The 60,948-nt window shown below is 39.6% G+C and overlaps 3 protein-coding genes across 8 annotated transcripts; 2 read left to right on the top strand and 1 right to left on the bottom strand.

Moving 5' to 3' along the window:
• Positions 1–4,796: 4,796 nt before the first annotated feature.
• Positions 4,797–9,046, bottom strand: uchl3 (ubiquitin C-terminal hydrolase L3). Its single transcript, XM_004081455.4, has 9 exons — positions 8,883–9,046; positions 8,684–8,695; positions 7,891–8,019; positions 7,622–7,778; positions 6,275–6,360; positions 6,038–6,085; positions 5,880–5,955; positions 5,718–5,776; positions 4,797–5,410 (listed from the first exon to the last, which is right to left on the bottom strand). The coding sequence occupies exons 1-9, from the start codon at positions 8,922–8,924 to the stop codon at positions 5,321–5,323; spliced, it is 699 nt and encodes a 232-aa protein (XP_004081503.1). The 5' UTR covers positions 8,925–9,046; the 3' UTR covers positions 4,797–5,320.
• Positions 9,047–9,246: 200 nt separating this feature from the next.
• Positions 9,247–14,005, top strand: commd6 (COMM domain containing 6). Of its 2 annotated transcripts, none has more exons than XM_011489313.3 (8): positions 9,247–9,352; positions 10,041–10,142; positions 11,362–11,420; positions 11,697–11,762; positions 11,862–11,938; positions 12,987–13,155; positions 13,237–13,389; positions 13,473–14,005. In XM_011489313.3, exons 2-8 carry the CDS (start codon positions 10,115–10,117, stop codon positions 13,521–13,523), a joined length of 603 nt encoding a protein of 200 aa, XP_011487615.1. In that variant the 5' UTR covers positions 9,247–9,352; positions 10,041–10,114; the 3' UTR covers positions 13,524–14,005. The 2 variants fall into 2 exon arrangements, with proteins under 2 accessions (XP_011487615.1, XP_020568658.1); XM_020712999.2 differs by lacking the exon at positions 9,247–9,352 and adding an exon at positions 9,939–9,957.
• Positions 14,006–17,371: 3,366 nt separating this feature from the next.
• tbc1d4 (TBC1 domain family member 4) lies at positions 17,372–54,948 on the top strand. 5 transcript variants are annotated; one of them, XM_020713317.2, is made up of 24 exons: positions 17,372–18,463; positions 28,797–28,925; positions 29,006–29,237; positions 30,396–30,640; positions 32,109–32,198; positions 32,314–32,418; positions 32,497–32,629; positions 32,704–32,795; positions 32,894–33,004; positions 33,980–34,102; positions 34,530–34,589; positions 36,672–36,886; positions 37,257–37,409; positions 40,255–40,412; positions 41,129–41,341; positions 42,828–42,830; positions 43,270–43,431; positions 43,557–43,715; positions 45,477–45,577; positions 45,670–45,813; positions 47,790–47,949; positions 48,040–48,209; positions 50,715–50,891; positions 52,875–54,948. In XM_020713317.2, the coding sequence occupies exons 1-24, from the start codon at positions 17,978–17,980 to the stop codon at positions 53,103–53,105; spliced, it is 3,852 nt and encodes a 1,283-aa protein (XP_020568976.1). In that variant the 5' UTR covers positions 17,372–17,977; the 3' UTR covers positions 53,106–54,948. The 5 variants fall into 5 exon arrangements, with proteins under 5 accessions (XP_020568976.1, XP_011487611.1, XP_011487613.1 ...); XM_011489309.3 differs by having other exon boundaries at positions 17,374–18,463; positions 36,669–36,886; XM_011489311.3 differs by lacking the exon at positions 37,257–37,409 and having other exon boundaries at positions 17,382–18,463; positions 36,669–36,886.
• Positions 54,949–60,948: the final 6,000 nt, after the last annotated feature.

Raw genomic sequence — 60,948 nt, 5'->3', positions numbered from 1 at the left:
AGTGAAGGCAAAAAGACCAACAAGTGCTAAGCATCTCTGGGAACTCCTTCAAGACTGTTGGAAGACCATTTCAGGTGACTACCTCTTGAAGCTCATCAAGAGAATGCCAAGAGTGTGCAAAGCAGTAATCAAAGCAAAAGGTGGATACTATGAAGAACCTACAATATGAGATATTTTTTAGTTGTTTCACTCTTTTTTGTGATGTATAGAATTCCACATGTGTTAATTCGTAGTTTTGATGCCTTCAGTGTGAATCTGCAATTTTCATAGTCATGGAAATAAAGAAAACTCTTTGAATGAGAAGGTGTGTCCAAACTTTTGGTCTGTACTGTACTTGAAGAACTTTGTCTGAACAGCAACTAGACACTGTTGTACAGCAGTAAATAAGAATATGTCTGCTTACCGGGGGACAGTCTACCAGCTGTCCCCAACTTACCCCCTTCCTTATATAACCTCATATTAGGGTGAGGGGGTGGGGGGTCTAGCCTGCGATGCGCCTTGGGGGGGGGCTACTTGGGAGTGGCCCCCCTCCTATGGTTGCCGTATGGAGTGGGCCCCCCCTCTTTCGGTTTTATTTGCACCTTAGACATGTAGGGTCCTTGGTAGGGGGGGTGCTTGGACATCACTGCAAGCAAGCAGCAGATGTCCTCCTGGCACCCTACCCGCCAATTTTAACCGCACCTTAGACATTTAGGGCCCCTTGGTGTGGAGGGTGAGGGGACATCACTGTGAGTAATCAGGAGATGTCCCCTTAGTGCCCTACTCGCCAATTTTAACTGCACCCCCCTTAGTACACACACCCCTCCCCCTTCAATATATACATTCAAACATAAACACACACACATGCACACAAACACCCTCTCAAACACCCATACACGCACACACATTTTACAAGGAAGGTGGGACCTGGGTCCATCTGTCCCCTACCCCTTCCCTGGTGGGGGGTGCGGGCCCCTTGGCGATGGCGGCCGTGTCCCTTGGGTGCCGGCTCCCTGGGCCCGGCGGTGCTCTCTCCGCACGGTGGGGGGGTTCATATTACACCTGAGCCGGGGGTGTTCGTGTCCCTGGGGGGTGGGTCCTGGTCCTTGCCCCTGGGCGCTGGGCCCCGCCAAACTTCCAACATGGCCGAGCCTGGTCGGGCCATATTTATAACATCCCTTGTGGGCCGCCCTTTTTTCCCCGGGGTTCCCCCCTCCTGGGCGGGGGCGGCGGGCCCCTGCCTTGCTCCTACCTGGACCAACCGTGGGCCGGGTGGGTGGCTGCCTGGAGTGCGGAGCGGGTCTCCCTTGGGGGGTCCTGGCTCGTACCTGGGGTCGGGGCGGGGGGATGCCCGGAACTCCCGGGTGGTGGTGGGGTGCTCGTCTGGGGCTGTGGGCGTCCCTCTCCGGTGGGGCCCTGCGTTGGGCTCTTCCGGCGCGGCGGGGGGCTGCTTTCCTGGCTGGGCTGGGGCGGCGCTCTCTTTCCCTCTGCGCCTCCCTGCTCTCTGGCTCTGGGGGCCTCGCGGCGGTCCTGTTGGCCCTGGCCTGGGTGGCGGTCTTGGTCGCCCGGGGGGCGGTTGTTCCCTGCCTGTTCCCGTGTGGCGTTGGGGGGGCTCCGGCTGCCGCTGCTGCTGCGGCGGGGGTATGGGTGTGGGGGTGGCTGGGCGCTCCTCCTCCTTCTTTTCACATTCCACCATCCATTTTAGAAGAACATAAACACTCACCTGAGCACAGGTGTTAGCTCACCTTTGCACTAATAGTTTGCATGATTGAATGAATGAAAGATTTCACACTAGTTGGTTTAAAGGCATAGGTATGCGTTCGTGAACACTATCTGTTTTGTGTGCATGTTGACATGTGGACATTTTTGCGGCTAGCAGGTGTGTTGATAATATTTGAGTGTGTGTGAACAGGCCCCGCCCTTTTTGTACTACATTTGAACCGTACCGTAACGATAAACAACCAGTAAACCTGTCTGCTCTATGCTGCTTCATGGTCTTACCCCCCTTCCCCTCCTATTATCACCCTCCTACCCCCCCTCTCTCTAACGTCCCTCTCTCTTCTTCCCCTCTTTCCTTTTCCGTCCGGTCCAACACCAAAGATTTTCAAACATGATTGAAATTAATAAAGTTTGGCCTCAATTACAAAAGGGGTTTATTCAGACATACCTTTGGTTTGTCTGAAGATGAATAACCCCTCTTGTTAAAATAAAATATGTCCAACACAAGAGGCCCTCAGCTCTCATCTGTTTGCCTAGCTGTTGGACAGGACAAGTTAAAAAAAAAAAAAAAAAAAAAAAAAGAATATGTCTGCTTAAGCTATTATTTGTTCAAAGCATTAGTAGTTTTTTAAAGCCAAAGATCCACAATGCAAGGATAAAAGAGCTGCATGACCATCCTGTCAATGCCTGCTGATTCAAAGTTTCTCATATCTGCTGAACATTTAGTTTTAAGTGTCTCGGCCCACAATTTTACAAAGAAAATACTTTGTGCTTTTTTTCCTATCAAAACATGTTATTTTAAAATTTCTGATTCTGGGAATGAAAAATTAAATTCACCCATGTGTACTTGTCGCGCATTAAAAATATTTACCAGTTAAGAAATCTGTTCTGAATCAGATTTTTAAGCACTTATAGCTAAAGTTGCTCGAAATATCATTGATCACTTTATTATGTAATCATGTAACATATATAGTGATGCATCATAATTCAAAATTATTAACTAAGCAATTTTACCATAGATCCATGCTTTTATTTTTATTTTTTTGAAATGTAAATTTAGTTGAGACATTCTTCAGGTTCTTACTAGTAAAATAATAAACATTTGTTTCTGCAGTTCAAAAAGAAAGCTTTCCAAACCCCACGCAGTATAATTTCACATAACTGCTTTTCAGAAAAGTTTTTTTCTGATGTAGAACCTTTGTGAAGGTTTGTGATAAATTGGTGAAGCATCCAGGGTCTACCCTGTCTTTGCTCAAAAGTGGTTAAAATAGGCTCCAGCAACCCCATGATCCCAAAGGGATAAAGCAGAATTGGGAATGAATGGATGGATGGATGGATGGATGTTGTCTTTCATATATATGTGATAAGTAACCACCACAGTTGGCTAAGAATTTGTTAAGAGTGATATTACAGAGTGTTAAGACAATTGTATGTACAAGGGACAGAGATTTTAAATAATTATAGTTGTAAAAACGTTTTACTTGCCAAATTCAAGTGAACTGCAGACTTGCTACACCTGCATAAAGATTTAACAAGAATCTGCAAAGTGTTGCTGCTAGGTTGAAAAAAAATGGAAAAAGAGGATCAGAAAACATCTGTGGATTTTCTTTGCAATACGAGTTCGGGAAGTAGTCCTTATTCAAGTCTTGGATCCTGAGGCATTCAGATGATTGGATTATATTGGAATGCTCACTAAAATTTGGTACATTTGCTAAAACACAGCTGCTATTTACTTAAAGCTTTGCTATATGGATCTTGAAAAAGGAAGAAGTCCAACCATCAGAAATTTCAAACAGCTTTGCTGTGTGCTATGCCAATCTCCCGTTGCACCACATCCCAAAGGTGATCTATTGGGTTGATACCTGGTGACTGTGGAGACCAGTTGAGTCCAGTGAAGTCATTGTCATGTTCATGTTTTTCCAATCTTTTGTTGTCCAGTTTTGGTTATGCTGTGTGAACTGTAGCCCCAGTTTCCTGTTCTTAGCTGACAAGAATGGCCCCCGCTGTGGTCTTCTGCAGCTATAGCCCATCTGCCTCAAGGTTGGATGTGTTGTGCGTTCAGAGATGCTCCTCTGCAGACCTCGGTTGTAACCAGTGGTTCTTTGAGTTACTGTGGTCTCTCTATCAGCTGGAACCAGTCTGAACATTCTCCTCTGACTTCTGGCATCAACAAGGCATTTCTGTCCTCAGAACTGCCGGTCACTGAAATGTTCTCTTTTTTTGACCATTCTCTGTAAACCCTAGAGTTGGTTGTGTGTAAAAATCCCAGTAGATCAGCAGTTTGTGAAATTCTCGTCTGGCAACAACAACCACATCACATTCAAAGTCGCTTCATTCACCTTTCTTTCTCATCCTGATGCTCAGTTTGAACTGCAGCAGATCATCTTGACCATGTCTACATGACTATTGCATTGAGTTGCTGCTGATTGGAAATTTGCATTAACAAGCAGTTGGACAGGTGTGCCTACTGAAGTGGCCCATTAGTGTATATGTTTTCGGTATTTAAATTATTTTATTACCTTAAACGGTTTTGTATTTATTTTATCATTTATATCAGCTTTTACTTTAATACATTTTACTCTTTTTAGATTTGGTTTTTAATCTCGGGAGGCGTCCCCCACATGGTGACTAACCCTTTTTATGGTATGGGTTTGTCGCAGTGGGACCCCCTGGGTCTGGCAGCTTGCTTTGATCAGAGGGTATATCCCGTGGGGAAGTCCTCTGTGATCATGAGGGGGTCAGTCGCTGGCGTAAATAGATCCCCCAAATCTATGTTTCCTCATATCAGCATCAAGCCAGGTTTCCACTTCAGTTTGTATTTCTATTGAGTTTCATTCAGATGCCATTTTATATTTCATTGTGTTGGGTGCAGGGAGGCTTGAAGTCATTGTGTGTATTTTATAGCATTTCATTTTTGATTGTTTTTAGCCTGTAAAGCACAGTGTTACTGTTGTGTAAAAAGTGCTTTATAAATAAAGTTTGATTTCATCATTCATCCATTTTTTGGAGTTGGATTTCTTGTTGCACATGAAACATGAAGGTCTGGAAAAGCAAAGTTAATTTATTTTTGAAAAAACTCAAAAGACCAACAATGAAAATGTGTTTTAAACTTGAACTTTATTCGATAGAATACAAAATGTAGGCACTGTCCACACTGATGTCCAGCTCACCTACGGCAGAGGAGATGCACGTTTTGAGAACCTTCTGTCAGATAACGTTTGTGTGGACAGTTCCTTAGAAACTAATCGCATTGAATTTGGCGTCATCACATTGCAGGCCGTATCCTTTAACGTAAAAACAAAAAAGGAAAACACCAAACTCCTTTTGGGGTGGTCAACATCCTCCATAATCAGGATTTAAACATCAGTGCAGCGTGAAGAGTAGATCTGATAACTTCATAACAACAAGAGGCGTTTCAACATTTGTGTGATTGATGATTTTGACTTAACATTATTTTTTTGCACAGCAAAGCTCAAAGTTCATTAAATTTATATCATTTGTTAAGCTTGCATTTTAGTATTGGTAGTTTTCTTGATGACAGTTGATTTCCCCATTATAAAAAGCACTTTGAGTATTTGGCAGTAATGTTCTGTTTGCTTCTTGGGATGGAAGAGGATTTTCCTCAGAAGGAGTCTTTGGAGAGGGCGATGATGGTAAAACGGACCTCCTGAGGGTCACGAGCCATGAAGACTTTGCAAACATCGACAGCATCCTGAGACACAGACACGGGGAAGATCAGCAGATCATTATGCAACAGAAATCAAGCATTTCCACATTTTAGCTATGATATTTTCTAATCTCTAACGTTTCTAAAGAATAAAAATGGAACGAGGTTCAACAAGTTCTAATGAACTCCTGCCGCTCTCCAGAAACTGGCAAAAACAGAATAATACGAATTTAAAGACCACTGAGAACGCTTTGAAAATGGATCAGAAGATGATCGGAGAAGGACTTTAAACTTTATTTGAAACAAAAATGAGTTTCCTTTCAAGAATCTGCTTTAAAGTTGTTGTTTTTACCTCAAGTAAAGTATCTTCTGATGTTTTTCCATGGACAACAGGGAACGGCTTCCTGCCATCTACACGAGAAGTAGGGAGAATATATCGAGTGGCTTTCACACACTGGTAGATATAGCCAAAATTGCCACGCCAAATCCAAATATTTTAAGATCCTTTACTCACCGAGCTCATACAAGTGTCCGCCCACGTTCACGAAGGCTATAAAATGCAGATTGACTTTGTCATCTAAACTCGGCGCCTGTGCAAGACAAGAAGCAGCTTCTGTGACTTTTATGTGGAGATAAAGTTCAAGAAAAGCTTTTATTCTGGAAAGCACAAACCTCAGTCTGCCCTTCCTGCGCTCTGGATTCATGTATAACTCGTATACTCTGAAATACAAAAAAAAGATGCTTTAGCATTAATATTAGTTTACAATGTGTTTGTTTGAAAACATTTAACAACACATTTCATACTTTTGATGATTATTCTAACTTGATAAGTCATTTCTTTGTTTCATAGATGCTAAAAATAAAGATCTTGAGAGCAGATTGACAGACGCATCAGAGGAACCTTCCTACCTCATCCTTTTCGAGGAGGACGGCTCTTTCCTCCGGAGTCATTTTGGATGTTTGTTCAAGAAACTTCTTAAGTGGGGAGTCCGGTTCTAGAAGGAGAACAACAACCTACATAAATCAATATTTTTATAATGCATGTATTTTCATACGAAATATACCATTTAGGATTATGGATCATGTGAGGGTAAACATAGTGAAGGCAGCTCAAAGCTTGTTTGCCAACAAGTTACTGGTTTCCTCTGAATGCGTGTTGAGCTATCCACTGACTTTCAATTCAAACTAGAACAAAGTACCACACGACAGTCATGATGATCATGGGTCAATGGATTTAAAGGGCCTATTTCATGCAAAATCAACTGTTTTGAGCTTATAAATGCATTGTAGTGTTCGTTCCTCCCAAAAAAAACAACTCCAATGCGGTATTTTGATCCGTTTACGCATTAGTATTCCTCTAAAAACATGCATTCTGAGCACCAACCCCTCCCAACCCATTAGAATGAGCGAGTTTTCACATTGTGACGTAGATAAGAGTAGAACAGCCCCTTCCAGGAAGAGTCTGCACTTCCAGCACCGGCCCCAGGCTAACACAAATACACACTTTCTCCACAGAGCTACGATGATTGGCAAAAATGCTTTTATTAATTGCTTCCGAGTCCGGCTCTAGGTTGACGTCATGAAATGGGCGGCTCTCACAAAGAGTGAAAGCTCAGAGATTGAGTCGTCTTATTTCCAGGCGGGAAAAGAGTTCACAAAAATAAGTTATATTTCTTTTCTTTTTTTTTTATCCTTCTTTAATGTGCCAAAGGTAAATTATTATCATTTAGATGGATATAATTGACTCTGAAAGGCTTAAGAAAAGCATGATGTAGGCCCTTTAAAGTCTAATGCTTCAAAGGATGTGCCTCGAACTACTGTGTGTTGCAGAAGCACCGTTACAGAAAGCTTTGGGAAAAAAGGAAAGGCAGTGGGAGATTCGGATCAATGTGTTGAACTGATAATCTGCTTCCTGTATCAACCCTGCTGTTTGATTTCACATGGTTAAGGAATGTTCCACATGTCCGCCCCATCCAGAGCAAGATGAATGTCCAGAAAAACTTCTAAACTAGTTGCAAAGAAAACTGGCTAAGAAAATTCATTTTAAATACGTTTTTTTTTTCTTTCTTTGTTTAATTTACATGAGACAACCAATTATGGATTCCCAGGCAATTCTGTTTGGACTTTTGAACCATAAAATAGAAATATACAACCCACAGACACAATTACTAATAGAAAAGAAGAGACTGGCTAAATAATAGGGTCAATTTGCAGTTATATTTATATCCTGAAGATATAAGCAGAGTAAATACTCACCAAATTCCAGACGTGCCTGGTTGTTTGCCACGGCATGAATTAAGCCTATTGTTCCACAAGCATTTCCAATAGTTTGCTTGATGAAGTAAACATCAGGAGACACTTCCTGGGGCTGTTCTTTGAGCCGCTCTTCCTCTTCCTGCTTGAAGGCCTCATACTGGATGGAAAAAAATCAAAGCACGTCTCTCTTAGAAATTCAACTGCAGGACATTCTGTGGCTCAGCAGCCGACTACTAAGCGCAGTAAGGTGCTTTAGGAAACAGGAGTACCTTTTCTGTGACCGGGAAGAGGAGCAGAACTGCACACACGGGTCTGGGTACCATGCTGAGCAACTCTGGATCCAATCCGTACACGTCTCCAAACTGCCAGGTTGGCTTCATACCCAAACAACTGACAAACTACACAAAAAGCAACACAAAGGGAAACCCAAAAAAACCATTATAAAATATGTAACCCAAAAATTTGCATCAGACATAAAAGGAAGGGCTTAGTTTTACAAACAGAAAAGAAACATGGTCCTGTTGAGGAATACTAAACATTTTTTTGTTTAAATTATTTCATGGGTACTGCTTTAGTAAGCTGTTGCCTTCAATTTTCTATTGTATTTGTAATCTTTAAACACAAAAAAAGCATTTAAAAAAAGCCAAACCCAATTCGTAGAATAATTAGTTGGATTTCCAACAAATGGCGATCAAAAAACTGATTTTGTGGGCTTTACATTCCTTTTTTTTTGCGTTTTAACATGAAATAGTCTAGACTTTTTCAAACATAAGATTGTCAGGAAACAGTAAAGTAGTGTGGAGTATAAAAGGGCAATACATTGTGTGTAAATCTTTTTCAATAATAATAACTTTAGTCTATGAGTTGGTGAATTGAGCATTTTTTGTGCAATTCATTAAAAAAATTATTACAAAGTTTACTGCATGATGCAATTCTTATTATATTTTGATGAGCTAACAATATCTGTGCATTCTTCTCACTGTGCAGTCCCGAACTGAACACTTACAACTACTAGTGTTAGGCCTGTCGCATGTTAAAAAAAAGAAAACAGGAAGCACTCACCTTAGTCATGACCTAAAATAGAAAAAATACAAAGAGAAAATGTTAATTAATAACCGTAATGTCAAATTTATTTTAAAACAACTACAACAATTTTTTAAATGTCAACACATTTCTATTCTCTGCTAGCTAAAAGTTAGCTTCTCGCATGCTTGGGAATGAATGACTCAGATAAAAGAGATATTCATGAAAAAGTTCATACTTCAGGATTTGACTCCAGAGGCAACCAGCGTGGAGAGGCCATTTTAAATATCCCTAGATATTATGTTTACTTTTATACAAAAAAGGAGCAGAAGATGTTTACAAAAAGAACCTGACAGCTGGAATCGCTTCCGTATTGGAAAAAGGGCACCGCAATGTTTTCAAAAGACGTGGGGGTGAGCGGTCCAAATCTATTTTAAAAGCACTTCAATGTTAAACACTTTTTTGAAATGATATTACGGAATAAGTTATATTATTAATAATAAAAAATAAATCAAATCAAGTAATGCTTTAAGTATATATATTTTCAAGTTTTCACTAAGTCTGTCCACCATCAAACGAACAATGGACAGTTCCAATCTATGGGCGTGGCTTAAATGGATGTATGGGGTTTTGTGATTTCCATTAAGTTTTTCTGACGTTTTATTGACAAGGAACGAGTGTTTAAATGCAGCAACTTAATATGCTACAGTAAGTCAAAACACTGACATTGACGTAAAATGATAGCAGGTGTTTGCAGAGGAATTTTTATCGTTACTGCAGCACCCGAAGATGTTTCAGGATGTTGCTGGATATGAGAACACATGGTTTACATGATGCTGTCTAATTTAACCAACAATATTATCCTTGCACCGAGGACTCTTGTATTTAGCGTTTTCTTCTTCTTCTCTCTAATAAATCCAGTCTGTCTTTTCAGGCGATTTAGTCGGTACCCATCTTCATACAAAATTTGATATTTATTTAATTTAATTTTTAAAGAAAAAACATATTTAATACCACTGCATTGCAAATTATTGTTACATATTCTGTCAGGTCTCCACGAACGCATGCGTGTGTATTCATCTATGTATCATATGTTAGATGTCCTGGTTGTCTCTCTCAAATTTTTCTATTTTACTATTTTAATTCTTCGTGTTAATAACTGTAGGAATTTATTTGTATTTAAAGAAACACGATTCTACTTAAGCATGTTTGGATCAGCCTTGTTGAGCATCAATATGAAATATTTGTTTGCTGATACACTCCGATACAACAGGGGGCAGCATTCGTCTGAAAGAGTAGGAGCGAAACAGTTGGTAGGATTTAGCAGGCGGTGTCTGCCCAGTTGTTTGTTTTCTTATTTTTGATCCATGATAAACCACTTAAACAATCTTTGAAGGGACAAGAAAATACTATTTCCGAGGACTCTTAACCATTGATGTCAGTCTACAGCGGAGTGGCGAAAAGAGGAAGATGCCTGCAGCAGAAGAACCAACTTCCGGTTAGTTTAAACCGACTCAGGATAGCAGCAAACACGTCCAACGAAATTACTTGTAGGTTTGCTCCCTTTTTTTAAAAGAAATTCTGACAACCTAACACCAGTTGTGAATTTAACTGAAATGTTTGTCGTTGTCTTTTTACAGAAAACCTTTAGGTAGATGTTACATAGATTTTTACTTGAAGTTCCTCAGATCCATAAAATTAGAGTTTACAAACATCACTGATATATTTGATGTTTTTCTTTCTTTAAATATATGAACGAGGCTGAGTTACTCCAGATTATCCATTTCATTTTTAATTTTCGTGTTTATTTGCTAAGTTTAACAAGGGGCAGTTTGTATGCTTAATTTCTTCCCTTAGCAAAGGTATGCATAAGACTTTAGCTAAAAGTTTAAAGTTTAGCTTGTAGTTTACTTTTATATACTTCATATATTGTAAACTTTAGTTTACAATATATGAATTCAGTTGGAATACTTCCTACACTACAGGTACATGGTCTATAGCAGGGATGGGGAAACCTTTTGACACAAAGAGTTCTGTCAAATTAACAGGAAGGCAGGAGCAGATATGTGGGGTGTTTCGTTATTCCACCTCTTAAGAGAAAGAAATCACATGGAATCTGGATAAAAAACATGCTATAACTTGTATAAAAATATAACATGTCTTAAAAGAACAGAACATTTTGGATTTTTTGTTTTCTTATATTAGTGGTAATAGCACCAATGGGTTGATGTCCCTCATGGGTTCATGTGGCGTTCATCGGAAAAATGAACGCCCGACTCGGAAAACACATGAATGTCAGAAAAAACAGCAAATCTTCCAAGACCACATGAATGCAGAATAACTTTCTGCACCTAAACAAAGGTCCATGGTCTAGGGAGACACCAGAACTACAGGGACAAGAAAACATTTATGAGGATTATCAATGTAAGTTATTCCAGTTTGGCAGGATATTAAATAGTTTAACAGGCCGTATATGCCCCCGGGCCGCAGTTTGCCCATCCCTGCTCTATAGTATACTGGCTATAATTATACTGAAGTTTACTTAATAAGCAAAGAGTTATAATGTGCCTATTCCTCTGAAAGGTAGATAAATCTATATTTAACATTTTAAAATTGGAAAAAAAAAAATCATCTAGAAACTATAATGAATTCCTAAATAGAGACATACATGGATGTACGTTGTCGATATTTTTGTCTTGAACTTTTCTTTGTTTTAGGTATGAACAGTGTTGTTGACAACATCTGCAGACTTCCTCCAGATCTGTTCACTGAAACGGTGAGTTGATTTAATCCTAAATTCTCCGTTTATCCCCATTTTAACAAGTTAAAGACATGAATGAAAGTGGGCAGGATTTTTAATTAACCATACAAAGGAAACATTTCAGAGTAAAATAAAAATGTAGTTACATTTCTTAGTCTTAGAACTCTAGCTCCACGAAAATAAAATGCTTTTCTTTTTACTATCAAATTTAATAGGATTTAAAACCTAACAATCATTCCCTATTCCTAATGTATGGCTCAACTTGTAAAACAGGTTGTTTGATCTCCACAGAGTCAGCATATTCTGGTTTACCTTCAAGGGCATACAAGCGGAATAGATTCAGCTGAAATTTCTCACGTAGGTCTTTTTTTATTTATTTAAATTTTTTTAGTTTTTGTTGACATTACTGTTGTCCGTCTTACCAACTTCCTATGTGGGACTTTTGTCTCCTTGCAGAAATTCCTGCAGGCTGGAGTCGGACTTAATCATGAAGCTCAACAAGAAATTATCCGATTTCTTTTGTTAACATTCAGGTATTTCTCTCATAATGTTCACATTACAATTTTTAGCTAGTCATACTGCCCCTCTTCCACTATGGTGGATCCAGTGTTAGACCAGAGGCTAGAAACACAATTTTTAATGTTTAATAAAACTGTAGCTAATGTCACATTACAGTATTCCCTCACTTATTCCTGTTTCACGTATTCATAGATTATTTTTTCCAGTCATGTGACTCCTCCAATTCTTCTCAAAAACTCAGCTTGTATGAGACTTTTGCGTTCCAGGGAGGAATATCTGAAAAGGGGAGATGAAGAGCACGCCGGCCTGTCGGCTTCTTTGCCAGCTGCTAAAGAAAATTTCAAGCGAGCAAAAACATATTCTATCGGTTCCTGAATCGCTACCAACTTAAGTTTGTATCCCTGCACTGAAAAATGGCATCAGAAGCGGCAGGAAAATATCCTGCAACGTTGAAGAAGATAACCGCGATAAAAAGAGTCTAATATTATTTCTCTTTTGCAAAAAATAATCATATTGATGATGATCCTGATAATTTATTTTGGACATACACTTTAAAATGAAAAATTAAAAAGAATACACAAAATATCTGAAATGGAGTAAGAAGAAGTAAAAGCCTTGGCCAAACTTCTTCCCACACCCAGTCCTCCCACCATCTGTTATAGTGTGTTATATTTCTTTATTCAAATAGTTGTGAAACAGGCGCAGATGAATAAATGTTGTTTGAAAAAGATCTTATTTGTGACATAGTATTTTTGTTGCACTGTTAATGTTAGGTTGGGGGTTTGAGAGGCTGTAAGATAGCGGGAGAGAGAGTATACAGATGGATGATGGGAAATGAGGGTGGGGTTGCTCCAACACAATAGTCCCGCCCACAACTCAGGCTAATTTCTAATGATCTCCTGCCGCTCTGCAGAGAACTATGTCCTAGAAAAAGACACAGGTTTATGATGTTGGCTAAAACGGCATATTCATAATTTAAAGACCACTGGGAACGCTTTTACAATAGAGCCAAAGATGATTGGAGTGGTGTGAAGGTCATGACGTCATGCTTGCTGTCATCAGGTCAGCAGGACAGAGGAACATCTCCGCTGATGAGCTGGTGTCAAAGCTGGAAGAAGGCAGTCTGAAGTGGTCCAAAGCCTCCCTTCAGGTTCTGCACAGGCTGTGGAGTGAACAGGGCGCCGCAGTCCACGCCCAGCAGGAGGTCCAAGCCGCGCTCCGCATCGGTCAAGTGCGTCCACAGTCACTGCAGTCCGTCAGTTCAAATAGTTGAGTGGACGATCTGAGCGTGCGGATTTTGCGTTCGCTGCAGGTGGTGGACGTGCAGTGGAGGCTGGGGATGGCGGTGAGCTCAGACATTTGCCGATCTCTCAATTCTCCGTACGTTACGCTGCTGCTGAAAATTGCTGAACCCTCTGGACTGATCTGTCAGAAGTCCTTTGAGATGAGTGTTCCACAGTTTCAGGTGAGCCTTCACCCACAGGAGCTTTGATGTTCTACATTTAGGAGGCCACGCTGACGCTCATGTGTGGTTTTTTTCTCCTACAGAACTTCCACAAGCAGTTTAAGGAGATGGCTGCTCTGATGGAGACTGTATGAGGATCAGCCACCACCTGTTTTAAACACAACCATGAACTGCATGAACAAGCTAACACAAGGATTCCTCTCCAATGATCTCAAAATTACTATAAATAATTGTTTATCTGCACACACGTCCTATTAATATATTTGAAAATAACCGTCTTCAAAATAAATACCTAGAGTTAAATACCTTCTTTTCAGTATTTTTGCAGGTACTTATAATTTCAAATGAGTTTTGCACAGATGTCAGAAGGATCCAACTTATTAACTTCCTATATAAAAAACAAGCAACCATTCTTTCTATTAAAAAGACCAAAAAAAAGTGTTTTCTTTTATTTCCCCCCCAAACAGAAAAAAAGATTGTAGACTCGGGGAGAGCTGGCATTTCAGTATCTGGGCACCTACAACCTGGAATTTACTGCAAAGAACAATTTAAATCACACAGCTCACAACTCTGTTGCTACTCTAAAATAAAATCACTAACATGTTTTTAAATTGTATAAAGGGTTGTGTAGTAATTTGCCTCCTGAAAAAGAGATCTGTGGATCTCAATGGGACTTTCCTGGTTAAATAATGGATACAAAAATATACAGTGCTGAATTTAGACCAAAAAAGGGACTATCAAAAAGCAAAAATACTGTTAATCTGCTCTAATAGTGGTTTATAAGTACTGTATTGAAGTGTTTTGCGATATCTTAGCTCATCGGCCCATGGTTAACCCTTCAGCTTTTGTGTTTATGCATAAAGATGAAACACATGTAAGCACATTTCATATTCAAAATCTATTATCAAGAGTGAACAGGGATGGGTGTTTAGCTTCATTCCCTATTTATTAGATCAGGTATCACAGAAATACATGTGATAAAATAGGAGTTTAAAGAAAAATGAGGAAAAGAAAAAAAGTAGCGAACACCGAATCTAATACTGAAAATGACTGCAAAGCTTGAAATACTATGTTTTTCTGTTGCCCTAGAGGCTCAATGTAAATGTAACACAGACTAAATGTGTTCATTTGAACCACGGCATTATCAACAGTTTTTATTTCTAGTTCTAATGGCTTCAGTAAAGTCCTGTTAGAAACTATCAGAGCATCTTGGTTGTTTTAAATCAGCAAACCGATGACTGATGTGTTTTCTTTTAATGCCGCACAAATAGATTTCTCCACTGAGCTTAAAGAAATTAACTTTTATGCCAGGATTGCTAAAAGTATAAGTACTTTTTTACAGTAGAACTGACTACCTAATATTTTTAAAATTTCTATCTAAATTATGTGCTTTTGACTTAATGACTGAAATGCGACATACTCAGTAACTTTTAATTTGACTTTGATTTTACATTTGTTTATGAAAGATTTAGTGGATCAGTGATGTCATTTAGAGCAGATGTTGTCAGGTGGGGGGGGGCTGGTGAGCAGGAAGCACCCAAAATGCAGAAACGGAGGCACACGGTTCCAAGGCAAGGGGTTTATTCTAAACAAAAGGCGCTGCAGAGCAGGAACATGAAACTCAACTAAACTTACTGTGGCATAGCATGAAAACATGGCATGAGGGAAGAGCCGATAAAGACGTTAAAAGACATTAATGGACCAGCACAAGAGGAAGGCAGAGACGAGACTTAAATACAGACAGGGCAGACAAGGCACAGGTGAACATGATCAGGACAGATTGGGACAAAGGAAGTAAAACTCAAAAACATGACAAAACAGGAAACCTTTCAAAATAAAACAGGAAACAGAACTCAACCATGACAGAACAAGACAGAAAGAAAAAAACAAAACAAAGAAACCCAAACCATGACAGATGTAGGCTTTGTTTGAGCTTGGCTGCATCTGATACCCTTTACGTCTTACTGTAGCTCCTTTTTCAGTGAGCTATTATATGTGGAAACTCTCTGAACCACAAAGAGATTTGTCTCCTGGTCTTCCGAGTTCATCTTGCAAGTTTGTGACCTAAAAGGAAAAGTATTCTGTATGTGGAGGCTGCAGCGTCTCTCTGAAACGTAAATTTGCACAGTGAAACCCTGTTCTGACTCTGATGAATCGACTCGTGTGTCTTAAAGGTAGGAGAAGGAGTCCGTCTGTGATCCCCTCTTCGGGAGGGGGTCACACTGCCTCCCTATGTACAATAGCTCTTTCTATACTTGCTAATTCCTGACGAAAATGTGTCAGGAATATTTTCTCCTCAGCCAGAGTTCAGATGCTGATGAATTAGCGAAAACATATTTTCTTTAATGGAATTTAGACCCATCTATACATGAGTATGTGGGTGCTGGAGTGAAAAGATGAGTTTTGATTACGTTTAAAAAAAAAAAAAAGTATTTTAATGAAAATGTCAGCACTTTTTCTCACAAAAAAACCCCTTTTTTCATAAATGTGCTTGCTTTTTGGATTGTTCTGAAACTAATTTTATTTTCTAATTGTCTTTTTCCTTCCATAGTAGATGTAAACCTTATCTAAATCTATTTAATATCCCAGGTCCGCTTCACAAACTCTTGCAAAATTCAAATCAAATCATAAGTTGTTTAAAATTTGAGGTTTAGCGGTTTTTAAAATAGACTTCTAATGTTTTATTTATGCACAGAGCAGGAGAGGCAGGTAAATGTCAAGCACCCCCTTGCCAGACGAAGATTCTGGAGGCTTTAAATACAAAAAATACCTGCCATTTTCATTCATTTGTGGATTTTTTTTAGCAGGGCACATTTCATAAAAGTTTTCTAAGCTTCTGTAGACATCAGTTTCTTTTAACAGTTAAATGTGTTTATCTTTGTAGTTTTAATGTTCATATTTTTGTTGCTCTTGCAGGTTTTGTCTTTAGGTGCACGTTTTAAGGACCCATTCTGATGCAAATCATGTTTTTTTAATATTTTTAACATGGCCGTGTCGCATTTTTCTGATGATTGAGGACATATATAAAGAAAATTAAGCTCAAAATTGCTTTTCTGAGTATTTCTTTATACAAATCGTTGTGAATCAGGAGCAGATGGAAAAAGCATTTGAAACAGAGCTCAATGTGATGTAAAAAATGCACTGGGCGGGCCACAACCTCCCTGCTCTGCTTCATTCTGATGCATCCACTTGCAGACAACAAGATCCACGTATGTCTTTGTTTTCCTCCTCTGCATGGCTGGATAGGTCCAATATTGACCCATATTTTTGTTGCACCACTAATGTTAGGTTGGGGGTCTGAGGTGCTTTAAGATAGCGGGAGAGCATGTAAACAGAGAGCTCTCAGTATTGGAGGTGAAAGAAAGGCAGTGGCCGTCACAAGCAGTGGTGCATTTCAAATGAACTTCCGCCACTCTGCAGAAACTATGTCCTAGAAAACGACAATTAAAAAAAATGACCAAAACCAAAACCGGCATATTTATAAAAAATGGGAACACTTTTACAATAGATCAAGCAATGATCTGAGTGGGTCTTTAGTTATCTGCAGTTAAGAAGATGTGCTTTTTCCTTTAAGTTACTTTTTAAAAAAACGTATGGCTATTTGTCATTATTTGTTTATATCAGAATCCAGCTGATTTGCCTCCAGTGAATCTAGTAGTGATTTGATCCTGAACAGATTTTATGTGGGACAGGGGCTATTTTGGGGATAGACGGAGTTCTAAGAATCATGTGGGAGGGGGCGCTCTTAAGCAGGGTGTGTGTGTATGGGGGTCTCTTCATTCGTCCGTGTATTGTATACAATATCAGGTGGGACTCCACCAATACAGCAGGATCTCCAGCTGCTTGTACACAACAGCTGTGCTCCGTGAAATTTGGGTTATCCCCTCCACTTCTGCTGTGTTGAGAGTGGGACAGCACTCAGCGGAGTTCTGGTGCCACACACAGACGGAGCACACACTTAAACCGCCCCGAGAATCACTTACCATCCATCAGTCTCCGGAGGGGGGCGGAGCTCCACGCTGAGCGCTCTCCGCCCGCTCGTCAGGCACAACATGGGGATGGCTGGGCGGACTGTCAGCGCGCACGGGGCGCTCCGCCTCCAAAGGCGTTGACGAAGAAAGGATCCCACATAAAAAACTTTATTTCAAGACAAAAACAGGAATCAGAGCAAATGTCTCCTATTTCGTCAGACCAAACAGATAAATGAGCTCCTAACGCGTTACGCGCTTCGGCCGTGAATGCGTAAATGCGCTTCGGAGAAAGAAACGAGCCGCGCGTTAAAGGAACCCGATGTCTTTGGGCCACTTGTGTCTACACAGGGACCATTCAGAGCCACGTTTTAGCAGGCGGCAACCTTGCACAACAAGACATCAGCCTACAGTGTGGCAGACTGCCTCTGCAGGCGGAGGAGCAGGAAAGGAAACAGGGCTGTCATCCATGGCCTTCAGCAGATCCCCTCTAAATCACTAAGAGAACAGTATTGTTTATTGTTATTTAGATTTTAACATTTTTGTTCATTTTTCAGTTTATTTTGTTGAAAGTTGCAGCAGGTTTAGGGGGATCCCATGCACATGTCAGATCGCTGTGGATGTCCACATGGAAAGTTAACAACAAACGCGCAACCGAGAGCTTCGTGAAAGAGAGTCCCTATTGTTGTCCAACCCGTTTTAGGATAGAAGTCTGCTTGACCGACATGGAGACCCGCGACGAAACAGCGGGGAAGTCGTTCGCGCTGACGTACGTGGGCTGGTGCACGCTGGACAGGCGAACCACCCTGCCCATGCTGCCGTGGCTGGTGGCCGAGATCCGCCGGAGGAGCGAGAAGGGCGGCTTCGGCCCCGTCATGCAGCCCAGAGAAGTTCAGCTGCTGCTCCACTCGCCGTTCATCCGCTGCGTCCCGTCCAGCAGCAACTGCTCGTCCGTTTTCATCTTCGAACACAAGGCGCAGCTCATCGCGCGCTTCATCCACAACAGCAATGACCTCTCCTACTTTGCGTACCTGCTGCGCGGCCAACCGGACAACCCGGAGTCCGAGATGTCCTGTCACGTCTTCAAGGCCTTCGACCCCAACCAGGTAGGCCTGCATCACACAGGGGGAGGAGATGGTTCTCCACAACAATTCTGAGTATAGGCTGTGTAAGTTTAGTTCAACTCTTTTTTTATGTGTAAATCTTTAAAGTGACCTATCATCCAATCATTTTTAGTTAATAAAACTCATAAATCCTTTAAGACATAAATGTTTTCACCTATTGGATTACTTTTCATTAATTAATATTTTTAGTGAAGACAATTGTTTTTTTTAGGGCAGTTAGTGTTTGGGTCACAGGTTTGATGTTAAACTGAGCATTGTGAATATTCCTCCACAGTTCCTGAAGGTCAACACAGCCAGAAAACACGTGCACCTTCTTACATAGCTGTGCACGCACGTGCATGTGTGTATGTGTGTGTGTGCACGGCTATTCTTACAAGGACATTACTCTGAGTTCCATTCATTTGTTGTAACTATGGCCACTTGGCCTGAATTTTTAACCCCAACCTCCACTGATATCTCTGCACAAAGACACACATTTCTTTTTACTTCCCACTCTTCAAACTATGGCTGTGTCCGAAATTCCTTCACTTCTTAGTGCTGTCCAAATCTGCAATTCCAAAACCCAGTGCTCGAGACATTTCCCAGAAAATCTCTGCGGAAAACCATAGATAGTCACTAGGTGAATATACACCATATTTGATCAATTTTCCATGTGAAAAAAGTATTTTTAAGTTATTTTTTATGAACCATCCAATTTTTCAACACAGTGGATGCATAAATAGTCTTTGTTTTTACTTTGGAAAAGCAGTGTTTTGTCATATTTGGCATTTAAACAACAAATAAAGTAGTGAGTGTGGTGTCTGAATTGCTTTTAAAATCCAGGGCGCTAGAGAGCCTTGCACTAGATAGTTTTTTGTGTTTAGAAAAGTTTCTCTCAAGCACAAACCTCTCTCAGTGTGAACTCAATGTTAACAGATTCCATGACACTTTCCACAAAATGTCATCACTCTGAGTCCAACACAAGAAGGCAAATTAACACATATTTTAATACTTTAAAATTAGGCATTGAGTTAGCCACAGGGGTCTGGGTCTCCCTGTGCCAGTCCCCAGCCCAGACAAAATAGGATGGGCACTGCGCCTGCACAATATATTGCAATTTTATCGTTATTGCAAGATCCAGCAGTGCAATATGCATATCGCAAAACATGGTGAAAACTGCAATAAATGGTTTCCTTAAATGTGCTAAAACAATCTTATGGCAGCTTGAAGTATTTAATGAATTAAATAAATCCATTTATGCATTTGACCAATCAGATGCACCCCTTCACGTTGTTGACCAATCGGATGGAGCCCTTTTATGTTAGATGTTCGCCTCCAATGTAGACGAGGGTCATTTGGAGTATTATTTTTAAACTGTTTCAGTGAAATGGAAATAATGTTTTTGGTTGTTTTGCTATTTGTTCATATGCCGCAAGTTATATCGTCATCGCAGTATTCATCATTAATATCGCAGACGCAAGTTTTCCTCATACCGTGCAGCCATAGCATCCGGTGTAAATCTCCGCCAAACCACCTGTGAAAATCAGTGAAAGCTGATTGGCTGTGGCGAAAGGTGACCAACACAATGATGAATTGCGTTAAAGAACGTTACAGTCCCAGTCACCCATATGGTTTGATAACCACCAGGAGCATTGTGGGGTTCATTGTCTTTGCCCAAGGACGCTTGAGCAAGGCGGTGAACATATGGGCAGGCAAGGTGGGACTCAAACCTGCAATCTTCTGATCAGAAGTGGACTGCTCTACCTTCTGCATCACGGCCACCCAGAATTAATAATGATATCCATCCATTTAGGAGTTGTTTTTCTTACTTTTTGAAGTCCAAAAACATTTTGGCTGCATACATCAACAAGTTTTTTGTACTGTTAGCTTGTTCACCATTTGTGGTTGTCTCCAAAGACCACACTTTCCTTCCCTCCTTATCCCTCATTTTAAAATGAAATTGAAGCCAGATCTGTACACCTGCTAACCAAAAGGTGGCCTATTACACAAAGTGGTTCACCTTTCAGTGTATCCCTTCAGGGGTTGCCACAGAGAATCAGCTTTCACAAAGGTAGTTTGGTACAGCTTTCTTCCTGCCCAACACTGGATGAGGCTCATCAAGCCCCTTGGGAATCAAACCCTGATTTCTCGTGTGCCAGTCCAGCTATCCAATCGCTCAGCATATCACATAAAGTAGTCAGTCCCCATTTACAATAATGTGAAACGCTTATGTTATTTAATAATTATTAACAGAGTAATTTGGCTCCAATAACTTTCAGAAATATTCAAGCCTGTGGGCCTTATTTTTAAATGCATAAGATATGAAGGGTAAATTAGGCTAAAATGGGATGCTTTTTTTTGTTTGATTTAATTTGATTGACAGCTCATTGTCAAATATTTAGCTCTAGACTTGCTTTATCCATCTGACAGCAGGTGTAATTTGCTCTTCTTTTGCCTTGTATTTCTACAGAAGTTCCAGATTATTTCTGGAGTGTTTTGTATCTTTTCTTGCATCGGTTTTCGTTCTTATAAAGTGTAACAAAAGCCAGACATCAGCAGCTGGTACATTAAACCATCACCTTGATATCCGTCTGTTGTTTGTATTTTAAGTTATTCAAAAAATAGATTGCAGAAGCTTCGTGTCACTGTGCTCTACTTTGACCCAGTGATCCCTCTGCAGTGGAGAGGGGTCACTGGGTCAAAGTAGAGCTAAAAAAAGTTTGTGCTAAAACGGTCTTGACAGAACAGTTGTTATTATACCAGAAATGGTGCTTGTATTAAAAGTAGACCCCCAAAAACGACTAAACCAACGTCTTAAATCGTCTTTTTGTTGTTGTTTGTTCTGCATTCACTTTCACTTCACAGTTGGTGTCCTTAAAATGATAATAGAAAAGTGAAATCTTGATCCTCAATAAAAACCATGTTGCCCTTTCAAAACACAGCCCATGAAGTGAGACTGCACAGTGGGAAGATTTAATGTAAATAGAAGGTTGCTGCAAAACAGGTTTCCCATGCGTTCATTTCAAGTTTTCTACTCTGTAGATGACTTTTTGCCCTGCAGATTCAAGTTTCACAGGTGTGCCAGCTCATTTTTAAGCATAAACCAGTCAAATCATGTCCAGACATCAGGCATGGATCCATTAAGAGTCAGTAATCCCTCACTATGAAGTCTTGCTTTGTTTTAATGATGCCTGTTTTTTTTAGAAACGCTGTTAAAAATGATCCGGTGTTGACATTAGACGAATCATATTTGAAGCTATTTTGTACTTTTTGGAGTCTTCTCGTTCTGTTATATCATGGTTGATGTGAATGCATGGAAAGAAACAACATACATTCCACTTAACTGTATAGTTTAAGGGTTCTGGCTCTGTCAGATGTTTAAAGTAAAACATTTTTTTATCTTGAACAAACAGAAGCACAGACAAAAACATGACTTAAGAACTGGTTTGGCAGCCAGAAACCACTAAAAGGAGAAACACATGGAACACAGGGATTATTCCACAAGTGTGTCACGTACAACACTCTGCTGTTAAGATGTCATCACTGACAGAGGTGTGTGTTGTTTTGAAGGCACGCTGTTGGCATGTTTGAAAATCTTCTGCTTGTGTCAACAAAGTTATAAAAAAAACCTGCTAAATACTGTTTTGTACTTTTACACGAGAGGCTTCTGTCAGTTTTAGTTTATGATGTGACCTGAGTTGACCCTGTTATTTAAAACTTAAAGGAGAAGTCGTAGTAAGTCATTAGATGACGTTAAAGCCTAAAAAGGGCTGTCACTGATTTTCTAGGATTAGTTAACGTTTGATTGATTTAAAAGAAACACTTTTCCATTTTGGAAAAAAAAACAGTCAGGTTGCACTGAGAAGGCTTGAAGGGGTTCGGCGCTTACAATCAAGTCTGACCTCTTTGACTTGAAATGCAACTTCAAGCGCTCTATTTAGTAAGAGTTATTTCTACCAGTGTTGTAAAGTTTAAGGTTAACAAGCTGCATTTAACATTTTCTCCAAATTAATCAAATACAGAAAAGAGTTTCCGTTAAAAAGCCGCCATTCGGAGTTTAACCTTTGACCTCCTTAGAGTTTCTGGTAGCTGCAGATGTAAATAGAACATTTTTTAGTTGTTTTGAAATATGCAATCTGAGCATGTGCAGAAACCTCTTATTTTTTAACCTTTGCTATGACTCAGAACGAGGCCACAGTGGACTATTTTACTCTGAGCTCTAAGCCAAGTGGGATCAAGTGTATCCATTATTTTTGTTTCCCTCTTTTGTATTGTTCAGTTTATGATACAAGACCAAGTATTTTCTGCCCACCAGTTTCACAAAAATGTGCCAATCTTGCTGTGTCACATTAAAAACCCTCTCAGACGACTAATGTTAGTGGTTGAGTCAACGGACCAACATTTCCTGGTAACCAGAAAACCACAGTTGGATACCAAGGCAAGAATACTGACCCTGATATTTTTTTTTAATAAATGTTTTCTTTTGGGGTTTGCTTTTTTCTTATAACTTATTTTTTCAATGCTTGGTAATCTTTTCCTCTGACATTGATTCAACGATGCTCTCTGTCACTGTAATGGTTGTTACTATTGTTGTCATAGTCATTGCTGACACATTTTTTTGCAATGCAAAGTTTTTTTAAGAAAAGAAAATCATGTTTTAGTGATGGGAAGCAGAGCTGCAGTTATGTAGTGTAATCACCTAGCTCATCTTACAATGGTATTAGGACTTTTGTGTTTTTTAAAGAAACATGAACTTTGTCCTATAAAGTAGGCAAGTCTTGCGTTTATATGCCTTAGCCAATGCCCTTTCGAGTGAATATGGGCTGTCTGAGAGCAAAAAAAGGGGCAAATTTGGACAGGACACGCAGGTGACCTGCAGGAAATATTAAACCATTCAGTGAGGGCAAAAATGTTCATGCACCATTTTTTCTACGGGCATTCTGGGGGCGACAAGTCATAGCAAACATTTAAAGAAGTAGGGGTAAGTAAGGGTGAAGTAGGTCAGACGCAGGCAAGTCATACAAACTTTTCATTTTTCTCAAAAACCCCCAATCTTAGTTATTTTTATACAACTGAGTCATTCTGTTTGTTTATAAATCACCATTGATATAAAAAGCACATTTTCTGACTACTTAATACTTCAGAGTGGGGCAAGAAAAGTATTTGTTGGTCACAGATTGTACAAACTGTCCAACCTAAAAAGATGAAAGAGGCCTGTAATGTTTAAACTGTGAAAGATAAAATGTAAAAAAAAAAAAAGAAATTATTTTGGAGCAGAGAAAAGTGTTTATGTTCCACAAACAAAGAAGAATTTTGCTCCTCACAGACCTGTTTCTACGTTCTTCTATCCTCTACTTGTTATCTGTATTAATGTGTCCTGTTTAAAAGGGTTATCTGTATAACATACCTGTCCACATCCTTAAAGTCCCCCTCCGATGAAAATCACGTTTTTATTTTAGTTTTTGACATGTACGTGTGGCATTTTTCTTATGAAAGAGAACAAATGTAATAAAAGTCATTTCATTTCGGAGTATTTTTCCTTTTAAATCCCTATCAATCAAACTGTTGCAAAGACGCTCGGTTTGAATTAATGAGCTGTTGTGATGTCACAACAGCCAAGCTCCTTGATCTGCCCTGTCCAGCGTGCACAAGCTCAGGTGCATGACAAGAGAAGATGGCACGCTGTTAAATTCTCCCCATGCATTTTAGGTGCGTCCAGGGCTGGATTTTGTTGTTGGCCGCACGTATTTACACTTAAAGTTAAAGTCCCATAAGCTGTTGGGTGAAATGTCTTCTTCGCATTTGTGTTCTCTCTCTGACCGAGTTTGAAGGCTTGCTGTCCCGGATTAGCCAGAGAGGGTAACAACAAAAACAAGAAAAAAACCAGGGGACCTTTTTTATTATTGCCTCGATGAAAATAAGAAAAATATCATAAAGTTGAGGAGGTCAGGGCAGGCTGTTTTTTTTACCCCGCGGTTGGTCTCTGTCTGGCCACCAGCTCGCCTCCCGGGAGCTTGCATAGTGATCGTGTTGGCCCTGCTACAGACTGTCCAGGGTGTACCCGTGATTAGGTTCAGACCGGTACCAAATTGTGCAGCTGAAATCATGTTGCTGCCAGACCTCCCACGCAATTTGCGCCGCAGGACCTCAGATCCCATCTGTAACATTGACTTAAAATTGAAATTCGCCGCCTCTGCCGCGCGAACCGCGTTCTGTGTGAACAGATCTTAACCCGTAATCCTAACCTTAAACCTTCCTCTTGGTCCGTGCGGCCTGGAAAAAAGCTCAGCACTGGCCATATTTCAAAAATTACGTGCGAATAGTAACTTTTTTTCTGGCATTTCATTGTATTTGCTGTGCAAGGTAATTCAACAATCTGCATGTGCAAGCTTCAAATCAGTTCTGACCACAGCCAGTGCTGCTTCCTGGTGCAATGTAGCCTAAATTATAATGTAATTCAAAGCAATTTTCATGAGCTCAATAAAGCTGTTTTTCGTGTGTAAATTTTATTAAACAGCAGGTTCTGGTACAAACTGTCGTTTTGTCATTCCACACATTGTTCAAAAAGTGTAGATTAGGAACCAAAAATATCTCACTTTTCACCATTTCTTAATGCTAAAGATAAAGTTTTGAGAATAGAGACTCTGTCAGTCATAGTCATTTGTGCTGGGGCTACCCAGCCCCAATGGCCATGCCTATTTATAGGAGATTTTGTAAACAGAGGCTTCGGATAAACATGAAATACGGCTTTTTAAGACAATTGGGTTGTAGGATTTAATCATAATTAAAACACCACTGGGAACATTTTTATTTGAAAAAAAAACTTGTCATAGGGGGACTTTAAACAGTTACATTGCAAGAGCTGTCAAAGGACACCAGAGACAAGATTGTAGACCTGAACCAGACTGGGATGGACCAAGCTACAATAAACAAGCAGCTTCATGAGAAAAAAAATCAACTGTTGGAGCAATTATTAGAAAATGGAAAAAATACAAGATCACTGACAATCTCCATTCACCTGGCCCTCCAAGAAATATCTCACCTGGTGGAGAACAAATGATCCTTAGAAGAAAACAGCCCAGAGCTATTCAGAGGAACTGGTCAATGACCTTAAGAGAGCTGGGACCACAGGAACAAAGTTTACCATAGTAACACACAACATTGTCATGGATTCAAATCCTGCTGAACACCAAAGGTCCCCCCTGCTTAAGCCAGCACATGTCCAGGCCTGTCCAAAGCTCTTCAGAAACCATCTGGATGATCCAGAGGAGGACTGGGAGAGTGGCATGTGGTCAGATTAGACCAAAATGGAACTCTTCAGAATAAACGCCAGTCGTCATATTGGAGGTGGTGAAATGCTGAGTTACAACACCACCACTCTATGTGAAGCATAGAGGTGGGAGCATCATGCTTTGGGACAGCTTTTCTGCAAAAGAGATAGGACGACTGATTTGTATAACAGAAAGGAGGAAAGGGGAATGTATTGTGAGATTTTGGAAAAAAAATCCTTCTTCCATGGATGAGAGTATCAGTGACTTGCATTTGTACCAAGACCTCAGTGGTTACTTGGTGGACGTACCACTGACTCCCGTCATTTGTTGTTTTTGTCTGTCTTTTACTGAAAGCTTCACCTCAGGAACCAGAACTTTGCTACCTCGTTTGAACAAACTTAAAGACCCTAAAATCACTTTTGTTGCATTTCTACTGTTTACAGCTTATTTAGAGGGAAAAAACGTGGTCTATCTTGTATTTTGTTTTTTTTCTTGAACACCATGTAACTTTTAACTACACATGTAGCTTAATCTTTTCTCGCCCTGTGTTTTCACAATCACTGGCCCAACAGCAGATGGTTTTAAGCTAATGGGTTGCTTGCTACTTATGGTTAATGGTGCAGACGGCCAGCTGCTGTGTGATCTAATTTTATTATGGCCTGTTGTAGGGAGGTAGGATGTTTGTAACCCTTATGCAGAGAGGTGCTCAAGGCTCTCTCTGCTCAGAGCACAAGCCTAATGTTTGCTAAGCTTTAAAGCTGAGCTCAACTGTTGACACCCAGTACCACTGAGTTCACACTCAGGGCCTTTTGATAAATCCACACGCTGTTGAGTGAAAGTGAAATCAGCAGTACCAGCATTTTTAATGAGGTGTGATATGTTTAAAGGAGACTCCCAGTCAAGTTACGTTTCTGTTTTCCCATGAAGAAAAGTTGATAAGTTGATAAAAAGTGATTAATCAAACAAAATGGTGCTAGGGTGTCACCTTTCTTGAAGATCAGACAGCAGTTCCTTAAAATGGCTGTCACTTTTTATCCATGGTGACCAGACAGAGCAGCTGTGATTGTCAGTCAGCAGGCCTTTTTCAATTATCTTGACCTAACTGTGCCAACAATGTTAGCCGGAACAGGTCTGCTTTTCCCACAGAGGCCTCTAGCTTGATTTCTGTTCATTTTATACACCTTTGATGAGCCAGGAAAAAATAGTTTCAACCTCTAGAAACTCTGAAAGGATCCCTAAAAATAAGTCTACAAGCAGCTGGAAAATCAGTTACGTTTATTGTTGTGCATCATGCACCTGCCGCCTGCACCATCTACGTTCAACCATGAATCAATACAGCTTTCTTTCTCCTCTCAGGCACGGCTAATCCACTGACAGGCCAGTTGTTTAGAGAATGTGGCCACGGCAGCTATAAACCAGACATGTTTGTCTCTCATGTTTGCTCTGGATTCCATTTGTTGGAAGCTTATTTCATTCACAATCATTCCCATCCTGTTTTCTTTCCTTTATTGTTAAGCTGTCATTGTAGCCACACATCTGAGGTTACATAACACCCCTTTCCAGTTTTCTCCTCCAACACAGTCACAAACATTTTTACATGTTTTGCAAAGTTCATGCAACAGAATACTGCTTTTTATTTTGAATTTTAAATGTTATCACCCTTTGGATTTAGGTTCATTTTTGTCTAGGAAGCAGCAATGGGGAAAGCGTTTAAAAGGATTACACAATATTCTTTAAAAAAAATATATAGTTCCTGCCAGAGTGTTCAGATAACCTTTTCTTAAATGCTTTAGGGAAAACCCATACAGCTACAACCCATGTTTAGGTACCCATCTTTATTTTTTATATTTAAAGTCCTATTTCTATCATCTTTTGATCTATAACAAAAGTGTTCCCATTGGTCTTTTAATCATGATTATGCCGTTTTTTTGGGCCCAAATCAAAAACCTGTGTCAGTTTCAAGGACATAGTTTCTGCAGAGTGGCAGTAGTTCATTAGAAATTTGCCTCTGAGTTGTGGGCGAAAATGTTAGTGCGGAGTAAGCCTGGCCACACTTCCCATCATCCATCTGTCCCGCTAGCTCACAGTCTCTCACACCCTTAACCTAACATGAGTGGTGCAACAAACATGTCGAGCAATATTGGAGATATCCAGCTGTGCAGATGCCACGTCAGATGAGGAAAGCAAAGACGTACATGGATCTAGTCGTCTACAAGTGGACGCATGATTGATTTTTAGCTTAAGTTTCTTTATGAATATCCTCCATCATCAGAAAAATGCCTCAAGAACATGTTAAAAACACCAAAAACATGACTTTTATTGGAGTTAGTCTTCAAACATGTCATGTTTAGTTTGAAATCTTTCCATCTTAAAAGTGGCAGAGACTTTGAGAAACCAACCAAGGTCTTAAGAGTTTCTAATACGTTGACAAGATCTTGCAACTTTGGTAACATTTCTGGCAGAAAGTGATGATTTTTACACCAAATCATTTGAAGGAGCTTATATTGTAAAGTGCTACAGAGACCAAGTTACTTCATATTTTCAGGAATTTTCTTTTTAAAAGTGTCCTTCCATCATTAGCTTTTTTTAAACAAGTGTTATGTTTATTTTTGTACATATCTAAGAATCAGTGCTGTCAAAGCAGAGGCTTTTCCTTAACTGCTTAATCACACAAAACAGTGAAGTCATAACACGTTGACCTTCAAGGCTCTGATTTCTTCCAGTTCTTTGTCTGTCCTTAATGCCTGAAGGTGCAGGTATTCTTCAGCTCCCTGTCTTCTTCTGATAACAATGTACGGTTTTGTTTGCCTATATTTGATTAGAAATTCATCAAAGGGAAACTATAGTTGATTTGATACTCATGATAGGTTTGATTGGGCTTTCTGGAAGTGTCAGTGGATCGTGGCATCAGTGATAATGCAGAATGTGTCCCTCTTGTGACTGGAATTGTGTGTTTTTGTGTCCTTTGCTGAATTTATTTGTTATTAGTTGACTGAGCCTCAGTTTGTCTTCAACTCCTGGTTTAAAAATGTCTCATAACCCTGCATTTCCTGTGTTTGCGCCAGGTTCCAGAGGTTATCAGCAGCATCCGACAGGTGTCAAAATCAGCCCTTAAGGAAGACACGAAGCCCAAACAGGAAACCGAAGAGGCGTTCTACAATTCGCAGAAGTTTGAAGTGCTGTACTGTGGCAAGGTAAACGTTATCCCGCTTCAACAGATCAAATGATTTTATCCAGCAAAGTCTTTAAATCAATGGGTTCTAATCAAACAAAGGTCACAGTTGGTCACAAGAAGGCTCCATCCTCCCTCATTGACGACTGCATCGACAAGTTCCGTCAGCTAGAGACTGAGCGAAAGCGCCTTCGGCTGCTCAACGGTCAGCGAGGCTCCACAGAGAGCGCACCTGTGGATTTTCTCATGGGGGAAGAAGGGGATCCCTTATCCTCTGTCCTGAACAAGAATATGGAGGAGTGTGATGGTCTTGGAATGGAGGACATCAGTGTAGGTAGGAGTGAAGCTGATGATCGAGCGTTTTGGACGTAAAACCCTTGTGCTATCTTGTGGGGTCCTGGTGACCCCACCCTTACATTTATGTGTTATCCCTACCATGACAAAGGTGGATAAAGGTGGAAAGATTTCATGTAATCCATGGACACCAGTGTAGTTCACTAATCATTGAAGAAAAAAGATTCAGCGCACTGTCTAGTGGGGCACGTTAACATTGGGAGTGGGGTCAATTGGACCCCACAAGATAGCACAAGGGTTAGGATGAGGCTACATACTTTTAATAAGGCATCTGATTGGTCAGTTTATAACTTGAATAACTAGAACTTCCGAAAAAAATAAGATAAAAATAGGATTATCAAGAACATGTTAACAAAAGATATTCAAGCAAGAATGGTTACTCTGACAAATAAGTTGACTGAGTAAGAGCTGTTTATTTCTCTAAAAGGCTACGGAATTTTGGCCTCTTGAAGCCAGTAGGTACTTCCTGTTTGGAACACAGTCCAGTTCTCAAATACAGCCAATGTATTCTGCTGAGAGGAGTTTAAAAGTTTATGGTGAACTAACAGATTGGCTAAAGGTCCCCTTTCAACCAGTTTCAAATGAGATTTGGTCTGTCATTTTATTTTAATGATAACTTTTTATTTAGGTTTGAGGTTTTGAATTATGTCAAACTTGAGGTAAAGTGCAGCCCTTAAAATGACCTAAAAATGCACATCCTAGGGCAACAAAAATGTTTCAGCGCGAAGTTTTAAAATACATTTAGAAAAAAATAGGATAAAATACTAAATAACAAGCTAAATACACATAAGAAACATATGCCTGAGGCATTGTGTACTCTTGAGTGATAGCACTAATTAATTGATATTTGGCATTATTTTATTGGTGATATCAACGTTCTCATTTTAAACGGTGATTTTATTTTCAAATTTTCTATTTTCAGGTGGTTAGTGTCAGAAATCTTTTATACTTTTTATTAAACACTTCCATTTATTGCATGTTCACCACCATTTGAAATAAACAATTCAATACTCTTACGAAATTTAATTTCAAAGTTTCAGACCCTGTGACGACAGTCTCAGCCGTATTCAGAATACTTCATTCATATTTTAGAGCTTTATAAAGGGTCTTTTGTATCTTTCTGTATCTTTTTGTCCAGGTAAGAGCTTGTCCATTAGTTCCAGTCAGAGCAGCCTGCGGGGAGCCTTCCCAGAGTGCATCCTGGAAGACTCCGGGTTTGAGGAGCCGCAGGAGTTTCGCACGCGCTGCAGCAGTCTGGCAGGAAGTCTTCAGAGGAAGCCGGGGGAAGCTGGAATTATGGGGCCGACGCGTCGCAGACACTCCAGCGCTCCAAACAACGTCCAGCCCTCTGATTCAGACAAGAATCGAACAATGCTCTTTCAGGTTGGAAAAGAACGTTAATAAAGCAGCTTCTTACATTTGGATTTCAGATGATTGTTGACAAATTTCATTCATGCATTAATAGTTCTTTTTGACTCGATTTACATTGCCACTTTTCATCAGAAATTGAAGAAGTCTTCATGGATGGGCGGGGAAATACCTTAAATAAGGGGTCTGCAATCTGAGGCTGTGGAGCCAAATGGGGCTTATTTACCCGTCCATTGAGGCTCTCTGGTTAACGAAAAAATACAAATGTTTCATTTTTAAAAAGAATGTATTTTTTGGACTAAACAACACATCAAGCAAAACAAAACAGTCAAATTAGTCAAACTTTATTCAACTAATTCACAAACAGTTGAAGCATTCAGAACATAGCACTCTGGAAGGCTACTGACTACAGTACCCATAATGCTCCAGCAATCGATCAATCTTTTGTTGATCAAATTCAAATGAAAACATTTTGACAGATTTTGGAGCGCCATGTACCAAAAAACAATTAATTGAAGATCAGTATAAGCACAACCAAAATTCATACATTAGGATTATTAGTCGGATTACCAATAGTTGAAAATTTTTAAGGATTTAAAGTGTGATTTATGGTCCAAAACATACAGTAAAGGTCACTTAGTTCCGATTTACAAATTTCTGACTGAGAAGCATGAACTACGTGGTCACATACTGTGCACATTTTTTTCACAGCTGACATCAAACTACCTAATACTAAATTAGCTGCAATGAGATGATTCCATATGGTACAGGGTGGCTTTTATTTTGAAAGGAAATTACCGGTAAGTAAACATCTGTCAAAAGGTATAAACATAAGCTTAAAGAAAAAAACAACAATTTTTCCTTTTTTGTTTATATTTTATTGATATAAAAAACAATAGTTTATTTATCATAACAGTAATAATAACATAAATATAGAGCAGTGTCTTATTTCTTGAAAGGGCGAAGTTAGACTTTTTGGCTTTTAATGGGTTACAGTCAGTAAAAGCGGACTTTCATGGCTCTTTAGGTGTTAAAGGTTGCAGACTCCTGGTATAAGTATTTTTGGAGCTTTAGTTATTTATGTATTTTAAACGTTTTCTTTTTTTTTTAAAGTGCTTGATTGGTGTGCCCTCCTACCAAAGTAAAAGCCATGTCTTTCTGAAAAACATACAGCTGCCTTTCTTCATATATTGTCACCATCTCATCTTGAGGCTAATTTGAACAAACTAGAGCAGCACAGTCAATGTGGTGGATAACAAAGAGGTCAGTTATGGGAAAAATCATTGGAGCAGACGTGTTAGCCTTGATTTGCAGCACAGGCTTTGCTGCCTTTTAGTGAGCGGCTAGTGGACATGTGATACTTCAAAATGGGATCCGGCTCACTCAATGGTACGCTTTGATCTGTAAACAGTATGAGGAGGGCATTGTGGGAAGGATACCATGAGAAATGTCACTCTATCTGTCTGTTTTTGTTTTTGCGCAGGTCGGACGCTTCGAGGTGAACCTCATAAGTCCTGACAGTAAAACGGTGGTGCTGGAGAAGAACTTTAAAGATATCTCGTCCTGCTGTCAGGTGGGTCCAGATGTTGCCTCGGAGTGTTTACGCTGAAAGCGTGTATCTCAGCTGCAGTCTGAGGCAGAACACCAAAAATAATGGTATTTCATTTCTGTTTCCTTTGTCTTCTCAGGGTATCAAGCAGACGGACCATTTTGGATTCATCTGTCGTGACACGATAGATTCTGGGCCCAGTCAGTACGCGTGCTACGTTTTCCAGTGTGCCAGCGAGTCCTTGGTGAGTGGCTGAAATGGTTCAAGTGTCATGGACCTCTGATTGGAGTGGAGTAGAGCTCGTCTGTCTGCATGTGTGCAGGTCGACGAGGTGATGCTGACCTTGAAGCAGGCCTTCTCCACCGCAGCGGCTTTGCAAAGCAACAAAACCCAAATCCAGCTGTGCGAAGCCTGTCCTATGCACGGCCTGCACAAACTCTGCGAGAGGATTGAGGGTAAGCCTCCTTAGCAGCGATTCAACCAGACCTCTCTTGACTCACAAATAGACTGCTTCCTCTTTGGTTTCCAGGTCTTTACCCACCTAGAGCAAAGCTGGCCATCCAACAGTACCTCTCTGAATTAACCGATAATGAGCAGGCAGAGGTTTTTGAAAAAGTTCTAGTAAGTTTGACTTCTTCTTAACCAGAACAGATAAAAGTCATGCAACAGTTTTGTTTGGTGTTCCACACATAGTTTATAAGTGTGTTTGTAACCTGCAGAAACACAAACCAGGGTCAGACCAGGAGGAGAATGAGCTGGTGATTCTCTATCTAAGGCAGATCTGTGAGACCAAGCAGAAGTCCCACCTCCACATTGGAGAATCTCCTCAGGTAAGGGTCATGTCAGGCTGAGGAAGTCCAATGTATACAGTAGATGGAATTCCACTGAAGGACACAGGTAGAACTTTATATATGATTTACTAATAAGATTTAAAATACTAGAAGAACCAGAGTTGTTTCAGAAGACATGGATCCATGTGTGGTATTTGATCGCCAAAGCAAGGAACCTCTCAAGTATTTCAAAGTATAAGAAGCTTTGGACATTTATCAGTTTGTGTTAAAAAAAATCGTCAGGCAGACAGAGTGGATTAAAACGTCTGATTTAGTCAAAACCGCATGGAGCAAACGTGGGCACAGAAATATAGGAAATATAAAAGAAAACATTTTGTTCACCAGTCAGTCAAGTTGGTAAGACAGGTTAAGTAGATATTTTTTATTTTTTAATCATAAAAAAACACTGTTTTAACTGATGATCCACATTTAATGATCCACTAAAGGACAATAAATGGTCAGAAACAGAATAGTTCTACATTTCGTTGAACCCTTTTTTGTGCAGATTTTGTCAGAATAAATGTGCTTTAAATCCCTATAAACCGAAAAAAAAATTGTGATTATCAAAGGGGGTGAACCCACTCGCATTAAAAACTGTGCGTTTCTGTTTTTTTTAGACCTGCACAATAGATTGCAAAATTATTGTTATGGAAATATCAAGCAATGCAATACGCATATCGCAAAAGCTGGCAAAAATTGGGATAAATGGTTACCTTGGATGTGCTAAAATAATCTTATGGCAGACTGAAGTATTTAACAAATCAAATAAATCCCTTTCATGCACTTGACCAATCGGATGGACTCCTTCTATGTTAGATGCTCGCCTCCTATGTAGACGAGAGTCATTTGGAGCATCAGTTATGTTGACTCTATTAAACAGTTGGAGTGAAATGGAAATGATGTATTTAGATGTTTTGCCATTTGTTCATGTATCACAAGTTATGTCGTCATGATGTTTTTTTTGTGGGGGGACAGAATGCAGGAAATAGCTCTGCAGCGGGGGACAGCACGACCCACAGCAGTCGCTTCAAACTGGATATTTTCAAGAACAAAGCCCGCACGTCCCTCACCAGCTCCCTGGAGAACATCTTTGCGAGGGTGGGTCTTGTTTTTTTACCACTCCACCCCTGATGGAGTAAAGCTGTATATTTTCCTTCCTGCTCGGCCTTCGTTCCGCTGGCTGCTTCTGTGTCATCCAAGGGATTTGGATTGACCCATATCTGCCAGAGAGATGGCAGAATAATTCCTTTGTGGAAGAATCCAGGCAATCTGAGACCTTTGCTACCATCTGTTATTATCTAACAGACTTTACTGAACAACATGATGATAAATGTCATCATATTTTGAAACATCTGTCTTCTTTTAATCTCTCTTTTAGGATTTTCATGTTTTCTTTCAGTCTGATTCTGTTCAATTTTTTTTGCAAAGAAAAATAGACGCCTTTGTATTAATTAATTCTTTTTACTGTTTCTGGATATCTTGCATTTCTTGCATTTTAAGTTCTGTCTTTACCTTTTTGGATCAGGGTGCCAGCCGGATGCGAGACCGCCTGGGAAGCATGGGAAGCATCAGCAGTTTTGAAAGAGTAAGTATTTTTTAGAAAGAGATTCCCAGCTTGAAGAATTTACCATTTTACCCTTTAAGAAAATGTTGCATGGGGTTTTGTTGTACAATAACATCTATCTTGGCTGAAAAATACCCATGACAGTGTTAGTGGCTCTGCAGTGGAGTCAGTCGACCTTTTACACAGAGAAAACTCCTCCACACTGGACTCTTCCCACATAGTTTCACGGTGAAGCGGCACTGGGCCAAAAGTTTAAATATTTCCACAAGGAATGTGTTTACTGAGGTGTTAGTGAACCATTTGAGGGTGGTGGGGACACTTTGGTGCAAGTTTGAGACCGATAGTGATGGAGTGAGGAAGTAGATGTCAGGTTATCATTTCACAGCTGTGATATATTTGATTTAAAGCAAATGTTTAAGCAGATGTTCACATGCAGTTAAATAAAAAAAACTAAAAATAAACAGTTGCTATGGTTATTTATAGTAATTATAGAGTAACTTGTTGCAGTTGTATTTGAGTCGTATTTACACTTAGCAAAAAGTAGTACCCTTTACGTTTATTTTATTAAGTTTACTCACAGAAGTAACACTGTGTGACTCCTGTTAGGAAACCTCACTGATGTCTTTTGGAAATGTTCTTGCAAAAGCTGCTCTGAGGAGCTCAGTGAAGTAGAGAGCAGCAGTTGAGGGGGACATCACCAGTAATTTCCTAAGATCAACATTTTTGGCTGAATTTAGATGAGGGCTCCTTTACTTTGTATTTGGTTGTATCTCTGTGAAGTTTTCCATTAAAGTCCCTCTCCAATCACCTTTTGATTTATTTCCAAAGCGTTCCCGGGGTTTTTTGGTGTTTTTTAAAAATGTAAAATTATGCAGTTTTTAGCCAAAAAAAGAACAACCTGTGTCATTTTCTAGGACAGTTTCTGCAGAGCGGCAGTAGTTCATTAGAAATTTGAGTCATGGGCAGGACCGTTGGCACGGAGTAAGCCCGCCCACACTTCCCGTCATGCATCTGTTTACATGGTCTCGCTAGTTTACATCCCCACACACCCCCAACATAACATTACCTATAATACAGTTTTGGAGCTATCCAGCCATACAGTTAGATCCAGATTCCAGCTCAGATGAGGAAAACAACGACATACAGGGATCTATTTGTCTAACAGTGGATGCATCAGAATGGAGTGGAGCAGGGAGCTTGTGGCCTGCTATTGTAGATTGTCCTATGTCACTGCTACAACCTTTTACCAATCTGCTCCTTAATTCCTATGATTTTTATAAAGACATACTCAAAAATGCAGTTTTAGGATTCATTTTCTTAATGCATGTTCTCCATCGTGAAAAAAAAACTACAAGTTAAAATGTTAAAAACACAGAAAAACACCATTTTCGTCCGAGTGGGTCTTTAATAAAAAGCTATTTTTTATTGTTGATCTTCTTGATGTAATGCGAGATTTTCCTGAACTTTTTCCTATAAATCATCCAATAGACAGTGATTGTCTGTTTGGCTTATAGTGACACATGCACTCTTGGTTGATAAGGTGCAGATTGACATGCAACAGTTTGTCTCATCACAGGCACAGCTGTTGAATTGTTTTGTTGGGACTTTAGTCAGGATGGGACGTCCCTACGAACAGGAAACCCCTGTTCAGTCTGTTGTCGTCTTTCCTGTCTTTTTCTTTTCTGCCCCGTCAGAATCTGATGATTGGGCCTTCTCGTTTCCCCCTTTTGGGGAGAGCAGCACAAATGTCCCTGCGTAGTCATGTCGGAACCTCTAGGAAGGACGTCTCTAAAAGCATGATGGGAGGAGATTGTAGTTTTTATGCACAGAGGTCCTTCCCACCAATATTCTGCAACCCTGTGAGTCATAGGGTCATTGTCCATTAGAATACAATAGATGTGGGAGTTGCACCATCAGGCACGAGGACGCAGTCACCCAGAATGCAGGACGTAGCCTCTTTGTTGAGCCAGAGTACAAACGGTGAGTCCAGATGTGGGGTTTCTGTCAGGGCGAGATCTTTTAGGTTTCTTGATGTGCATTCTGAGTTGATTTTTGCCCAAATTTGCTTTAATAATCGTTTTCTTTTCCTGACGCTCTCAGCAGGATGAGGAGTCTCCTGGTCAGTCCCCTCCAGGTTCGCCCCCCGCCTTCCCCGACGACGACCCGGAATCTGGGATGCAGTTCCGTCGGCGTGCTCACACCTTTAGCCACCCGCCATTAAGGAAGCGCATCTCCTTTGAAAGTCAACTGTCCAATCAGAGCAAACAGGCTCCTCTGCGCAGACAACTGTCTGTGAATTCAGAGCTGCTGCAGAGCAGGTACAGTCACCTCACCTGGGAGAAATAACTCTCCACTCCATCTTTTTATTAAGCCAGCTGTTGTTATATGAGTGAGCTTTCGTGTTCAGTTTGAAGAAATGCTTACTGTTGCTTCACTATAACACAAGCTAAATATTAAGTTGACCTTCTAATGTGTGCAGACCTAATCTAATCAATTTGCAGGGCTTTGATCAGTCCAGAATCCACAGCCCTCCTGCTCCACTGTCCCAAACAAAAGCCTGTTTGCTTCCTGTCCCAGTTTTTATCCCACAATGACTTCCTCAGATGTTTGTGTGCTCCACGCAGAAGCCCTCTCCCATTGTGTAATCTTTGTTTTTATTTGTGGGCGTTACATGTTCGGCCCCTCCAGTCCCGTGGCCGTTCCCAGAACGCGCAGTGTTTCGGAGAGCGAGTCCTCCTTCAGCCTCCCCTCCTCCTTCTCTGCTCCCACTTTCCTGAAAAGCATTTACCAGGGCTCGCTGGGCTCCCTCAGCTCCCTGGCAGACAGTGGGAGCCTCAAGAGGTGAGAGGGGGCACTAAGTTAACCCCCCTTATATTGACTGAAACCCACCAGCCAGGGACTTGACAAAGGGGATTTCATGGGTGGGATTGAGCAACTGAAATGCACTCTCTGACTTTGGGAGGAGCTGTTGGCTGTCAAATCCTTTTTAACACCCAGCTTTATTGTACCGTTCTTTCCGTCTTGATCTTTCTGTCCAACTTTTTTATGCATAACCAAAAGCCTCTTGGTTTTCCCACAACAACTTTGCAGGCTGGCCCACCCTCATCCTGTTACTCTAAAACAAAGGGGGATGCAGAAAATCGTTTCTTGTATTGCTGACACGCAAGGCTTTTTGCACAGTGCACTGCTGCTGCCATATAAGCTAATCTAACAGGTGCAAATCACTGCGATTCTGGACTATTAATGTCATGGTTTTTATCAGTTAACTTTTCATGTACAGACAGTATTTACACAAAATGTTTAAGTAAATGAACCAAAGTTAAAGGAAAGGGCTAAAATTTCCAAAACGTTGCCATGTTTGTGGCTGCTTCCAGTCTGAATCTATTTGCATGAAAACCTTCATACTTTTCTTGAGCTCATGAAAACGTCCAGGAAAGAATTTCAACCAGTGCTCTGCACAGATTAGCAGAAAAAGTTGTGAGAAGTCTGCTTCAGTGCTGGGTCAGCTCCTGTTTCTCTTTGCTCACATGATCCAACAGGCTCCCGGGGTGCTGACCCAGCTAATTTACCGCTGTAAACGTGGCCGTAGAGATAAGTAGTGTGAATTACAAGCGGTAAAAGGAACTGCATTTTGTTTATTTCACTTTTCCATTTCCCACAGATTTTGCTCTTTTATATATAAATGCATGTCCTAAATCGGGGACTCAGCAAAGCAAAAACACAGTGTTTCATTGAAGAATTCCCACCTATGTTTGCTTAACTTGAATAAATGTGTTTTTATGGTAAAATTGCACATAACCTGAAACTTTAAATTATCCAAGACTGATAAAAGAAGCACACAAAAGGCTGATATCGATAGTAGCTTCTACATCACAACTACAAACTTTTTCCGATTGCATTTTTTCGTCTGGTCCTTATTCACACTGATTTGATGAAATGAATACTCAGAAATGCAAGTTTAAGCTAAATTCATATCCTTCATCATAAGAAAAATTCTACAAGAACATGCTAAAATTACGAGTTTCATCGGAGTGGGTCTGTAAGGACTTTTCAAAATCAAAATGTTTTCCTTTAGTCCATGAAAATGGGGTGAAAGACCTCACTTTATATTTACTTTTTATTAGACCGATTTAAACATGGCAGATTTCTAAACACACCTATTTAATTCCCGTCATTTATTTATTCATAATCTAATTTTAATTCTACATAAGTGAAAAGTAATTTAATTTTAGCTTGTAACTAAAAAGGAGAATCTAATATAGTTTTATATAGAAGTATGACTTGTTTCAAAATGGCCTGCATGGTGGTGCAGTGGTTAGCACTCTTTCCTTACAGTGAGAAGGATCTGGTTTGAGTCTTTTCTGCGTGGAGTTGCATGTTCTTTCCGTGCATGTGCGGGTTTTCTCCAGGCTCTGCAGCTTCCTCACAGTCCCGAAACATGCTTCATAAAGGGAGTGTGGGGTTGTACGTCTCTATGACCCCAAAAGGCATTAAGTAGGTTTGGAAATGAATTACACTGACTTTTAACACTCAAAGTGTAAAATAATTGTTAAACGTGTTCAATATGCAATAAATCAGTCTTTTATGCTTGCATAGCCATTTTTAACATTTACAACACAAACTGTTGCACCTTTGTCAGATCCTCCCAAAACAGAAAAAGTTAACATTTAAGTAAAAATGCAATTAATAGAGCAAGATGGAAAATAAAAAAAAAGAAATTAAATCATATGTTAAAAAATTATGTTAGAATCCGAGTTAACCCTTAGTAGTCTGGGGCCTTTTTGAGTTTCTTTTCTATTTTACGATTTGCACTATTTATTTATCTTTAAAGCTGTTTTTTGGCAATGTTTGATATGCATCGTTTTGTTATAACCCCAGCTTCTTATTCTGATATTTTTTATTATATTACACAATAATTTCAGCTAAAACTGTCAAAATAACTCAACTCTAAGTGGTAAAGTTTGTCTTTTTTAACTACAAAAATTGAGATCAAATAGTTTTTATGTTTTATAGTAAAAGATCAAACTTGTAGAAAAAAGATAAAAATGTTTTTTTCAACAAATGAAGCAAAGACCAGCTCATAACTATGTGAAAAATGTCAACAAAAACAAAATGGGCGAAGCTCCACTAAGCTTTATTTTACGGTCCAAGGATTTATTCCAAGGGACTATTTATTCAAACAATTATTTCTTTACTTGTTATGTTTGCTTTAAACCAAAACTTTTAAAGCTAAAAACTTTTTGAAACATTTATGTTACGTTTTGATATAAAACTATAATGACAAGAGGGTGTTGTCATTCCCACATGATTGTCAACAGTTGATCTGAACTCACTGGTGAGTCTAGAGACCACTAAGGGTTAATGTAGTTAAAATACGTTTATTTTTTTTCCAGCTGTGTCATATTTGTTTTAAGTGGGTTGGCTATATTATTTAAAAAAGCCAAGCTGTCCTGGAACTCAAAAATCATCTATTTCAGAGAACAGGCATGCATGGCGACTGCTTCATTAACACGTACTCTTGGATTTACGGTTTTGAAATGAATATGCCTGACATCATCATTTTTTTTTGTGGTGTGAGGTTACCTCGGCTCTGTGTGTGTGGACTCTGTAAAGGAGAGGAGTGTCACTATCATGGACACTCGACTCCTTCCTCACATGTCTTTAACGGGGCTCCTGTTTTATGTAGCAATGGCGAAGGCAGGAAAAGGAGTTTGTCTGGCTGCAGCAGCGACTTGGTGAGCGCAGGTCCCCCCCAGACCCCACGCAGGGTCTCCTGGAGGCAGAAGATCTTCCTGAGGGTGGCTTCGCCCATGAACAAGCCGTCTGCATCCATGCAGCACACAGGTGCGGTAACATAATCCCTGCAGCATATGCTCGATGAATAATCCACAGCTTCAAAGCTGACGAGGCTTTTTCTTCTCGACAGAAAAGCTTCACTTAAACCAAAAATGCTGTGTAAATGCTAAACTTATTGTTTTCTTTGTAATTAATGTTATTTACTGAGAGTTTAAAAAATGCTAACACCAAAAGAATTTCATTCAAGCTTTGGTAAATGATTATATTTTTTTTATTTGCCATTTGGAAGTGATAAAGACAAAAATATCTTTTTTTTTTATTAATTATAAGACCAAAAAGCGCAATGAATATAAAGATCCTCTCTGAGTATTTGGTTTGCTTCTTTTGACACTTGAAACAAATCCTTTAAGTCCTGCAAGCTGGTGGATGCTCAGCACTACTGAGGTCAGTGGAGTTCGTTCTGCAGCTTTGTCTGCATACATGCACATGCTGCTGTTTTCAACGTCTGCAACCAGTTGAGAAGGAATTGGCTTGTTTCTTTACAGGTAGAAGCAATAAGATGCTGGTGTTGACCTGCAATCACACCACCCTCTGCATCATGCATTTAAGCCCCTTTTTCCAATAAAAAGCGCGTTCACAACTCTTCTTTTCACGTGTAGCTACCTGAACACTCAACTTTTTTTTTTTTTTTTTTTTTTTTACATTTATAACTGTAGAGAATATTTTGAGTCCCGTTTTTCTTATGGTGATCACTGATCTTTTAGATGACTGTCCTGCCAGTGAGCTGCTGCCTCTGTCTCCTTGTGCCTTGGACGCCAGTCTGGACCATCTGAGGGGTCTTTTGCCCATGGCACACAACCAGTCACCTGCAGGGAAACCAAAAAAAACAGGAGCAGACTACCGGGCTCTCTGGAAGACTGCCATCCATCAGCAGATACTACTTCTGCGCATGGAAAAGGAAAACCAGAGACTAGAAGGTAAACATTAGTCACTATTTTGGGAGTTTTGCACATAAAAACTGACCCTTCTAAATGAGTGTTACAAAAGAAGAATGCCATTTTTTGGAGGGGATACATTTTCTCTTCATCTATCAGCTTCAGGTTTCAGATATTGGTTATGTTCCGGTGTTAAAAACATTAGTTGCTAAAAATTATGAGAGCATAACACAGACAAAAAAGTTCTGCAAGTGTTTTTTGTTTGTGAATCCACTTAAAATGTGTACAGTGTTCCCTTGTTTTTTGCAGAGGTTGTCTTCCATAAGTAACCTGTGATAGATGAAATCTGCAAAGTAGAATTACAGATGTTTTAAGGATATAAAACTCCTCACTGCACACTTTATACACTTTTCTCAGAAAGAAATGATCAAGTTTTGTTTTACCCTTTTCACACTTTCACACTTTAAACTCTCAAAGTTCAAACCTTCATAGAAAAATAAGTCCAGTGTTATAGAATGAAAACTAAGATCTGCTCACCCTCAAAGACTTAAATAGATGTAGCTAACTGAACACATTCTGTACAGGAGACACAGGCATGGAGGATAGTGATTGACAAGATCAACAGCCAATCAGGATGCAGAACACAATGCGCTGTCAAATAAAACAGGAAGCAAAATTGCAATGAAAAAAAAACCTAGAGGGATGACGAAAAATGAATATAGTAAGAGAAAACTGCTTCTGCAACATTATAGCACTGCAGGTCTGCCACGAGCTACATAGAATGACCTGAAACACTTGATGCTACATCAACAATTAACAATAAAAAACAGAATTTGAGGTTTTTATTACGTTTTTGTGGGAGCTCAACTTTCCAATGTCCATTTCAAAGCTTTTTAAAATACCCCTCTTATCATCTTTTGATGCCAGTGGTCTTTAATTATGATTTTGCTTTTCTTAGCCAATATAGAAAAAAATGGTGTTGTTTTTTAGGACATAGTTTCTGCAGAGGGGCAGTATTTCGTTAGAAATTCACCTCTGAATTGTGGGCGGGACCGTTAGTGGGGAGCAGTCCCGCCCCCACTCCCATCAATTCATCTGTGGACACGCTCTTCTGCTAGCTTACAATCCTTCAAACCCCAACCTAACATTACTGGAGCAGCAAAAATGGCGAGCAATATGGGAGGTAGTTGTTTAAGCGGCGATTCTCAATTACTCTATTAACAATTAACACAAAATATCAGTTCATCTTTATTTCTTACAATCTGTTTCAAAATTCGACTCAATGTTGTTTTTTGAAAGCTATTAAAAGTATCAGGCAATTGTTTTGTAACTTCTTTGTTACCAACCTTAATTTTAATTTAATTTTTGCACTATTAAAACAATTTATCGGCTAATAAAGATATCTGGGCTAAAAAAACAACAACATATTTTTCCGTCTTGTGTTCTGAACGTTTCTCTTTTCCTTTGTTTGCCACTATGACATCAATGCTGGTCTGAGAACCTAACTGTGAAAAACTATTTTCAATAGAAGGTAAGTGTTGCTGAAGGAACCTTTGGGGGTCAAGGCCGAGGTTTTGCATGAAGTTGGTGGCTGGCTGTTATAGTCTTCTCTTTTTTTTTTTGTCGTGCATGCTCAGAAACCGTCAGACCTCATGGTGTTAGTGTTCCTCTTCTCCATTTGTGTAAGACATCTCTATGTGGAAGTAGCTTCTACATGTCTGCAGTGCAAGGAGACACATTTGTCATTGAGGGTCGTGGGTTTCAAGGAGGGGGCTGGGCTGCAAAAGGTGAAGCTTATGGTTTTTTTTTACAACTTGCTCCTGAATGTGATGTTTTAGATCATAAACGTGAAGGTGAACATGCTTTCTTTTACGTTTTCTTCTCATTTTCTTTTCACCCAAAAGATTAACTGTATAGTTATTGAAAATGCTTTTTCTTTTTTCATTTTTTGGGTGATTTGGGCTTCACAGCGAGCCGAGACGAGCTGCATATTCGCAAGATGAAGCTGGACTACCAGGAAGTGAGTCAGTGCTCCAAAGAGACGCAGGCAATGTGGGAGAAAAAACTCACGGCTCCAGGCAGGACAACAAACCCACAAAACAAGGAGGACCTCTATAGGGCCGTATGCCAAGGTGAGAAACTCTAGCCTTAAGTAAGCTAAAGTAAAAACACCAATAATGGCATTTTTTCTTATAGTTATACAAACAAAACCTTAGAAAATGGCTGCCAAGGCTCTATTTCTAAACTTCTAATGCAGGACTTCCAAAGAGCAGACGTGGCGATGTCTGGCTGCTCGTTTCCCATCAGCATCGGCTGCGGCACAGACTGCCCCAGCGTCAGCTTGCCCCAGACACCCCTTACCATGACCTGCTCAAGCAGCTCACCGCGCAACAGCACGCCATTCTAGTGGACTTAGGTGAGCAGGCTGCCTTCACACATTTTTTCTGCATCCGTATTTTTCATGAACTACAGTCAAACATGCTTGTTGAGACATGGCAGATGGAAATATTGCAAACTGACGTTTTTTTTATCTGCAAAAGGAGGGTGTGGGATTAACGTCTGTTGGTTTAAGATTTAAACAACTTTGGATTTTGCTTCAAACCAGTTCTGCCGGCGTTTGGTGCGGCCAGAGAGAATGATCAAATTATTCAGGGGGCTTGTTAAATTGTGAAAAATTAGGACGTAAGACAGCTAACATAAGCGTAACACATCTTTGAAATGTCAACCACGCATCCAACTGTCCAACATGCAGAATGTGTTGTGACCTTACAAGCAGAAATGATGTGTGCCATTAAGCTTTTTAAGAAGTGCAGGTGAAGGACAACTGCTTGTGTTCTTATCTTTTTTAAAATAAGTCTGTCTGAATCGGTGTAAACTTGAAAAAGTCAGAACAAATCAGAGCCTGAGCTGTGCCAAAAAAAACATAAACACTGCCGTGATACTTAATTACTCAACAGGTTACTACACAAGTTCATGTTGTTGCAGGTTATTGTAAACCTGCGACTGGATTTTGTGGTAAAATTTTATAATAATGGTATTAATGTTAGTTGATGCATAATTAAGTCACAATTAAATAAAGTATTACTGTTATGCATTATGTTGCATTTCTAGCAAACTATGGTTTATTACTCAACCTTACTTAAATCATTGCAAACCATTGATAAAAGTTTCCCATACTTAGCATTAATATGCATCAACAACATGTTTGTTAACATATATGTAAAGCCCTAATAACATCAGGAGTAATAATTAACTGTAGAGGTTATTGCTTAGGAAATGGATGATACCTTCCCTGTTATCTGAAATCTAGTCTTAGTGTTACTCTCTGAAAAAGATTTCAATGCAGAAAATAGAGGTTTCAACGTACGAAAACAAAGTTCCGACCTACAATGAAAGTAACAACACGGAGCGGACAGTATCAAGAGTTACCGCAATGAATCAGTCTGAGAACTTCTTTATTCAATCACATGCGTGACTATAAGCTGCCAGCTTAATATTCTATGCTATGTTCACACTTTACTTTACATTTCCAATAATCATTTCATAATGAATAACTATGGTTGACTTAATGCTTATGAGGTTATTTTGCATTTATTAAAGATTAGGTCAGGCTAAATTTGTAAGTTTTGCTTCTTAACTTCTAACAAACAACCTGAGTAAATAATTACTCCAGACATTAATAAGACTTAACACATATGTTAACTAATACGTTGTTGATGCATACATATTGCTAAGTAATTGCATGGCGAAACTTTCATTAATGCTTTCTAATGCAGTAGGTACGGTTAAATAGTAAATCATGGTTCATTGCTAACTAATGCATTAAATAATGCACATAGTAATGCAAAGATATGCGTAAAAGTAACTGTTAACACTTTATTTAACAGTTAATTAATGCTTAATTATGCACTAACAAATATTAATAAAGGGATTCTTATTATAAAGTGTTAACCCAGTCCCAGGGCCCCAGACAATCAGAATTAACTACAGTGGTAGTAAAACCCACAATGTCATGTCCCTGTATGAGGACGCCAAGTCTCAAGAGGTTAAATCGCTTAATTAGAGCCATTTAGTTTTTAAATAGGGTTACAGATAGTTGAATGTAACTCCTCCAGTTCTTGTTTTTTAAATATTTATTTTTTCGTGCCTTGGAAAAAAAATGGTTATGTCTCCTCAGGTCGGACCTTTCCCACACATCAGTATTTCTCTGCTCAGCTTGGCGCAGGCCAGCTCTCCCTGTACAACCTCCTGAAGGCCTACTCTCTGCTGGATACAGAGGTGCTGTGATCCTCTTTGTTTTCCTCATTGATGTGCAGCGGACCTGTGTGATTTACCGCTCACGGGGCTAAGCTGTTGTTGGCTCCGCACAGGTTGGCTACTGCCAGGGGATCAGCTTTGTGGCTGGAGTCCTGCTGCTGCACATGAGCGAAGATCAGGCGTTTGACATGCTCAAGTTCCTGATGTACGACCTCGGCATCAGACGACAGTACAGACCAGACATGGTCTCTCTGCAGGTAAGTGAGCCAAAAAATAAACAGACGGTTAGATGAACCACAACACTGCAACCTCCTGCTTCTACTGGAATTTAGTCAAATAAAATGAGATGTTATCTCTTTGTGCGCCAATACTGAATTTAAACAAATTAGGAACAATTTGCTGTTTTTACAAAGCATGATATCATTTAGAAAAACAATCTTAATGTATAAAAATAGGTTTTCTAACATCAGTAATCATTGCAAACCTACTTAAAGCGCTTGAAAATTCAAAGTTATTCAAAAATGTACAATGTACAGCTTTTACAAATCCCAGTTTGAATTTAAAACAAGCTGCTTCATAAAAACATGTTTGAAGTTCAGGTTAAGACAGACGTTTTTAAAAAAGTTGGCTTTTCATATGATTTGAGTTTAACAACTGATTTCAAACATTAAAAATAATTGAATACTGCAGTACAAAATTACAAAACACCAACATCAAACCTATTTCAGTTGCAAAGTAATATGTTGATTAGAATATTAAGACATTTATGGAAAAATATGGCTTTGATGATATTTTCCCTCTGGCTTTGCTTTTTGGTTTGTTTTTTTCCAAACAAATGCATTCTTTTTTACTTACATACCTTAGTGCTCTTTTTGAGAAGAATATTGTTGCCCATTTATTTTTCTAAAGATATTTCTAAATTCCATGTTGGACGTGGTGCCATTACAAGCATCCCTGTCCTTAATAAATCAGATTACAAAAACCTTTCCTTTCACTTTACAGATTAAAATATTCACAATTATATTTACTTTTAATCAGACAGACCCCTATTACAGAAACATTCACAGCAGAAAAGCTATTTTCAAGTGACAATTAAAATGTTTGTGACACTTTTAAACAAACCAGGTTGACGTAATGAAGTCACTTTTCCTTAGACCTACTAGGGGCTTGATTTAGATGCTTCACATCCAGCCTTAAAGGCCCCGTATTACCCACAAATGTTTTGTAGTTTTTGACAAGAATGAAATTTATCTTTGGTCAACTTTTGATGGTTATCATGAATCAGTGAAATTCTGTGTTCTCTGCGGTTATCACAAACACCAGCAATATGTTCAAAAGCATCCACAGTGTAAAGGTATTCAGTTAGACAACAGAGTGTGGGTATATGGTTTTTATTAGTTAACACCCCTGAGGAAAGACCAATCAAACATGTGGAAGCACATGTTCTGGGCATGCGTAGCCTTGCAGAGTGCAGCAGCTGTAAAATGAGCAAATCCCGTTGTTTTTCTGTTCCAACAGAGTTGTTACAGTCAGGACTCTGCAGATACAACATACTGTAAAACAGTATCATCGTAACATGCAGCACATTTTCAGACCAGAGTAAAACAGCAGAAAAGTCAGTTCTAGCAAACTGAAGTGTTAGATGTCACTCCTGCTGCAGATCTTCATGCAGGTTGCAGCAAACATTAGTGCGGCGCCCCCACCTTTTAGTGAAACCACACCTGCTCTGTTAGCTTGAGTTAAACATCAGCTGACCTGACCGGCGCTGAAGCATCAGCAGGCGTGGTAATATTTAATCTGCATCAGGGGGTTATTCCTCCGGGTGCTCTCTGTATGCACTGAGGTTCTGCTCTTTAAGGACGACTCAAAGAAAACATTTATGCCATTCTATCTGTGGTAAGGTTTTTATCTTTGCAACTTTCAGGATGTTGACAGTAATAATTGGTCTAATTTTAGCCTGGGCCAACTTCTGCTTCTCTTTTCTTTGCGCTGCACTGTTCGCTGTGGTTAAACGCTTACGGCTCCTCAGGAGCGTGGACTCGACGCCTGTCTGAACAAGTTCTTAAAAACCGCACAGCTAATCTATTGAGAGTACCTGGATTCAGCTTTGTTTAAAAGTTAGTAGCTCCTAGATTACACCGATAGACTGTCAACTTTGGATCCAGATTGACCAGTTTGTTTTGAGACTCCATGTTCTAACCTGAGTGTTTGTTATCTGCCCGCTTTATCACAGATACAGATGTACCAACTCTCCAGGCTTCTGCACGACTACCACCGAGACTTGTACAGTCACTTCGAGGAGCACGATATCTGCCCGAGCCTCTACGCGGCGCCGTGGTTCCTCACTCTGTTCGCCTCACAGTTCCCGCTTGGCTTCGTGTCCCGAATCTTTGGTACCTTCTGGAGTAACAGCATCCATTATTGCACACCTAAAAATCCAGCATTTTGGTAATTACTGTCATTTTCTTGTGTTTTTCTCTTAGATTTTGTGTTTGTCCAGGGTACTGAGGTGATCTTTAAGGTGGCCCTGTGCCTGCTGGGCAGCCACGAGAAGGAGATAATCGAGTGTGACAGCTTTGAGAGCATTGTTGACTTTCTGAAGACGGCACTCCCCACACTCACACAGGCACAGATGGAGCAGACCATTGCCAAGGTACAGAGAGAGAAGTGGTACTAAAAACAATCCCAGCCTTTTAAAGCATGAATCCCAACAATACAGGTGGAGTTACAAGTTAGAGCATGAAAGTGCAGCAAGTCCAGCTTTGTTATCACGGGAAACTTTTATGAGCAAGTGTGATCACGAGAAACTGTTTTTTGTTTTCTAACGACTCACTTAGGATCGGTCCTTCAGGTGTAGAGACAAAAAAGATTGAGGCTTAGTAAAGAAAATGGAAAAGTGATTATTTCAGAAGGTTTGGGCATACATTTTTTTTGGTAATATTAGATTAAAATTAATGCTACACACTCCTCAAACTGCCTCTGCCATCCTGGTCAGAGCTGCATGTGACAAATTAATAAAAAACAAATATTTTTAAAAATGGCGGCTTTCCTGTTGGTTTTATCTCCATAGCAACTATTTTGTTTTTTGCTTGTCTGGGGGTGACAAACAGATCTAAGTAAGTTATACAAAAAATTGGCAAAAATAATTTTTTGGATTTCCTTGGCAACAGAGGTTTTTTGTCAATCACAGCCACATCCCTAATATGTTTATATTGTATGTAATATCTTTTTGTTCAGTTTGAGCCAACAATTAATGTAACACATTTTTACATGATTCCAGTAAAAAATGTTTGAGCAACAGGAACGCCACTTTGGCGAGCTCACCAACGCTGTTCAAAATCTACAAACTTTAAAACCAGCATTTTTTTCCAAGTAGCTTCCTAATGATGCTCGAAGAGTTAGGAGGGTTTTGAAAATCCCTAAAAGGACTTTACATTTCTAGAAGATACTAAACGTGACTTTTTTTTGTTGAAAATTCAAGATGGCAAGGTCAAAGGTCAACTAAACTTGGTCTGTTGTTTTAGACTTAAACAGGTGGCATATGTGTGAGATATTGTTGTTCTCATATTGTACCAAAATGTGAAAATCCACTTATTTTGGTCAAAATGGGTGCAGTTGTTGGCCCTGGGGCCGTCCCATAATAATTTAAAAAAATCTTTTGGCTATCTCCAACAGTGTTTTTTGTTTTGTTTGTGGATTTTCAAATCTTTTTTTAGCCTAGAGATTTTAGCCCTATTCATTGTTTGATGGTTTCTCTTTCTGTGATGGCTTCCTCATCAGGGGTGTGTGTGTGTGTGTGTGTGGGGGGGGGGGGGGTCATTCACAATGCTTATAATTCATTTCCACCAAAACTGTGTGTGTGCAACTTTTGGTGAGTTTTGACAGGGGACTGCTGTGGGGCATAATGACATTTCCCAAATGTAATTGAGTGTTATCAGAGAAACACAGATCCCTTTAAAATAATTTCAGGGTTAAAAGAAAATATGATAAATTAAAGTGAATGCCTTCTGATGTATGAATTGTCAGTTTGAGTTTAGTAAAAGCAAATAAAAAAAAGGAACATTTAAAAAATATCTCAAAAAGGACAGGGAGGGATGTTGGGAAGGAAATTAATGATCTATTTTTAAAGGAAACACCTGAATACTAGTTCAGTGTTTGGAGGACAAAAACTCTGAACTGCAGATGTGCTGTTTGGATATAAATCTACAATTATCCAGACCACAGGAGACTCCAGCAACTAGCAGCAGTTCCAAAGATGAGAGATCGGGCTTTTCTGGTGGTCTGCAACCGTCAACACTTAAAGAGCCATTCGGGTCAAGTTCTCACTGACCACAACCCAGTAAGAGCCACAAAGACTTACCTCACCTGTTAGAAAAATAAAAAACACTCCTTTGTATTTATCTTAGTGTTACTATTATGATAAATATAAATGAGCTATTTTTGGGCATATATAATACATGAATATGAAATAGTTTATACCTTTTGATAGAGGTTCACATGACTTCCTTTCAAAATAAAAGACCAGTCATCTCAATGCAGCAAATGTAGTAGTAAAGTAATGTCATCAGTAATAATTATTAAAACATTTTTTTTACCATGTGTGGTGCATCCCAGTCTGAAATTAATAAGTCTAATTCACCAAAATAAAATCAGAACTACTTGAGCAACCCCTACTGTATTTTTCTAACCATAAGGCGCATTCAAAATCCTTGAATTTGTTCAAACACAGAAAGTCCGCCTTATAAGCTGGTGCGCCTTAAGTATGATTGTGGCTGATGTGTTGACCTCAAATGGATTTTCTATGGTACACAGAGCTTAAAAATCTAAATCAAAGTGTTTTAAAAGGACTTTAATAAACACCAAAGGATTGATAGATTGTTGGAGAATTACAGCTACCATAGTCAAACTACACAGGAACCTCATGGAGTCATATGTACAGCCCTTCAGCTGTTTGTGAATGAGTTGAATACATTTTGAATTAGTTTACTTTTTGTACTCTACTTCTTACTTTTTACTATTACCACAGAGCAGAAGCTTTGGGCTGCAGACCCTTGTGGTATTCCATGTAATAATAGGCACACACAAAAAAAACTCAACAAGGGTATCTTTTTAAAGTTTTTAAGCTACTTGACACAAAGTGTCGCCTGTTGTTCTCCAGGTCATAGAGATGGACATCTCCAAGCAGCTGCATGCTTATGAAGTGGAGTACCACGTCCTGCAGGATGAGATGTTGGACGCCGGGCCGCTGCCTGATGACTCAGAGCGTCTGGACAAACTAGAAAAGACAAACACTCAACTGAAGAAGCAAAACATGGACCTGCTGGAAAAACTTCAAGTAAGGAGTAGAAGGAGCCAGCAGCTTTTTTTATCTTTAAAGTTCCACTCTGATGATCTATTTTAAAAGCATTCCCAGTGGTCTTTTAATTATGATTATGCTGCTTTAGTCAAAATTTTAAAAACTGCCATTTCTTGGACATGGTTTCTAAAGAGCGGCAGGGCTTCATTAGAAATTCACCTCTGAACTGTGGATGGGATTGTTGGCGTGGAGTAAGCCCGCCCCCATTTCCCTTCACCTATGTGTTTACAGGCTCTCCCACTAGCTTGTAGGCCCTCACTCTCCAAACCTAACATTAATGGGGCTACAAAAATGAGGAGCAGTAATGGAGCTATCCAGGCATACAGTTTAGAGCCAGATGCCATCTCAGAACAGTAACCTGAAATATAAAAAAGAGAAACTCTTAAACAATTCAATAAGTTGAATGGGTTTTATTGGCCACTTTACCTTAATTCTATTACTTTTGCTTTTGGATTACTTTTATTTAAACTTAACTTCCATGTTTCCAAAGTGCTTAAAGTCTGAAATCCTTCTTCAATCCAGACATTAGAAACCAGCTGTTTCAGTTAGAAAGATGATTTGGCCCGAACTCTGGAATCTCTGACGGTCAAGAATTCCTTTGTGCTCCAACACAAACTTTGAAGGAGAAATAAACTGTTTACCTCTGATTTCATCAAGAATATTTGCAAACTATTAGAACAGGCTGTTCCATGTTTGCGTCTGCTGGTCGTCATGACAGTTAACAGTAGAGCAGAGATGCTGTCACATTAACCCAATGAACTGTGGGATATGAAACAAAAAACCACAGTGGCTAGACAAACGCACATTTTTAAGCTTTATTATTTTAGGACATTTTTAAACTGGAAAATGGTGTAAACTTGTATCGCGCTTTTAAAGGCACAGTCCCATTCATCCCTTCACACACACAGTCTCACACTGAAGGCGGCTCCGCTGACGAAGAAAGGGCGCCAACCTTTTTACATGATCTGACTCTGGATCCCGCGGGAAGCCACACCGCTAATCACGATCTTTAGTTGTTATTTTTGTCGGAACTGAGAGACATTAACCACGTCTGATTGGTTAGATTGATGACTTATATGATTAAGCCCTCAAGAATAATTGGCTAAGGCAGTTAAAGTGGTCGAACGTTTTTTAAAACAAACACATAAAATCAGTATTTTATGATTTATTATATTCCTAACCACTGGGTGTGAATCCTGCACCTGTTTGGATGAACACAGAGTTTATATCCTGGCAATGGCAAATGTTTTTTAGCTCAGTTAGTCGCAGCACACCGGTTGAAAAACACTGGTTAAAGAAGTAAATGCATCAGAATGGAATGGAGCAGGGAACTTGTGGCATGCCGTAGTTGCTCTTACATCACAACTGCAATCTACCGTATTTCAAGCGACATTTTTTTTTTCTGCTCCTGATTCTCAACAATTTGAATAAAGAAAACTCAAAAAAGCAGTTTTAAGCTTAATTTTCTTTATGCATGTCCACCAGAAAAATGCCACAAGAACATGTTAAAAACACCAAAAAAACAGGATTTTCATTTGAGTGGGTCTTTAAAAACACTTATGTTTGGTTTTATTAGCAGTAGTGTCTCACATTGCCAATAGATGGCGCCAAAGCACAAGTTGAAACCGCAAACCTTGGAAAGGCGAAAGTGACTTTTAGGTGTTACTTAATGTTATTTACTCAAAGTTTAAAGCTGTGGAGGAGGACTCTTCCTCAAGTGAGAGATGTTTAAACAGATTCAACAGTCTTGTTCATAAAGTAGTTACAAAACTACCGTATTTTTAGAGTGTTCTCCACAAAAGTTATGTCTGAAACAAAATCAGCCCAGCAGAGAGTGTGTCTGCTGAAGGTCTCTCCACACTTCCACTTGCATTATCAGAGCTTGTAACTTCTGCCTTTTGTGCTCGCTCTGCTCTGCTTTCAATCAGCATTAACTGTGATGAACTATTTTGGATCCTCCAGGCTGCGCGGCAGAAGATCCAAACGCTGGAGACCAGTGTGGAGAGCTTCCTCTCCCGGGAGAGCAAAATGAAGCACATGATTCGCTCCCTGGAGCAGGAGAGGGCAGCGTACCAGCGGACCATTGAACGCATGCGCTCGTGCCTTCCCCCTGACGCCTTGACAGATGTGGAGATGACCCAGATCAAAACAGGACCCAACGGGAAAGCCAAAACCGCAGCCAAAAAGCCCTGATGGTAACCGAGGGGAGTGGGGGGCGGGGGCTGGCTGCTCCAGGCAAACGCACTGGCAGACACTAAGTTTGACAAATGAAGTGGAAGGCTGCTGAGCTCCGCTGCGTCTCCGTGTTGCTGTAAAGGAGCCCTTTGCAAGACTGTGAAGTCTCCAGATAAAGCAGACTGTGTGGGAAACGTCTATGTGATGTTTGTCTGCAGCAATTGTGGTGGGAGGACAGTTTCAGTTATATTAGCAAACCGAGAGTTTCCATGGTGCATGAAAGCACCGTGTCTCACCGCCTGGCTTGAAGGTGGGGTCAAGACTCTAATCACAGGGGAATTTGTGGGCCTGACACCAGTGGAAAACATGTTTTTGAGCACTGCCTTGATGTGTTTACTACCTGTCTGAAATAAGTCAATAGAAGTGCCTGCTGGCAAGTGATCCGTCAGAACTCAGGGTCATCCTAAAGCCATTACCAATGTGTGGTCCTTTAAACTGCTTTGGTATCACTTTTATTTCACTAAAATCAGTTATCCTAATGACCCCGAAGATCATTTGGTTTCTCACCCCCAAAGGTACTCGTTTTGCATTTGTTTTCATCACACTGTTTTTGTGTTGTTTTTTTTAATCGAGTTGATCTTCAGCTGTTGCATTTGCTGCTGCTGGAAGAGGAAGTGCTCCTTCCAAAAGCTTAGACAGGATGTGAGGTCGTCTGCCTCCTCGGTTTCCTGTGTGTCTGGTTGCTTCTTTTTTAGCACCACCTTCAGACTCAGAGACGAAACTGGCTCGCCCCAGGAGCCCCGGCGTCAACTAACCGAAGCCGGGGAGGGATCCGAAGGCGCAAAGGTCAGCTGAGTTTCCACAGAAATGAGGATTTCAAATATCTAACTCAGATGCAGAAAAAGAATCATTTAAATTCTTGTTTTATTTTTTTCAAATGCACACAGACTCAATTCGAGCTGTGGTGCTGGCTTCCTCCTCATTTTTATTGTGTTCCACCTCCATAGCTGCCGCACCATCACTGCTCCAATTATGTTAAAAGCTAAATGTTCTTGGTCTGCTCTCCTTTCACAAAACATCTTCAAACTGAGGTTGCAATGAAATCCTGCAAGATTTTTCACTCCTCTAGGATCTAAACTTTGTTTTTCCTTTTTAAACTATTCAAGTGGACAGTTTGTCTCACAGGACTGTGCTGGGTCTTCAGATACTATTTGTACTTTTCTATTTTGTTACCTAAGCAAAAATGTCAACTGGAAAGACTACCAGCTCCGGGATAAAACCCTTTTTTTTTTGAGGAGTAACATCCTTTAAAAGGATCACCTCATAATAAAAAAAAGACAATGTTAAACGGATTAAAGGAGGGTGAAATCCGCTCCCTCTATCATTTCTCTCCATAAAGATGCAGCGATCGATGGTTGATGCCGATCCTGATTTCAGGCAGACGTGAATGTTTGCATGCAAAGAAAATGCTGCTACTATTATCAAAAAGACAAATCACTGAACCAAAGCGTTTTATCCATACATTAAGAATAGTAAAATCATTCAAAATGAATGGATGAACTGTCAATAAAATGTACAAAAACACCAAGAGATACCAACTGTTTGGCAAAAGCTTGATATGTGTTTTCACTTGTGCCAAATGTTTTGCGGTTTCATTTGTATTCCTTGAGTTGTCGACGCTAAATGTGGAGTACCGTACTTTTCTGTGATCACAAACGCCTGTTGGTTTACGTTGGGTGCTCTGATTCCTGACTACTGAGTAGTGCCTGAATCGCCGTGTTCACACTGTTGACGTTAGAGCTACACAAAAAGCAAAGCAACTGCAGTGAGTGCTTCAATAAACCTCACCTTGCCTTTTTTTCTTCTTCTTCCCCCTCCTTTCTGTTCATGGCCGAATGTCTTTCCCGCACAGCAATCTCTCATAAAGAAAACATGTTCCTTTAGCACCACGAGTGTAGGATGTAGCCTCAAGCTGGAGCGCTCAGAGTGTGTGTCTACAGTAGTTTTTGTGTAAAGGCCAAGGTAAGCTAGGACAGTTTTAGGAAGTCTATTTAGAGGCTTTTCAAGCGCTGTTCTTTTGTTAATGTCACGCTAAAAAGAACTACAGCAAAAATCCTTATTGAAATTCTCACCTAGCAGAGAGAAAAAAACCCACTCCAACCTGTGAGGATTTGTGAAATATTTTTACAGTTACCAGTAAATGCTCTATTTAAAAATAAAACAGATGTAAATGGCCTTTCCTTATAGAGCACTTTTAAAAATTCTATCTGGATTAAGACCGGAAGCGCTTTCTAATCTTAAGTATTCACCCACACACACATTCACACCATGAATGCAGTCTGATGCAAACTGTCTTTTTTATGAATCATTTATTAATTGCGTAGAAGGGAAATCCAGGAGGAAAGCATGAACCATTTAATCTCAACTCGAAAGTAACACTTAAATGGCAAAGTGTAGATTCTTAAAGTCCCCCACCGATCATCTTTTGATCTGCAGTGTTCCCAGTGGTCTTTTAATATAATTATTTTCTAGGACATAGTTTCTGCAGAGCGGTAGTAGTTCATTATAAATTCGACGTGTGGCACAGAGTGACAGCTATTTGCCACTCACGTGCCCCATAATACTGGTTTCTAGGCTTTTTCCACCTATATGCTGCTAACTGCAGAATTCTGCTGTTGTGACACAAACATGATTTCTTTTACAAAATGCATCATCTTTGATGCAAACAAAAATTTCATTCAGCAATAATGTTGCGTTTAAAAACTGCAAAAAATCAAATTGATGCCCTCAAATGCATCATCACAGCTCTGCGGACGTGATGATGCACAGTCCATCTGTGCGGATCATTACGTTTTTTGTGCATTCAGATGGATTGTGTTGATTTTTTGAAAAAAATAGTTCCTGAGCTTTGGATGTGAAGATCCTGACATGAATGTCCTGCATAACTGAACTGCTTTGACTACAGTGCTATTAGAAAAATTTCAAAGGATATGCGGCATAAGTATTTACATATCTGTAATATAGTAAACTATGGCACACGAATATTCTAGACACATCTTTACTTACCTGTACAATTCCTTCATAGTTTTGCAGCCAACGCTTTAGTCTCAAAGCTTTTGGTTTTATTTTTTTCCATCCAAAAGCATAAATATCTCATTCGCTTACTTAACAATAAAAAATTTTAAAAAACAGGTAGAAATTTAAATAAAGCACATACCTTTGAACCATTCAGAACGGCTGTTCATTGCGTTCCCAGAGCTGTTTTGGGGTTTGATGTAAAGCAAGAAGCAACAATAAAACAGTCTGTCAATGGCATATACCTATATAGCGCTTTACTACCTTCTTAGAAGACCTTTAGAAGTGTTTTTTAGTCACAGTCCCATTCAACCATTCACACACTAATGGTGACTCCGCTGACTAATACTGGCCCCAGCCTATAACCACCAGGAGCAGTATAGCATCTTGCCACAGAACGCTTGGTTGACCACTCTACTTCTGCACCACTGTCTTGAATTGGTAGCATCAATTTTTCTGGTAGAAGGGATTAGTCCCTGGTGTGAGCTAATCTTCAGTGGAACTGTAGGGCAAAATGTCGCATTATGATTTAAAGAAAAAGAGGAAGAGCCCCTACTGTAAAGCACAGTGGTGGACGCATCATGTTGTAAGACTACTCTCCTGCCACACAGACTTTATAAACATAGTTACCCATGGAGCCATTCTGACCATTGGGACAAACAAACCGGAACGTTTTCCCTAGCAGAACCATTAAAAAATTAGGAATTCAATAGCCATCTGTCTACCAAAAGACCACATCCAAGCAAAAACCTTTCATCTAAAATATCAGACGTATTTGCTGAGAAAGTTTAATCTCAGGTGCTTTGGAACCAAACTGTAAGTATCCCTTGTGCTATCTTGTGGGGTCAAAATGACCCCACCCTTACATTGACGTGGCATCCCTACCATGACAAAGGTGGATAAAGGTGAAGAGGATTTCATGTAATCCATGGACACCAGTGAAGATCACAAATCATTGAAGAAAAAAGTTCAGCGCACTGTCTTGTGGGGTCCAGATGACCCCACTCCCAACGCTACAGTACCTTGGATAGCACAAGGGTTAAGTGAATTTCTGTTGCAAATGTAACTTATAGTTACCGTAATTTTCTGAGTATAAATCATAGCAGCCAAAAAATGCATAACTGAAAAAATAAAAAATCACATATAAGTCCCTCTTTTGGAAGAAATATATTTAAGAAAATACAGAAAAAAGAAAAGACATGTTATCTTGACAGAAACCATAAAAACGAATTCAATAACATCAATAGACACTTGACTTCACTACCATAACAAACTGATGTTTATTTAGCTTCATGAACTATCTGACAAATCTAGTATATTAGAGTAACAAGTGAGCGATTATTCAAATAACCATAGCATGAAGAAAATTCTAACAACTCAACTAACCTCTTTATATCACTTCAAATCACTAAATCTGTTGAATTCTTCATCCTCTGTGTCACGTTGGAGCAATTCTACCAAACCCGGTGTAAGATTGATGGGCGCATCTTCTTCTGCATTGCTGTCAGTACCAAATACTGATACTCACCTACAGTACCCTCTAGTGATTATTGCTGTACATTTTTTATAGACAGTGCTCTGAAACTTTTTTCTTCAATGATTTGTGAACCTCACTGGTGTCCATAGATTACATAAAATCTTTCCATCTTTATCCACCTTTGTCATGGCAGGGAGAACACGTCAATGTAAGGGTGGGGTAATCTAAGATAGCACAAGGGTTACATCACATATAAGTCGCATCCCTAGCTTAGACTCCAAAAAATATATAGTACCCATAAATCTCCTTGGTCCTCGTTACTTTTATTTTTTAAATCCAAACAGAAAGCCAAAGTGGGCAAACGCAGTAGTATGGATATCACAAAACCATGGTTTTAACATATGTTAAAAATTTTGATGCAACAATTTTTAAAACAATAAAATCCAAATTTTTGACACAATTTCTGTCTGTTAAAAAATCAAAGCAGCATTTTTAATAGCAATTTTTGAACACAGGTTTTAGGATGACAACCCTACTTGGCTTTGTGGTGCACTTCCAACCTCTGTTGTGAGTTTTAGTGTAACCCCTTTGCCTAATGTATGGTTTATATGTACAGTATTAACAAAAGAAAGAGTCCAGTGAGTATTCCACCAGCCAAGGAGGGTTATTTGAGAGATAGTATCCATAAACTCAGCCACTGTTTTCCTAGGAGGGTCTTACCCAGAAAGGTCTGTGGAGTGTTTCTCTGATCTGCCAAGCCTGGAGCTTGTCACACATAAGACACACAAATGACCGCCAACCAGGAGCCTATCACGGACTAAACAAAAGAGGCCACATTCCTCGTGTATTCCCACACGAGGACGCATCCTGCAGCAGGGGGAGAGTGGGGCTCTGGGTCTCCTTCGGGAATATTCCAAGAACAACACTTCCTCCGCCAAAGGTCTTATCAGCTCAGTTTGTGGTTTTTTTTTCCTCCATCGTTACTATCTTCATCCTTCAACAAATTTCTACCTCCCACTCTACTTCCCACTCCTCTCATCTCTCCCTTTGGATTATTAAGGCTTGATCAGAAGCTTTGCTATCATTATTGTTCTTTTTTGCAGCTATCAGAAGAAATGTTGCAAAGCTGATATTTTATTTCATCAAGTGGACAACAGAATAACTAAATAGGTGGTAGCTTTACAGCAGCACATGTCAATCCCATGGCGTAATTGGGGTTAAAGGGTGGGGTTAGTTCTTAAACGTGATGGTGCCTCTCCTATTCACTGTTTTTGTACACCTGTCCAACTGCACGTTAGCATAAAGTTCTAATCAGTCAATCACATGGCAGTAACTCGATGCATCTAGGCATGTAGACAAGGTCACCACAATCTGCTGAAGTTCGAACCGAGCATCATGAAGAAGAAAGGTGATTGAAGTGACTTTGAAAGTGGCATTTTTGTTGGAGCCAGACGGGCTGGTCTGAGTGTTTTAGAAAAAAGCTGGTCTACAGGGATTTTCACCCACAACCATCTGTAGAGCCTACATAGAATGGTTCAGAGAAAGAGAAAATATCCAGTGGGCAGCAGGTCTATGGAAAGAAATGCCCTGTTGATGCCAGAGATCAGAGGAGAATGGCCAGACCGGTTCCAACATCAACTCAAAGAAACACTGGTTACAACCGAGGTCTGCAGAAGAGCATCTCTGAACGCACAACACGTCCAACTTTGAGGCTACAGCAGCAGAAGACCACAGCAGGTGCCACTCCTGTCAGCTAAGAACTGGAAACTGAGGCTACAGTTCACACAGACTCACCAAAACTGAGTCTGTGTGACAGATGATTACAAAAATGTTGTCCTGTTTGATGAGTCTCCATTCTGCTGCAACATTCAAATGGTATTAAATTTCAGAAAATAAGAAATTCTTGCTGTTTTTAAGAAACAAGTGTTATAGACAGTTTTGAATTTACAGTACTTTGAAAAATCAATATGTTGGATATACATTCCTAAATAATTCCTCATCTCCACGTTGTTGCTAAAAAAACAATAAGTAAAGGATTTTCCCTCATTTCCATATCTGTAACCCAATTAACGCATCAGTCTTGAGTTTTTCTTGCCTATTGTTTTCCTTTTGAAACAATAATTCCGGTATGGTTAAAATATTACTACAAGCTCTTCAACAGTTACTTTTTACTGTTATTTTAGTTAATGTTCATATGACATTTACTTCTACAAGGTTTTTTACATTTTAAAGTAATAATAATCTTATTAAAGATTTTTCGTATTTGTGTACCTCTGTTTTTTTAATTTTACATCGAGCAGTCACAACCCTGCAAATTAAAGAATTTGAACAATTTACTATCAAATCTAGAGAAAATGTTCTTAAATTATAAGATGAACAAACAAAAGTGATGAAATATCCCATTTTTGACATTGAAATGTTGATTGTGGAAAATTATAAATTATGATAAATATAATTATGCGGAACATTATTTAATAATGTGCAAAAGTAGATAAAGCAATAGCCTTAAATAAGCTTTGGTTTCTGCCACATCCCCTTTTCAAACATGTATTTTTCTAGTTCAATCTAACAAAGCCTTTTTTTCTTAAGAACTGAAGATGGTGATTGTATTCATTAATGTTTTATATTTCTACATGTTTTACTTTTTTATTTGTGAATTAAATCAATTCTGAATCTAAAAATAAAAAAAATCAAAGCCGCAAGCGGCGTTGTATGGCCCCCAGACGCAACCCGCCTTCCACGCCCAACTCTACGCACCACCGCCTCCACCGGCCCCACCGCCTACACCGGCCACCTTTGATCAATGCCAGTCAGAACTACGTATGCTAATTATGCTAACTATACTAATGTGGATACTAATGTGGCTAAAAGTGATAACATAGCGACCAGCATCATGAAATGACTAAGAAAAACAAATTACCTAAAATGCTAATTATGCTAACTATGCTAGCTATGCTAATGTGGCTAAAAGTGCTAGCATTGCGATCAGCATCATCAACTCTCTCAGAAAAACACATTACCTAAAATGCTAATTATGCTAACTATGCTAGTTATGCTAACATAGCTAAAAGTGCCAGCATAGCGATCAGCATCATCATCTGACTAAAAAAAAAACACATTCCTCCATTGGTGAGAGCTATATGTCATAAGTTGATAAAGAACCCACTTGATTCTATCTCCATAGCAACCATCTTATGTTTTGGTCCCCTCGGGAGGACGAAAAGATTGACGTCAGTTTCGGACAAATCGGAAAAAGTAAAGTTTTTGTTGTCCTTAGCAACAGTGGTTTTATGCTAACCACGCCCACAT

Source organism: Oryzias latipes, chromosome 21, assembly GCF_002234675.1.
Source record: "Oryzias latipes chromosome 21, ASM223467v1".
In the NCBI taxonomy this organism is placed as follows: Eukaryota; Metazoa; Chordata; class Actinopteri; order Beloniformes; family Adrianichthyidae; genus Oryzias; species Oryzias latipes.
The sequence above is the reverse complement of the archived record's forward strand: the minus strand, read 5'-3'. Positions and strand labels throughout refer to the sequence as shown.

Excerpts from the sequence above, each read along its gene's own strand:
- uchl3 (XM_004081455.4), bottom strand. The coding sequence starts at position 8,924 with ATGGCCTCTCCACGCTGGTTGCCTCTGGAGTCAAATCCTGAA. Across the intron at positions 6,361-7,621 it reads CCAGGCACGTCTGGAATTTG|AACCGGACTCCCCACTTAAG; the intron begins GTGAGTATTTAC and ends TTCTCCTTCTAG. Across the intron at positions 5,956-6,037 it reads CGCAGGAAGGGCAGACTGAG|GCGCCGAGTTTAGATGACAA; the intron begins GTTTGTGCTTTC and ends TGTCTTGCACAG.
- commd6 (XM_011489313.3), top strand. The coding sequence starts at position 10,115 with ATGCCTGCAGCAGAAGAACCAACTTCCG. Across the intron at positions 11,763-11,861 it reads ATTCAGCTGAAATTTCTCAC|AAATTCCTGCAGGCTGGAGT; the intron begins GTAGGTCTTTTT and ends GTCTCCTTGCAG. Across the intron at positions 11,939-12,986 it reads TTTCTTTTGTTAACATTCAG|GTCAGCAGGACAGAGGAACA; the intron begins GTATTTCTCTCA and ends TGCTGTCATCAG.
- tbc1d4 (XM_011489309.3), top strand. The coding sequence starts at position 17,978 with ATGTCCACATGGAAAGTTAACAACAAACGCGCAACCGAGAGCTTCGTG. Across the intron at positions 32,796-32,893 it reads AGGTTTTTGAAAAAGTTCTA|AAACACAAACCAGGGTCAGA; the intron begins GTAAGTTTGACT and ends TGTAACCTGCAG. Across the intron at positions 47,950-48,039 it reads CTTCGTGTCCCGAATCTTTG|ATTTTGTGTTTGTCCAGGGT; the intron begins GTACCTTCTGGA and ends TTTTTCTCTTAG.